Here is a 70,735-nt window from a genome sequence, read left to right on the forward strand (position 1 = left end):
TAAATGGAACTTGCTGGCAAAACACCATTCTTTCATTGGTTATACTGAAAAATATATAAATTTTATAAATTCTTGGAAGTGGATATATTATGTTTTGATAATCAACATTCTATACATAAAAATCCCAAATCTTCCCAATGATAAACTTTGATAGTACACGGTCATTACAATTTTTTTGTCTCACTAGTTTAAGCATCTAATAACGGCTTAAGGATATGAATATAAACTAAAGAACTACATACAATACATACGTAATAACCTCATATGCTCCAGAGCATCAAATATTCTTCTACACTTCTTCTCTCAACTTTTACATATTAACGGCATGTCTCCAATGGGTTGAAGTGCTTCAAGACTTATGAAATTGTTCATAATCTGCAATTATAACAAAATACTTTTTAATCTTAATCCAAATATAAATTCTATTCGAGTACTTAAAAAACTACATTATGGTGTCCCTGCTTTACAATATTAGAAAAATAAATAAAAAAATTCATACCTTTTTTGCAACTTTTTCATAAATTGCATGAAAAGATCTATCGATCTGTTTCTAGTCAATGATTTAATCTCCCTCGTCATACTAAAATCATAGTATATTAATGATTCATGATTCATGATTCATGATTCATGATTCATCCGAGCCAATTGCAACGTTTTTAGGACGAGGATCAACATGAAAGAAATCGGTTGGTATGTACATAAAATAGGAAAAATATATTAAAAACTCAGTAAAAAATAAAAGAATTTTTTTATTTTTTTTAATGGGCGTGTTCATCTGAGTGTTGGACGTCTTATTTTGGGAGTTTTTCTAAGTTTTTTGCCCCAACACACTCTTTTTTAGTCCAAAAGAAAAGTTTCATTTTATTTTAGAGGCAAAATTATAAAATTATTTGACCACTTCTATTTTTCATGATCATACAAATAAATGTTGACCACTTTTTTATATTATTTTACCGACTACTCAATCAATTTGAACTCTGAAACTAATAACTCACCTAATATTTTTTGACGACAACATCTCTGTCTATTCTATCGTTTTCTACAACTAAAAAAAATACAAAAAAGAGATATATTTAACTATCATATTACTTCACCAACAACAAAAAAAAATCTAGCAAGAAACATATTTGAAGATTGAATTGCTACCTGATACAAATCAACTCCGCTTTTTATTCATTTTTTTGTTTATCTTCATCTGACGATACCATCAAAAAAGAGTATTTGCAAGACGGTCTTAGATGTTCTTGAGGTACTGGGTGAATTCCAGTTGACATCAAGAACACATATCATAATGGTGTTCAACAAAAAGCAAAAATCAACATCAAGATGGCCCTAAAGAAAAAAGTAAAAACACAAAAGCTATATAAATAAACAGAAAATGGTGAAAACAGTTGAGGGAAAGAAAGAAAACAGTAACAAAAATCGTATAAAATGCAAAGCAAGAGGTTGGAGTGGTGTAGAAAACAAACCTATGAACAAATTAAAAAGATGAACACATTAACTGTGTATGTATGTCATCTTTCCAGTTATAGAAAGACGGAGGCGGAAAAGGAGCGGCGATTCCCTTAATTCCTGAAAGCAAGTGTAGAAATTAGGTTTTTTTTCATCAAAATTGAGAAATAAACACCATAAATCAAAACATAACAAATCAATTATAAGTCGTTGTGCGGAGAAACAAATAATTGACTGGAACAAGGAGAGCCCTAAGGTGAAACGCAAGAAATATGAAGAATGAGAAGGAGGCGAAATAGGTGAGTGCTTGCGGTTGTGATCATAAGATGAAAGGGATTCGAGGTTACACAAGGAGGAATCAAAGAGATAAGATTATGAATTGTTTGCGCATACAGACATGGGAAGAGAAATTGTATCTGGATTCGAGGTCGTAAAAGGGAGAATCGATTAAATCGTTGTGAAAGAAGACGTACACATCATTGAAATTAGTGGGAGAATCTTTCTTATATATCTTCCTGCACCATTGATCTTCATATCTTCTTCCCTGCAATAAATTGAAAAGAAAAAAATGCATGTGTTTGTGATTTTCAAACCAGAACAGAAGAAACGGGTAATGAGGGGTGGAGCGGTATATTATTTTATTTTATTTTTGTGAGATTTAATTGTCATTAATAGATTTCCTAATTTTAAAAATAATTTTATTTTGGTGAGATTTAATTGTCATTAATAGATTTGCTAATGTTAAAAATAATTATCATTAATAAATTTCATTAAATTGGTGGACCAAAAAAAAAGGGGTTGACCAAATGATGATGTCACAATAATGATCTAAAAGTGGAAAAGATAGGACTAAAACACAATCAACGCCCTGATTATCGAAGGTGATGTCACAATGTTTCTCTTTTAATAATATTTAGAGATTAGAGATGTCATTATTCATTATCTTTTTTTTATGATTTTATAATATTATGTGTTAACCTCTAATTTAATTGCCTCATGCAGTTGTATATACCATCGAGTTTCAAAAAAGGGGTCTTCCACATTTTTCACATATGCCTATTTTTAGAAAAAAAAAAAATTTAAACTTCCAAATTCTGAAGACATAGATCGTGTTATATGTGCTGAATTGCAAGACAATGAGTTTGATCCAGAATTGTATCGAATTGTTTGTGACAACATGATACATGGACCATGCGGTAATGAATTTCTATTTATGCCATGTATGAAAAAAGGGAAATGTTCCAAAGGATTTCCAAAAGACTATACAGATCATACATATATTGACGACGATGGTTATCCGGTTTACAGAATACGCAATAATAGAAACAATGTTGTGAAAAATGGTGTTTCTTTAGACAACAAGTATAAAAAATTAATTTTTATTCATATGTATATTTAATTATGTATAAATGTTTTCTTTTATATGAAATATATGTTATATTTTTTAATACATGATATCGCTAAACAAATTACATTAAATATAATTCAACATTGAAGTTTATATAAATCAAGTTTAAGTCACATAAACTATTCATATATTATTTTTTTATTTACAATTATATTATATTATTTAAATACTTTATATAATATAAAAATTATAATTATTATATATTGTTAGGCGTGTCAAACCCAACAAATAAAGGGTACAAATAACTCCTTAAACACTACTACTCTGCACTAAAAACGTAGTACAAGGTAAGTAGGGTCGATCCACAGAGACACGGGACAAGTGTTTATACCTTTTTGCGTAAGGTACAAAAATGGTCACAGAATGGGGGGAATTTATAAGCAATGATTTAAACTATAGAATAAAGCAATAAGTAAATGATTGATTAAGTGAAATAAGTTCAAGATTTATAAGTACTCCAACTCTATGCAAGACAAATTAGCAATGTGATTCCATGGATGACAAGATATTTGTTTAATTCTATCTAAGTTGGTACTTGAAAGTGTTAACAAGCTCTAACACTTCCCATTCACCACAATAATTAACCAAAACAAGCTCTTTGATTAATCCTAACCTTACCAATCTAATCTAAACAAACTCTTAGAATTAGGTTGGAAGATTGCATTAAACTTTATGTGAATGTTCCCAACAACACTTAATACTCCTCATAAGCTCGGGAGCATAAGAATGTGTGAATAAGATTTACACTAAATTCATTCAATAGAAATCAGTTTAGTGCTTGTTACCTAGTCCAATTTACAAAACAATTATGGATTTTGCAATTAGATAACTTGAATGATCTAACCCTAATTCAAATGGCCAATAAGAATCACAATTAGAATCAAACATTCGATTGAAACAAAATCAAATTCACTAGATAGAAAATTAAAAGAAAACATCAAGTCATATGATTGAAATCACAACTAGAAGTCAAGACATAAAGTTGGAGAATCTAGGGTTCTAGCCACTCATGACTAGAACAAGATCACAAATCTAGAAAATGAAATTAAAGTTCTTACAAAATGAAATCAAATGTTCCCAAGTGTTAATCAACTTCAAAATCCTCAAGAAAATCGTCTTCTCTACTCCAAAAGTCGACCCCCCAAAGTAAAAAGTCGGTTCCCCCTTTAAAAATGGTGAAAAACTGCTTTAAAACCCGCATTTACGTTTACACGGCCCGCGTAAATTAACACTGTCATTTACACGGCCCGCGTAAACGCAAAAATATACTGCGCAGAAATCTACGTTTACACGGCCCGTGTAAACGCAAGGCTTGCATTTACACGGCCGTGTAAATCTCTATAAAGCCAAAATCTTCATTTCTTTGATATCTTGCTCCTCGGTGCTCCGCAAGTCCCGAAATTTTGTCTGCAACTCTTATTTACCTCCTCCAACAAGATCCTACCTCCAAAAGTCCCTAAAATATCACAAAAGTATGTGAATGAAATTGCCTCATGAAAAATCCCGAAAAACATGCAAAATGCATGAGTTTAAGCCTATATGCAATGTACTTTTATGAAATAAAGCTACAAAATGGGTACATGAAATGCACCTAACATATATGTTTATTTTTTTTTCTTCTGTTTTAAAAATAATATTATTTTAATGTTATTTATGACATGTTTCTTTCCTTTTTCATATATGTTGATACTTTTGAAGCAATACCAAGCGAATATGAATCTTGAGTGGTGTAATCAACTTAGATCAATAAAGTATCTTTTTAAGTATATTAGCAAAGGACATCACAACCTCTTTTTATAATGCCGAGAATAAATAAAGCAAAATAAAGAAAATAACGACTGTGATGAAATTGTTGACTTTTACAATTGTCGTTATATTTCTGCTTGTGAGGCATGTTGGAGACTTTTTGGGTATGCCATTCATTATAGAACACCTCATGTTGAAAGGTTGTCGTTTCACCTTGAAGACAAACAACCTATTGTGTTTAAACCATCCCAACGTGTTACTAATGTTGTTTCTAAACCCACTATTGCTGCATCTCAATTTTTGGCTTGGATGGAATGTAACAGTTATGATGAAAAGGTACGGAAGTTATCATATGTTGAATTTCCAAGTCAATATGTTTGGAATAAATCAGATAAAGTATGGACAAGAAGAAAAACAAAGACAAAGTCACTTGGTAGAATTAATCACGTGTCTCCCAAGTCTGGCGATGTTTATTACTTACGTATTTTGCTTAACAAAGTAAAGGGTCCTACTTGCTATGAAGATATCATGACAGTTAACGGTACCGTTTATGAATCTTACAAAGATGCTTGTTATGCTCTTGGTCTATTAGACGATGATAGATAGCACATATCTTCTATACACAAAACGCATCATTGGGCCACTACTTCATTCTGTAGGTCTCTATTTGTTATGTTGATTACATCCGATAGTCTATCCCGTCCTCATCATGTTTTTAAAGAGACCTATAATTGTATTTATGATGATGTCGCTCACATTCGTGAACAAGAAATCGGCGTAACAGCTACATTTTCAAATAATCTAACCCATTTACACTAAAAACGTTCTAAAATTAATTGATATTAAAAATAAATAATTTCATAAATTTTTGTCTTTTCAGGCTTGAAGCTAAAACCGGAAGCAATTTTCCACCTAACATTGTCATACATTGAGAAATCTTTATTGAGTTGTGGACTGAGTCTGAAGCAAATACCCAATATGCCGTTACCTGATCACAAATATTTTTCAAGATTCTTGCAATATGTTAATTCAAGATGAGCTTAATTATGATACGTCCGGTTTTGAAGTCGTAATCAACAACTGCATTCCAAATTAAATGTCGAGCAAAAAAAGGTTTATGATACAATCATGAATGTTGTTAACAACAAAAAAGGTGGTGTCTTTTTCCTATATGGTTATGGAGGATCGGAGAAAACATTTGTTTGCAAAACACTGTCTGTTGCTATTAGATCTAAAGGTGAAATTGTTATCAATGTTGTTTCAAGCAGAATTGCAGCACTCTTGCTCTCTGGTGGTAGGACAACGCATTCAAGATTTCATACACCAATCAACTTGAATGAGGATTTGTTTTGTTCTAGTACACCAGGTAACGATGTAGCTGAACTGTTGAATAAAGTTAGACTTATCATATGGGATGAAGCCCCGATGAAGCACCGTCATTGTTTCAAAGTAGTTGATAGGACACTTAGAGACGTTATCCTTTCATCGGACAAGAATAAACCGTTTGGAGGCAAGACCATTGTATTTAGAGGTGACTTTCAACATATTCTTCCAGTAATACAAAGAGGAAATCGTTCAGATATTGTCCAGGCATCATTGCATTCATCAAGATTATGGTGTGAATGTATATTTTTACGTTTGAATGTAAACATGGGGTTTCAGATCGGCTGTCCAAACAATGATTTCGAAGAGACAAAATCATTTGATGAATGGATTCTTAAAATTGGTGAAGGTACTATTGGTGGCCCTAATGATGGTGAAGTTGAAGTTGAATTTCCAGATAATGTTATCGTTCCCTCTACGGGTGACCATATTCATTCAATTGTATCCACCGTTTATTCATCCTTTCATAACCATCTTGATGATCCATCGTATTTTCAAGATAAAGCTATTTTTGGTCCCTACAAATGAAGAAGTCGATGCTATCAATGACTACATGTTAGACTTGATGAAAGATGAAGGGAAAACGTGTCTGAGTTCAGATTCTTTATGTGAAACTGAGGCATAAGATTCTTTTGAGGAATTGGTATACTCTCCAGATGTGTTGAATGGTTTTAAGGCTTCTGGAATTCCCAACCATAAACTTATACTAAAAAAAGGTGTTTTGGTCATGTTACTTCGTAATATCGACCAAACCAAAGGACTATGCAATGGTACTAGATTACAGATCGTAAGGCATGGAAGAGACGTCATTGAAACCCTAATCATATCTGACCGATTTTTCAATGAGCTACTTATATACCTCGCATGAAGTTAACCCCGTCTGATAAAAAGATTACATTTCGTTTTCAGCGGAGGCAATTCCCCATCATTGTTTGTTTCGTTATGACCATTAACAAAAGTCAAGGACAGTCATTATCAGATGTTAGATTATACTTGCGTAGACCCGTTTTGACTCATGGTCAGTTATATGTAGTTGTTTCCCGTGTCACAAGTAAAAAATGTTTGAAGGTACTCATATGTGACGCGGAAGGTCGTTCAACTAATAAAACAAAAAATATTGTCTACAAAGAGGTCTTTCAACGATTATAGATATTTATCAATTTCAGTGTATCTTCTACATATTTCAATAATACGAATAGTCATAATTTTTTTAATCATTATGCAATATCTAGAGACGTTTGTATGTTTTTTATGCGTTCCCCCGCGTTAAACACGGGATATATCATCATCTCTAATAAATGAATGTTTTTTTTGCCACTTGTCACACTCATTCAATTTGTCAAATGTCATTTTGTGGTTATTTTGAATTAATTTTTTTCCACATGTCATTTTATGAGTTTTTCTATTTTATTAAATTCCACATAATATTTTAATGTAATAATTGCAATAAATGTAGTAACAAATGAATATCAATTTCATTAATAAACTTACCTTTTAATTTCAAAATTTCTAAAATTAAAGCTCATTAGTTTCTTTTCTTTATTTAAATTATTTGTTTAAATTTAAAAGATAAAAAACATTTTCATTATAATAATTCATTATTTTTCTTATTTTCTTATAAATTCAAAATTCTCAAATATTTTGACATTTATATTTAACTTAAAAAAAAAATTAACTCATGTAATACATGAGTCTCACAACTAGTATTCTATTTAACGTCTAAACAAGTCGAGGTGATATCTATGTGATATTTTTTTTTGTACAACATTCATTTAACGTCTAAACAAATTGAGATGACATATACCTCACATTTTTTATTGTTCTTTGACTTCTATCCTCATTTTTAACAAGAATACTTAAAGGTCAATTTGGTATACCAAACTTAACTAAATTTCAAGAAATGTGTCATTTAGATTATTATTGTTTCTTGATTTGGAACAACAATACTTAATTGCTGTTCTATAACTTTTAAATTGAACCATTCAAAAACTATTTGAATTGGTAGGAATCGACATGTTTATATAACATAAGGATATTTAAACAAATCAAAAACCATTAAATACCATTAAATAATTAAGGAACCATTTCCTTTCTGAATTATATGGTAGATTCCTTGTACATTAAATAATTTAGTTTTATCAAACATAAAGACAGATATTAAAGTTTTTCAAGTATCAAGTAAGATACAATAATGTGTATTTAGATTTAGATTTACTCATTTTAGAACTAGGGTAAACCGGGTTTGAGATATTAGCCGGTTTAGTTTTTCGGTTTTATCTTTTAACTTGTTTCCGGTTTTCTTCGCTCCCGGCGAATTGTGGGGGAATATACTGCTAGACATCACTTTCAGTCGCCGTCTCCGGCCCGAATGAGGTCTCGCCTCCCTCCTATCCTCCTCCGCAACCTTCATTCTTCTTTAGACGTCTCCTCCATGGCGGCGGCCGGTTTCATCTTCCGAACCCTCTCCACACACTCACTCACGGCCCCATCCAAACTCCCATCGTTACCTTCATTGGTCTCTCATTGTCGCTCTAATCTTTCGTATTCGACTTCTTCTTCTTCTCCATTGTTTGGTGGTTTATTCGGTGCTCACCGTTGCAGAGATGGAGATTGGATTCTTTCGAGAAGGTTGGGAGGGAAAGTACTGGCGTCGCAGCGAGGGTACAGGAAGGTGCGGGGTCGCCCGTCGGCCAGGAAGAAGGACAAGAGGAAGGAGTTGGAGCTCGATGTTAGAATTGGTATCGAAGAACAATTGCCCGATGATTCTGAAATTCTGGTTTGTACTCCCTCTTCCGTTTCTCTTGTGTCATTACTCATTACTCATTAATGTACAATTACTTCTTCATTCAATGGATTGAAAAGTTACATCCTAGTTGAGAGAAGTCTATTGATGAACATGAGTATAATGCAGTTGCAGACCAAATATGTATAATGTTTTGCCAGGCGCTTCTAAACAACTGAATGTTACAGTACAATCTTGTACATGACGAACAAAATGACCTAAACTGTTCCAAACTCATAAACTAACAACAATTGAGTATGAATCAATTTCACCAATGACTCTGTGCATACTTACTAGACTTACCACTTGTAGCTTCTCTGCTAGGAATCACCTGAAACCTGAAGATTTAGGAGTGCTATAGTTGTGATTGTCTTAGATGCCTATAATTTCAATACAGTTTGTAACTCTTAATCGGTTTTTTCATCTGATAAACTGCAATATATTAGGGCTTCATCACTTGAGAGGCACTCTCACCCTCTACAATGCAACATCTGTTTTTCCCTGTTGCACTGATGACTGCCTATGAAGTTTAGCTAGCTGATCTTCTTTCTACATTTGGCAGAATGGAGATATGTTTCTTGATTTAAACACTCTTCTTTTCTAAAAATGGCAGGATATTGCAGAAATGCTTCGTCTAAATGTTCCAATGGCAATGAAACTAGCATTTGATGGTTTAAAAGATTCAGATCACAAAACAAGAGATTCTTCTGTTGATAATGTTGGCCAATTCGAGAGTGTCGAGTTATCAATACTTCTATGCAATGATGAGTTCATCCGTGAGCTTAATAAAGATTGGAGGAACGAAGACCATGCTACTGATGTTCTCTCCATGTCTCAACATGTCCCTGAACTCAAGCTTCCAATGGTCTGAATTACCCCCTCTTGAAATTTACTTTTGAGTAATCAGTGATTTAGTTTTTGACATTTGTTTTCTATGTTGCAGCTAATGTTGGGTGACATCATCATTTCAGTGGAAACAGCAGCAAGACAAGCAGAGGAAAGAGGGCACACTCTTCTTGATGAGATTCGTGTTCTTATGGTTTGTTCTTTTTCTTGAGAAGAATTAGAACATAAATTTGATTATAATGTATTGTTTCATAATTTATAGGTCCATGGATTGTTGCATCTTTTGGGATTTGATCATGAGCTTAATGAAGAAGCTGAAGCAGAAATGGAGGAGGAAGAAGAACGTCTTTTGAAGAGTCTTGGATGGAAAGGAAAAGGATTGATACAAAGTGCATCTTCTGTTGAATCTGATGAAACCCTTTTACCAAAGATTTCTGATGGTATTTTAGTTTTACTCTTGCGTATTTTTTATTTACTTAAATCATTATGTGTTGATTTTTTATATTTGTAACGGGCTTTACATTTGAATTGTCAAAAGGAAGAAAGAAAGCTGGCAGTCTTCGATTCTACAAACCAAAATTCAGCTATATCTTCTGTGACATGGATGGTGAGATTTACTTCAAATGTTGACTAAATGACTATTTTACCCTTACATTCCAACAAATTGTTATAAAGGTACACTGCTGAATAGCAAAAGTCAAATTTCTGCTACAAATGCTGAGGCTTTAAGAGAGGCTTCATCAAGAGGTGTAAAAGTTGTTATAGCCACCGGAAAAGTAAGAAAATTTAGGATTTTATTATTATTATTATTATTTGTTTGGAATTTCTCACCTTTTTTATGTTATATTTGGAATTAGACTCGTCCAGCTGCTATAGCTCTTTTGAAGATGGTGGATTTAGCAGGTAGAGATGGAATTGCCTCAGAGTATTCACCAGGTGTTTTCATTCAGGTATTTTATTTATTTATATCTACTTATCATTTATAAAATCATGATTTGTTCTTAATTTCAAAATCATGTTAGGGTTTGCTTGTTTATGGCAAACAAGGACGTGAAATTCACAGAAGAAATTTGGATCCACATGTTTGCAAAGAGGTATATATTTCTGTAATTATAGTTTATGCTTTTATATTTGGATGCTTAATAATATAATGTTAATATTACAGGCATTTGATTACTCAGTGGAACACAATGTTCCACTCATTGCATTCAGTGAGAATCGTTGCTTGACCTTGTTCAGTCATCCTCTTGTGGACGCCCTCCACACGATATATCATGAGCCAAGGGTACTTTCGTCATTACATTCTTTCATAATTATTACTAGTATTATTTTTTAACATAAACTTTTTCCAGGCAGAAGTTATGGGTTCAGTGGAGGATCTGTTAAGCAGTGGTGATGTGCAGAAGGTGTTGTTTTTGGACACTGCTGAAGGGGTGTCTGGAAGACTGAGGCCATATTGGTCAGAAGCGATAAAAGGAGGTCGTGCATCTGTTGTTCAAGCACAGCCAGATATGCTTGAGATAGTGCCAGCTGGCACTTCAAAGGGGAGTGGGGTCCGCATGCTGCTTGACCATTTTGGTGTTGGAGCAGATGAGGTGATGGCGATTGGTGATGGGGAGAATGATGTGGAGATGATTGAGTTGGCTTCTTTAGGGGTGGCTTTGAGTAATGGATCTGAGAAGACAAAAGCTGTTGCTGATGTGATTGGTGTTAGTAATGATGAAGATGGAGTTGCTGATGCTATTTATAGGTATGCATTTTAAGAGCTCAAATAAATACATTTGAGCTTAATAAGACTTGAAGAAAAACTGTATACTTTGGGATTCCTATTTTTTTTTTTTTTGGCTAGTAAATAGGAAAATGATAAAGAAACAAACAGGGCTAAACTGTCATTGGTCCATGAGACATTGTTATAGGTTGACACAAGTATATTAATGTGCTCTTTTTTTTTTTTTTAAATCAATATATATTCATGATCATGAATACAACTAAAGTACATAAGATATTATAACAAACATAGTAATATAATTTCAAAAAAAAAATCTTCAATTTTATATAGGGTTAGCTTATATTCATTATGTTGTTATGATAATTGAGGGCTTATAGTAATTGATTGGATATCATCTTCATCCATCAACACGAGTGCTTATGTATAAAAAATCAACCTTTTTCTATGGGTCCTATGAGAAACCAAATTTCTGTGGCAAATAATGCAGGCAGTCGTTTTCATAGGGGTATGATCGTCAAAATTCCTTTAAACAGGTACAATTGGATTCCTGCCTCATGTCATTTTATGGTTTGTTGTTTATTTTTTTTCCCAACAAAACTTATTTTGTAAAAAAAAAAAAAAAACTATTCTTTCTTTATTAGAAAAAAAAACTAAATACAACAAAAGTCATAACCTTTTTTTTCTCTAGTACCGACCATAACTTGAACATGCAAACTCCGATTGAAGTGGTTCAAAATATAATGAATATAACTCTTGTATCGTAATTTTGATTGGGCTGATTCAAAAATTCACAAAAGAGGACTTAATTAATCACCTACAACCTCCTTGTTTTATATTTCTTTCAATTCATCACCAATTATGCTTAAGAATCTTACCCAATCTCAATGAAGTTGCTAAAAACTATATATTTGCCAATGATTTAGAAAAACAAATGACTATTGTATTAGACGATTTTATTGTTATGGAATCATTGATAATTGTTTCTAATTATGTTTTTGCTGTCTTTTAGTAACAAATGTCAATCGATTCAATTGTGTTTTAGTCGAGATATCAATTGAATCATAAAAAACCGCATGGATTTGATCCAAAAATATTTTTTTAACAAAAAAAAAAAACATTTCTAGAAGAAGTGAAAAAACTGAATAGTAAGGAATCAGCTGAATCATTATATGATATCTTAACTAAAAATTTGCAATTTTATTTATAGAAAACAACACACATAATATTAAAAAAACGGAATCATTATGAGTTTTGATATTTTATACTAAAATCTGTCAAGATGGTCTCCATTTTAAAGAAAAGAAAATTTACGAACATATGTTTTTTACAATATATAAGAAGAAAATTGACAGGTTAAAGAACACTTCATCGCATTTGCAATTTTGCATGATGTGATTTATAAAAAAAACCATTCACCAAAACAGAGGGAAGGAGGGATAATTAGAATTAGCGGAGATGAAGAATAATTGATGCGAAGGTTAAGGAGACAATACAATTACAATACATCGTTAATTAATTAAAGTGGTTGTAATGTACGTAAATGGGTTCTCCTCAAATCACGGTTCTCTTCTAGTCATAACTCATATTCTCCTGAAGAGGCCGATCCAAAAATGGAGGAAGAGGAGGAACGTCTTGGATCAGAAGAGAAATTTAAAGGATCGATACAGAAGAGGGCATCTACAAGCTGATCCAAGAACATGGTATTTTATTCTTAGATATTCTTTCTTGATTAAACAATTATCCACATTTTTCAAATTTAAGCATGCATGCCTATGAATTCTCTATTGTTGGTATGCTTTTGGCGCCTACATCATCCATTTTTGGAGGGAGAATTCATCTATATACACTGATGTATCATTAGTATTTAAGAACAAACATTTGCACGATTTTAGTGTCCTTTGCTTCTAAGTTTTTTTTTTCTAAGGTTAAGCATTCATAGGGTTGAGATATAACTTGCATAAAGTTTCCAATATTATGATCTATCAAGATATCAAAGTTACTGATTATCATATAATGTACAACACACATAAAGTAAATTTTGGTAGAGTAATGGCTTAACATTTGAATTGTCAAAAGGAAGGAAGGAAGGAAGCAGGAAGTCTTAAAAACTACAAGCCAAAATTCAGCTATATCTTCTGTGATATGGATGGTGAGATTGATTTCAAATGTTTCTTTCTTTCATCTTCTTTGCATATAATTTCATTGGTTGTCATGTATTGTTATGGATATATACAAGGTACACTTCTGAATAGCAAAAGTCTAGTTTCTGCAACAAATGCTGAGGCTTTAAGAGAGGCTTCATCAATGGGTGTAAAAGTGGTGTTAGCCACTGGAAAAGTAAGAAAATTTTGGATTTTATTGTGACTTCTTGAAGTATTTGTTTCAATTTTCTCATTATTTTGCATGTAATCTTTGCAAACAGACTCGTCCAGCTGCTATAACTCTTTTAAATATGGTGGATTTAGCAGGAAAAGATGGAATTGTCTCAGAGTCCTCACCAGGTGTTTTCATACAGGTTGCCTAGCTACTCACATTAATTTTCAAGTGTCACTTTGATATAGTAATAATAATAATAATAATATAGTTCATTAATTTTGAGTCAACTTATCATTTAATTATAAGAAATGTTTTCTTCTTACTCTACTATCAGGGTTTGCTTGTTTATGGAAAAGAAGGCAAGGAAATTCAAAAAACAAATTTGGATCCAAATGTTTGCAAAGAAGCATTTCATTATTCTGTAGAACACAAGGTTCCACTTGTTGCATTTAGTGAGAATCGTTTGCTGACCTTATTCAGTCATCCTCTTGTGGACTCCCTCCACACCATATATCATGAACCAAGGGTACTTTCGTCATTATTTTCTTTCTTTCATTTAAGCAGATAACATGGACTACATGACTGATACCTTTTTCTTTTTAACAGGCAGAAGTTAAGCCTTCAGTGGAGGAGCTGTTAAGTAGTGGAGATGTACAAAAGGTGTTATTTCTAGACACTGCTGAAGGGGTTTCTGGAACACTGAGGCCATATTGGTCAGAAGCAACAAAGGGTCGTGCATGTGTTGTTCAAGCACAAGCAGACATGCTTGAAATTGTGCCACCTGGCACTTCAAAGGGTAATGGAGTAAAAATCCTGCTAGATCATCTTGGAGTTACTGCAAATGAGGTAGGTGTGTGTGTGTGTGTGTGTGTGTGTCATGAAAGTACTATCATTGATCATATTCATTGTATCGTCATTTATTTTAATCAATATAAATGATTTTAGTTAGAGTCTTTGTTGATGATCAGATAATGGCTATTGGTGATGGAGAAAACGATGTTGAGATGATGCAATTGGCTTCTTTAGGGGTTTGTTTGAGTAATGGATGTGAGAAGACAAAAGCTGCAGCTAATGTGATTGGTGTTAGTAATGATGAAGATGGAGTTGCCGATGCTATCTATAGGTATGCATTTTAAAGTTTAAATCACACATTACATTTTGAGCTCAAAGACTCGAAAACTTGGTATACTTTTTGTTTTTTGTTTTTTGTTTTTCTTCCCTGTTGGAATTATTGTACATAGATGGGTAGATACTAGTAAAAGGATAGAGAAAGGCTAGTGATAATGAGAGAAAAGAAACAAAGAAGGAAAGTTGTCATTGGTCCATGAGACCTTGTTGTTATAGGTTGACACAAGATTCAAATTATCTCATTGTATAGCAATGGAGTTCTCTAATTGCTTGTAATAGTTTCAATAACAATTTTTTTGGATTTTGCATTCTTGTATGTTGATGGCTTGATGTCCATGTTTCCCCTACATGCATATGTTAAAACATGCTTTATTTATTAGAGGGTGTGTTTGATAATCCAAGTGTAACAAAGAGTTCACACATCATACCATTGGTCAAGTCAACCATAAGTGAACTAAACCATTCATTTCCAAAGGAATTCATATCCTAAGGGTGTGTTTGGCTATGGAAAGTTGTTATCATTTTTTTTTAACTCTTTAGAAAAATGAGTGAAGTTTTTGCTTTCCGTAAAAATTTTATAAAACGCATTTGGTTAAAATTGATTGGGTTTCCATTTTCCATTTTAGAAAAGTAGAAAACGTATTTGGACGTGGAGTTTCTATCAGTTTTCATTTTTCAATTTTTGTTATTTCAAACAATACAAATTTGTTGACCGATTCATTGGATTGATAAGAAGGATGTATTCAATAGTTTGGTTACACGAAATAGATGGGTAGATCAAATAAAAGAATTACATGGTAACATGGATAGATTAGTGAATGGATTAGGTAGATAGACCAAAATATCTTGGATGTGTTTGATTGATTGATCATATAATCGTATGGGTCGGATGGGTGGACCATATACATAAGATTAGATGGGTGTATGGATGGATTGGATTGAATTGGATATGAATGGATCAATTTTGTGCGTTAGATGAATGTATTATATTAGATAGATTGGTTGGATGGAGAGAATGGGTATTTATATGGATGGATTAGAGCTTGATTATTAGAGAGTGATTATATTATATGTTGGGAATTTTAGTGACATAAAGCCGTTTAGTATAATCACGATTAACTCAAGATAAGTTGAGTTCAGTTCTGCTACTTTACGAGTTTGCACATTTGCATAAACTAAAGGAAATATGATATGACAGTTGACAAGCCTCACTATACTTCAAACCAACTTTAGCTTAAAATTTTGACCAAAAAAACAGCAGCGACTAATATACAACGTTTTGAAATGAAAATCGTTACAGCTTTTATAGGCCAAATGAAGCGAAAAGGAAAAAGGTCCAGTCAACAATGCAAGACAGGAATTATTAAGCAAATTATATCCATATACAGCCACTAAAGATCAACGCATAAAAACAATTATTTTTCCTTTTTTTTTTTTTTTTTTATAATTATGCATCTATCTCACTGGTAGAGAAAATGGAGACCTGAAAGCATAAACTTCGGGGCCCACATGTGAAGCTTAAACTCGATACAAACAACACTGAGAAGCCAGATATCATAATCATAATTGATTAATTGTAAACTGTTAAGCGGATTTATCATAAAGGGTGCGTGTGTTTTTCCTTGCACACTCCAGTATAGTTTTGTCAGCAGTGATAAAGTATGCAGCAATGGATGCTGTTTCAACAATCAAATCAAAATCAAATCACATCTACAAGAATCTTTATAAAATCATACTATATCTATATAAAATCAGTTATTTAAATTTTGGAGCATACCAGCAGATATAATGAGTGCTTGAGCAGTATAATTTAGGTTTGCTTTTGCCCAGGGGATTGTACGCACAGCAATTAACTGAAAATTACAAGTATTTCAGTGGCTATAAATATAATAACATAACTTCATCAAATTCAAAGCTAAATCTGGTGTTCCCTTGTTGCAATTTATCTGATAGAAAGGATTTTAAAATGCAAAGGTTTAAGTGAAAGCATAAAAATATGAAGCTACCAACCGTAGGGATTGCACTGGCAACACATGCAATTGAAGCTGACTTCATTCCTTCACGAACCCCTTCTGCAAATCATGTAATTAATGGTTAAAATCATACTTTAGGAGAAGCGTGAGATATATAGGATGTTTGTGCTTCATGCCTTTTAAACATGGCAGAAATTGGCTGTTTGGAATGTTCCAAGAAACATAGATGATGAAAGTGCTACACAAAGTGGAAGGGATGAGCTAAATGTAAGCATTTTGAAGAGAGAATTATTCACATCATCTAACAATTAAACGATGATCATTTCAGGAAAATGGAATGACTTTCAATTTCATTCTTCAACCACCAAATTAACCCCTTGTCCCCTAACGAATGAACCCTAACGAATGAATCATGGGGCAAGCGGGCATATAAATCCAGTTGATGAGAAGGAACACGTTCTAAACACGTTTAAAGGATCGCATCCCTTCTCTAACCTACCCCCAAGATAAACAAACGACATGAATTTCAAATCTAACACAAATAGAAAGGAATGAAAATTCGATTCACCTTGAGTACACATTTTGGATCTCAGAAACTTGAGATCTTCTTCTGGAGATGGAATCATAAAACTTGACGATTTCTTCCTGTGGCTTACCCAGGCATCTCTCATATCCGTAGGAATTCCCATTTTTTCACTCTTTGATTCTCTGGTCAAACAAACAAAAACCTTTAATTCACAGACAAAAGCATCAACGATTCAAACAGTGAGCAATCGAATAAATTTGTAGGAAGATGATTACATATATAACAGGAATGCGGTGGTGAGACTCTGAATGTAGCCGCTGTTCTGAATACCGCCGGCTGTTTAACAATCAAAATTGGGTTTGTCTGCTATGCTTTTACGAATAGTTTCTGCTTTATATTTTTATATTAAAGATTTTAAATACTCGATGTTGTTATAAATATTAAAATTAAAGCTTCTAATCCAGATGTTGTTCTTCTTTTTTGAGAGGTTCATAGGTGAAATTAATTGTTATTTAGGAATATATTAGATTAGTAGGTTAAAAAAAGCTCAAAATATTAAACTATTAAAGGGAATACTAAACATGTTAGCCCCTTCTAAAATATCGAAGCTGACAAAAAAAACGACCCGATATGTTAATTCAATTTGAACCTAACCCAAAATAAATGGATTGAAGTGACATTTTTAACTTATTTTATTAAATGAGATAGTATCTTTAATTAAAGAGATTGGGTTAAAACTAGGTTCGTGGCCCATCCTTTACAAGGGCCGAATTTTTTTAGTCTATGTTACGTATCGATAGTATTGGTCGAGGTATCTAGTTAATGTTCTTCGTTTAACAAAAAAAATTCATAGGTCCCAAAACATTGTGGATTCAGATATTATATTTGTACAAAGACTTGTCTTTCTTTATGCAAAGTGCCTCATTCAATTATTTGGGAAAAACTTTATTACTATCCTAAGAAATACAAGGTTCATGGAAAGTTGCAGATGTGTCTGAAAAACCTGGTAACAGACCTCCAAATTTTGTATCTTTGTAGGAAATCGATGACATGAATTTTGCCGCTTCACGAAGATCATGATATGCATAAAAGAATGTTTGACTTTGTTTTACATCAGCATTTTGTTTTTTCATTTTGATTATGTAATCTATCTGAGCGTCTTCAATCCTCAATATATTGACAATATTCCCCTTATTTAGAAATTAAAATTTTGTAATTTGACTCAATTTGGGTTATTGAATTTTAATGTTTTGAAATTAGAACCTATCTCTTTTTTTTCTTTTTTTCTTTTTTTTTCTTTTTGGAATTGCGAACATGTGAATTGATTTTTATCTTTAATGTGAATAGACATTGTGAATTATTTTTTTTTATTATAATGTGGTTTTCTTGTAAGCTTTATCTAGAATTAGCTTTATTTTTATTACAAAATTGTTTAATGACTTGTCACATAAGTGAAAATGTAGTACTATGATTTAGGAACAAATATTCCAACAGTGTCATACATACAACTGTAATTTTACTATAGTACAATGTCTATTGATTTATCTACTTTAATAAATGAAAATCTTTTTGCCACATGTCACACTCTCACTGATTTGGTCACATGTCATTTTGTGGTTATTTTCAATTAAAATTTTTCCACATGACATTTTGTGGTTTTTTTATTTTATCAAATTTCACATAATATTTAAATGTAATAATAAATGAATATCAATTTCACTAAATGACTTTCCTTCTAATTTTATAATTTCTAAATTAAAAATTTATTAAATTCCTTTGTTTATTTATCTAAATTATTTGTTTAAATTAAAAAAAGAAAAAAAACACTTTAATTTTAATAATTCAATATTTTTCTAATTTTTCTTATAAATTCAAACTTCTTAAATGTTTAAAATTTCATATTTAATTTTTCTTTTAAATGAACCCATGTAATACATGGGTTTACACCTAGTTTGTATTATTTCATAGTTTTTGATTAAGTGATAAAGTGACATGTCACTCGCGATTTGTTTGCAATTTCTCTTTTAGGTGGTTGTGTGAATGAAAAATTGGTATGTTTTTTCCCATTTGCATATAATTTTATTTGGGTTTTAATATTTTGCTTATTAGTTTTTATAGTGTTTTTTAAAATTTCAAGAAAAAAATGAAGAAATTAACAACTTAAACAAAACTAGCCATAAGATGTTTTTATTTCGTTACTATTTGCTAGTTATTTGTTATATTGTTATTAGTGACTTTGCATCTAAAAATGCTAGAAGTATTTTTCATCAATTATTGTATTTTTGTGAAATTTTACTCTTTGAGGGGGCTTATTTTTTCTCTCCAAAATATGTTTGGAATCATCCTGGTTATAATTGAAATTTTCGTATAATTTTATCATGTCATTCTGTTTAGATATAATAATTATTTTTATTTTATATTTAATTTCATATCACTGTTATAGTATCTTATATATAATACTAAAAATTAAACCCTAATTTTAAACTTGATCCCATACTTGCTCACTTGTAATTTGTTTAACCTAATTGACTAATCTGATTCTCTTTCATGAACTGTCAGGATATTAAAGTGAAAGTTGAGTACATTTCCAATATTATTTAAACATATTTATTTGTATTTAAATAATTATATGGGTTTGTAACTTATTTAATTAGGCGAAATTTTGTTTCTTATTTTATTTATATTTTGGGGATTAAATAGCTCCATCCTTTTATTTAATAGGTTGGAATGTGGAAACCATAAAACGTGTCAACCTGACGCCAATCAATATCTCATTTATATGACAGGTCGTGTTGAGTTGCAAAATATCAACTAAATTTATAAACAGGTTAAGTGAGTTGAGATTTTCAAATCGTTTAGTTAAACCTAATTCAACATGATTAATTGTCACAACTCATCTTATCATCTTATCGACATTGCTAGTAGAAAGAGTGATTTTTCATTTTGAATCCACATCTTCTATAGATGATATTTAGTATTCATATATATCATAGTGGAAATTAAGATATCCAAATTTCATCAAAACTAATACCTTGGCATATCTGTGTGACTTAAGATTCTTATAACATTTTAAATGCCCAAAAATAATTTACATCTGCCTTTTTCATCAAAAATAATATATTTGTACAACTAACTAATCCCTCTATTATACATGCAGTCTCATGCATTTAACCCATTTCCACCAACAATCTTCACATTGAACAAATCAAACCAAAGAGGCAACAACAATATATCTCACTGAGTCAAAAGAATGAATAGACTAGTTTTTACAATCAAGAAGCATCAACACAGTAAGAAGAAAAAAGAAACATATGCCCATTTTTTTTTATAGTAGTGGCAAAATCAAAATCATACATTGATATCATTCCTTTTGGATCTAATACTGTTTAATTCTTGAGCTCCACTCAATGCAAATCTTGGTATATTATAATTGTCAGGCGTCAACACCGGTTGCTGAGGATACAGTGTGGGAGGTGGGGTCAGATTGCGCTGAGCTGGCAGTGGTGGTAGCACATTGTACTTGTACGAGTCTCCACTTGTCCTGCAAAAGTATAATATGATTTTTTTTTTTTAAAACTAATTTATTCTCTCATATAATATAAGCTTTATATTATACCTTGTACTTGTGTATATCTGATCTTCATCACTCAAATTCTGTAATGGTCTTTGTACTGAGGTTGACCATGGACTTGCCATTGGTAACTCATCTGAAAAATATCTTCTTCTTACCAACTGAAAAGTTACACATCATCGACTAAAACTTATGAATATTGTGAAATTTGTTTTTTTGGAATGTAAGGGTAAAATGGTCATTTAGTCTCATTGATTAGAAAAAAGATCTTATATGTGCATACCATACGGAAAAACTTCATCACAGCCTCCTTATCATATCTTGCTTCTTTTGCAGCCTGAACATTTTTTAAAACAATAAAAATTGATATAAAAAAAAAACAACAACATCAAGAAATGCATATTGAAATTGATGCAAAATCTTACAGCCATAAGCCCTCCAGATCCAGGAAAGGTGTCAATGAGAGGGAGCTCCTCATTTGATGGAAGCAAACCCTGTTTTTCAACCCATTGGCGTGCCATGTCAACAAGATTTCCACTGCTACCCCTTGTCCCTTCTTTGGCTGCCAAGTCAGCTTTGTTACCAATGACAAGGTAGGGTACAGGAAGGCCACCTGGACCCCCATTCGCCAACGGGGCAGAAAATGTCCCCGTTGCTGCAATTTCTGCTGCCCATTTTTTCAAACTTGTTTTTGTCCTTCTTTGAGAAAGATCATGCACAAAAATAACACCTACACACACAACACATGTTCTTTAATCTTCAAGAAAGATTCAAGTTTAAAGAAATAATATTTATATTTATATTTATATAAATACCGTTTATTTGGGAATAAAAGATGGAACGACAATCTGTATAACGATCATGTCCAGAGACATCCCAGAGTTCAATGAAGAAATCCCTATCTTTGTCACCTTTCTCACTATCTGAAGAGCTACTAGGAGTTCCATATGTAAAATGCTGCATAAATATATAAAAGTTACTTTATACAATATATAATTGTATTTGGTTAAGATATATCTATAATCTATATATACCTTCACCTCTACTGTACACCCAACTGTTTGAGGAGGATGTTTTGTTGTTGTACCTTTCACTATCAGATGAACAAGAGAAGTTTTTCCCACACCTATATAATAGATTTAAAAAAAAAAAAAAAAAAAAAAAAAGGCATAAAGGACATCAAGTTAGAAAGCATAAGGTGTTCATTTAAAAAGCTGATTGATGAAGACAAGTTTAGAAAAGAAGTCTATTATTATTCAACAATTAGTTGCTAATGAAGCAATGGGGGAAGTTCCTAACCTAAGAGCCCAATTTAAGATCAATTTTGCAAGAGGTTTAATTCAACATATAGAAAGAACAACATAAATCATAATAGAGAAAGTCAGAAAATGAAGGTTCCCTCATTAAGTCGTAACTTTTTAAAACTTTTCCCTCATTTATATATCCTTGCAATTTTTAAAGAGCGAATTCATCCAGAGTTCAGACAGCACTTAATGGGAGAAAAAAGAAGCCTCACTATATTATAGCAACACAAAAGGTCATCTCTCACTCAGAAATCCTCCTAGCATCTTGGATTCAAGAGCTGATTAATCTATGATTGGCTTCTAAAAAGGAAATAAAAGATATAAACTATCAAAACTATGAATCAAAAGCAACATCTGGTCATCTGGAAATAAGAGCAGCACTCAAAATCACAAACATTTTCCCATTCTCAAGCATCATTAAGTTTAAGAAATACTAGCAAAGCATAAACTACAACAGATGGTATGTATCATGCTCATAATATGCAACACAATTCAGTTCAAGAAGACAAGAACCAACAAGACCTTGCTAAAAGCTACTAGAGTCACCATGGAGCTTCTTATGGATGATTTTATCACATAGCATCCTACTGCAACCCTAAAATCCTCTAAATGATAACTAGTAAGTAGTATGGCATCTATGATTGCAAAAGGCTGACTGGATTACTTGAAATAAATGTTGGATTTAACCTAAAAATATGGTCTATTTGAGTAAAGCATAACAGATCGGAAGTTAGCACCCAAAAAAATGTATGTTCCGGCAAACAAATATGATTAGAGGATGAAAATCTAATTGTCAAGTGACAGACAACTTTAATCTCCATACGCAACCGATAAAATCTTATTCAAATCATGTTCAAATAGAAACAGCATATGAACTACATCAAATCTGATGATTCAACAGAAGAACAATAACAATAAATTGAAGTAAGCAGTTACCTGAATCCCCAACAACAAGAACTCGAACCTGCCCACAAGGAGGGCCTCCATTTTGCTCTTTGTTGATCTCCCTTTCGCGTTCCCTCCAAAACATATTATGCTAACCTTCTTCCTTGCCGCATTAAAAGATCACAAGTTTTCGGCTGCAAATTTCGGCCGATCTGTCTATACCCAGTTCGCGAATTAAGATTTTAGATTTTTGGGTTGCGATTTATGCTAAACACTGATTGTTCATAGGGGATTTCTTCAACTGTAATTTGAGGGTTTTGGGATAGAGCTACTCTATAGTAGTTGGAGAATCGGTTTCCAGAAATAAGAGGATTCAGATCGTTGATGTTAAAATCAAATTCCCATTTAGATCAGAACCATATTTAATAATTGATTGAAGCTATAGACCCGGATTTCGGAAAAGCAAGTTTGAGGCACACGATTCTGAAATTTTATTAAACTTTTATTACTTCTACCTTTCGAACAAATGGAGCATTACATATCCCTCTTCGCATGAAATGCAATAATTACGATTATAGTCACCTTAGTTTTTAATTAGCATTGATTTATATTTTTTATTCTTATAATTTTTAGTTTAAGAACGAGTATATTACAGTTTTGGTTCCTATGATTGTCATTTATCTCTACTTTTAGTTTTTATTTTGAAAATTTAGCACTAATGGTCCTTATGGGAGGCAAAAGTTGCAGTTTTGATCCATAAAACTATTATAATCAAAATGTGCCCCTCACATTAGGGCATTTTGGTTTCCCCCTTCTCTCTCATTATAACGTATATGATTTAAAATTAGATCATATTCTTCATCCATCTTATCTCTTCCTTCTCCCCTCTATAAATCAAAACAAGAAAAAAAATCTCATTTAATCACACAATGGTGATTTGTCACTATGGAAGCCATACATTCATCGTAACTTTATGGAATGATATTAACTTAGGGAGATGATTTTGGAGTTGCTGGAGGTATGGGTTCATTGGGTAGGTCGATCCTTCTATGTGTTGTAGGGTTATGACCATTATCCCATAATTGCTCATTGCAAAGAACAAGATTGAAGATCTTAAGTTTGCCATGAAATACAAGTTGTTATATCATTTGTGGATTTTTTTTTTTATCTTTTTTTTTTCGATTTTTATCTAAAAAACACTTTGCTTTTGTTGTTAGTGAACGGATTGTTGTAATAAGAAATGTGTATGTTTTTGCTTAAATGAATTGTAATGATGTAATGTAACTTTGTTGTGTTATTTCTCTATGAATTAAATGTTGTTGGAATAAAAAATGGTTATGTAGTACATTTTGCTTTTAAATTGTAACCATATTCTGAAACATGGAGAGAAAAAAAAAATCATTGCCTAAAATTTGGTCTCAATTGGTTCTTTATATGTATAAAATGCATTAAAAGAACATAGTTGATTTCATTATGTTATAACTTGGAATGGTTACAAAGTGGTTGATGTTGCGATGAAAATGGATTTTTATGATCATGTAATGGTATTTGTGAAAATGACATGAAAATGGATTTCTATGATTATGTAATGGTGTTTGTGAAAGTGACATTAGAGTTTGGCAATATACATGAATTACACATATTTTTAACCAAGTATTTGAACGATATTGTAACAACATGAGAGTAGATGACATTAAACATTAGTTTATAAATTGAAAATGATTTTACTCTATACATCAGTAAACCCCTAAAATTAGATACATTTTAAACCAAACTATATAACAAGTAACCAAAGTAGCTACTTTGGTTACTTGTCAAGTTTTTGGGGGTTAGTGTAATGGTTCCCTCACATTTCTCTATTAGCCTTTGCACGTTCATATTTTTTCTCATTATATATTCCTTAATAAACTCCAAAGTTTAAACAATTGCCTATCCTTACCATCAAAAATTTGCTATTAAAAACTTCACATAAATTGTTTAAATAAATGTCTAAATGTGTTAGTGTCTCAAGTGTTTAGGGGTATACTGATGTATAGATTTAATGTTTTCTAAATGAAGTTTAAGTTTTAAAATATGATCATGTGCATCCATATGAGGTAGGTTTGAGACTTGTTTAGTCCAAACACTTGAGACTCTTGGATATTGTAACATCCAAAAAATAAGACCTAAACACTTTATTTTTACTTTTTTATAATTTTGCCACTAAAGTTTTGTAACACCCGTAAAATTCAAGCCAATTTAAAACTTTTTAAACAATTCAAAACTCATTAGTCATTACAAAATGTTTCCAAAATAGTTTAATATCAGAGTATCCCAGAAACATAGTCATAAAAAGTGAGGAGCTGTACGATCACGCATTTGCCCTGCCACGATCCCCTGATGCACCTGAAACAATAAACTGCAACTGTAAGCCCGAAAGCTTAGTGAGTTACCCCCAAAATACTGATACACATACAGTCCACATAACAATATCAGCAATATCATAACATAACAACTGAACAACATATAATGGGTCCACAGCTTTACAGACTGGATTACCCCTGGGCCCACAGTGTGAGTCTGGATTGCCTACCGGGCCCACAGCTCACATCTGGATTGCCATCGAGCCCACAGTACGAGTCTCCCTCAGCTCGTATCTGGAATGCTCCACCTACTGGATTTCTACTGGTCCTACAGTGTGAGTCTGGATTGTCATCCGGGCCCACAGCTCACATCTGGATTGTCATCGAGCCCACAGTACGAGTCTCCCTTAGCCCATATCTGGAATGCTCCCGGGTTTGTTGGTTACCGTACGGAGCAGTATCACCTCACCCCATCCCACATAACGTATCAACATATAACATAACTACTGAGCATGCAGATATTCATATAACAACACAGGTAGTCCTACAGATCTACCTAACTGGCATAACCACTAGCATGCAACACTAACTAATACTCAACATAACCACTGCTATGATAACATATCCAATGGGCCGGCCTTGGTGCCTTAGACCCCTTAGTATAGTGAGGATAACTCACCTGACACTGCTGAAGTCCCGCAGGTAAAGCTCCTGCTGCTGGTTGACAGATTCCCGAACTGTCAACATCAACCAATACCCAATTAATAATTGGGTTCCAAGCCCAAGTTTCAACTCACACTACAAAAGCCCAAAAGTAAAATAATGGGCCAAAGCCCAACATATGGCCCAATTTTCCAAATTAGGCCCAGACCTCTACATGGTCTTTCCTTAAGGCCCATCCAATTATTCCAATCCAATTCCCATGGCCCATTATCACATAATCATAAAGGCCCAATTATGGCCCAATTTTCCAAATTGGGCACAAGTCCTCACATGGGCCTTATCCTAAAGCCCATCTAATTACTTTGGTGCATTAACTTGTTCTTGGATGGCCCATCAATAGTCCAATCGCCAAAGCCCCAATAGGAAGGCCAAATTCAAAGCCCGAGTGAGATTAGGGCTTTCACATGAAATGATGATTAGGGTTAAGTGTTTCTTACTTAACCCCTAAAGGACTTAATCCATTAAGTCCATTATTGCTAAGTTAGTTTGCCAATGATTATTAATTATTATTTTAAGTTTAATAATTAATTCTCGTGTGTGTCCCAAGCGATTCCCACAATTAGGGTTTTATGCCCATAGGGTTTTCCAACCCAATACTAGCTCATTCGTCAATTGGTTGAGCTTCTAGGTCATTTTGGGCCTTATTGGGCCAATTAGGGTTTTATTAGGTCCATTGGGGTCTCTTTGGTCCCACTAGGGTTTCTTTTGGCCCATTAGGGTTTAGCAGCCCCTTGTCCAAACATCCAAACGAGGTCCAACGCAATCAAAGCACACCGCCACCCGACACGGCGGCCGGTGGCGGCAGGAGGCGGCAACCACCACCTCATGGTGGTGGTTCAAGTTTTTCTATTATTATTCCGATTACATATTACAATGATACACACACAAGCCCAAAATAAACACCTAATAATTACACAAACAACTACCATGAGGCGGTAGACGGTGGTCGGAGGTGGCAGCCACCATGGCCTGCAGCCATGGTGGTTTTTCTTGGGTATTTTCCGCCAGCAGCAACCCGAGACACCCATCAGCTTGTGAAACACAACTGAAGCACGCACACACTAGATTAAACACCCACACACAGCCACCTAGTGGCGGCTGGCGGCGGTCTTGCGTTGACAGTCACCACCCCACGGTGGTGGCGAGTCTTCTTGAGTCTCAACCAAGCAACACGCGAACACAATGGCACTTCTGAGTAAGCTATCCATGGGAAACTGGTACCCACTTAGTCTTCAATGGATTGGTGGTTGAGGCCGGCGGCGGCAGCAGCACCATCGGCGACAGCAGCGGATCTTACGACAGCAACACGGCGGCGTTCGACGACCCTAGCGACATCGGCGGCGATAGTTCAACGACAGAAAGAAACGGAGACGAGGAGGCGTTCACCCTCTGGCGAAGAACAAGGCAGCGGCGTCGATTCGATCCCTCAATCCCTTCTGCCCCGACGTCCAACACCCACTCTTCGATTCTTCAACCGTCGGCAGCAATGTGGTTGGTGGCTCGCATCTTCGGCCTTAGCGGCAGCGGCAACGACCTCAACGGAGGTGGTGGTGCGGCGCCAGAAATCACGAGAGTGGAGGTGGCGGCTGGACTCACAGTTAGGGTTAGGGTTACTCGGTAGGATATATACCCGACCACCCTCATCAAACTTATCCCATAATGCCACCTTTATCCCCTCCCTTTCCCCTTTTCTTTCAAACTCAGCCCATACTTTACCTTTTCAACCCTGCCATCTGAAATTTCTTTCAAATCAAGTCCAAAACTTACACTTTGATCCTTGCTCCCATAATTCTTTTCAATATGAGTCCAATAATTCCAAAACAACTCCTCCTTTACAAATCAAGTCCAAAATGTTACCAATCAGCCCTTGACTTATGAAAATCTTTACAAATTAAGTCTCACAATCACACTTTAACCCCTAGAGATTCAAATCTTGTCATTTGGCTCCCCGAAACCAACACCCCACTAATTATCATTTAATTTTGAGCTCTAATAATATAAAATAATCATAATAATTACTTCCCGAGGTTCCTGATTTATTATTTAATCAATCTATTTAAAACGGGATGTTACAAGTTTCAACAAACTTTTCCTCTTTATAGTTTTGGTACAATATTTTTACTAATTTTGCCACTAAAGTTTCAACAAACTTTTCCTCTTTATAATTTTGGCACTTTATTTTTACTTCTTTATATTTTTGTCACTTTCCTGGTTTTTATAAAATTATAAAACCAATTTTGGTCCGACCTTAGTTTGATTTATCGATTTTGGACCCATTTTTCTGCTGGCAAGCTAAAAAAACCCAACTGTAAACCTCCACAGCAAGTCGCTGTTTTTCATGGCAAGGATGAAATTGTCCATAGATTTTTTAAACCTATCATCCTTCAATGTTTTGTGGTTCTCTTTCGCTTACCAAAATCAAGATTTGTGACTCTAAATTTTTGTCTTCAAATTCCTACATTCTCCTTAGAACCCGTGTCCTTAAACTTTCTATATATATAGAAATTGACCCACAAAATTATTCCTCACAATCTCCATTAATGATCGTTATTATCTCCACTAAATATTCATCCAACGAAACGAACCCATCTTTTGATTCTTGAAAAAATTGTAACTTTTTGTTTCTAAAGAGGAAAGAAATGGAAGAACGCAACAATTATAATGTGAAGATTGAAACAGGGGATCATGGTTATGTTCTTGAAGACATTCCTCACTTGACCGATTATATTCCTAATCTCAAAGTACTCTCTCTATTTTTTTCATCATCCTCATTTAATTCGTTTTCTTTTCTCTTAGGGTTTGAGTGAATCTGTTTTTGTTTAATTTTGGCCATTCTTATTACTAAAACATTCATTATTCACCTCCAGACATATCCCAATCCAATGCGATTCAATCCTGCATATTCCGTTGTAAAGTGAGTATATTTGCATCTTATTATGATTCAATCTTCAATATACACGTTTCAATACATTTTAATCTTTAATAAACAACATGTCCTACGATATTTCAGGCAATATTTTATCGATTTTGATGATACTGTACCAGAAAAGGTAAGTTATAAGTTATATTATTAAAAAAAGAAAAACATAGCTATCACCATCAACAAATCTAATTAGTTTTGTCTTCTCGTAGGTTGTTGTCCAGAAGAACGGTCCAAGAGGAGTTCATTTTCGGCGTGCTGGACCCCGCCAAAGCGTATGCTATTTATTATTATTCAATTTTTACTTTTTGTTTTTTCTTTTAAATCTCAATTATTGTAAAAAAAAAACACTTTTTTTTATTGATGCAGGTTTATTTTAGATCAGATCAGGTGCGTGCTTGTGTAGTAACATGTGGTGGTTTGTGCCCTGGTTTAAATACCGTGATTAGAGAAATTGTATGTGCCCTTCATCACATGTATGGCGTCACCAGAGTTCTTGGAATTGATGTAAGTCTCCATATCAATAACCACATAATCATTTCAAAATGTATATATAAAAAGATACAAAATTGTATTCATAATTCTTATTATATTTGTTTGTGATCTTGTGTAGGGAGGATATAGAGGCTTCTACTCAAAGAATACAATAACACTAACACCAAAGTTTGTAAATGATATTCATAAACGTGGTGGAACAGTTCTTGGTTCTTCAAGAGGTGGCCATGACAAATCAAAAATAGTTGACAGCATTCAAGATCGTGGTATCAATCAGGTGTTTCAAGTTTCACATGTTGAATGATTAATATTTTTCCAGTAATGATTCTTGCATGCATCTTAATGAATGATTGATGAATTTGATTGATTGCTTTATAAGGTTTATATAATTGGAGGTGATGGAACTCAAAAAGGTGCAGCTGTGATTTATGAAGTATGTTGCATTATAATATCTCTCCCCAAGACTCATTTTTTTTGTGATTATGCATTGAATGTATTTATATAATTTGTGGTTCGATCTATATATATGCAGGAAATCAGACGAAGGGGAATTAAAGCTGTTGTGGCCGGGATTCCAAAGACAATTGACAATGATATTTCGGTATTTTCATCCCAGATAATTCAACTTTTTAATTAAATAAATTAGTTGTATCTTTTCAAGCCAAACATATGATCTAAAACTATTTGATTCTTGTTTCAGGTTATTGACAGGTCATTCGGCTTTGATACTGCTGTTGAAGAGGCTCAACGTGCTATTAATGCTGCACACGTTGAGGCGGAGAGTGCAGAAAACGGCATAGGAGTAGTCAAATTAATGGGGCGCTACAGCGGTAAGCTCATCTTGTACTAATAAGCTCACTACCCACTAAGGGTAAAATGGTCATTTAGTATCCTCCAGACAGTTTAGTTCACTTCATTCGGTTCAAAAAGGAAACAGACTTTATGTATACAACACTTTATCCTTTAGCATACTATTCGTAGAAATTTGAATGGATAGAAAAATAAACAGTGTTTTTTTTTTAAATACAGAAACAACGACTTAATATAGAAAAATCATAGGATTGAGGGTTTCCCTATCGATTTTTTAAAAATTTGTTCCAATTTCCCCAAGTGTGCCGTCACTTTATTCAAAAAATTTCAAACATCATTTATTCAGACAACACTTATCTGCCTATTTGAATCGTTTTTTTTTTAAATTGTTGTTTCAGGGTTCATTGCAATGTATGCAACTCTTGCAAGTCGTGATGTGGATTTATGTTTAATACCCGAATCGCCCTTCTATCTTGATGGTGAAGGTGGGCTTTTACAATTTGTGGAGAAACGACTAAAAGAAAACGGACACATGGTTATTGTTGTGGCCGAAGGAGCTGGTCAAGAACTTGTTGCACAAAGCAATTCATCAGCTGCCAAAGATGCTTCCGGAAACAAACTGCTTAAAGATGTTGGGTTGTGGCTTTCTGATAGCATTAAGGTATAATAATTAATTTATCATTAAGAATTGATGATCAAGTTTACTTGCTTCAAAGTGTTAATCATCTTTCACAATTTTATTGTAGGCTCACTTTGCAAAAAAGAAAGACTTCCCGATTACTCTTAAATACATTGGTAACTTTTCAATCATATTTTATGACACATTCTTTCAGTTTTTTATACCATTGTTATTAACTAGAACAAGTTTATAAAAATCATACAGATCCTACATACATGATTCGTGCTGTTCCAAGTAATGCATCTGACAATATCTACTGTACTCTTCTTGCTCAAAGCTGTGTTCATGGAGCCATGGCGGGGTTCACAGGGTTCATTAGTGGGCTTGTGCATGGTCGACATACTTATATTCCTTTCAGTGTAGGTTATCTCTATTAATATGAATGTTTTTTCTTAAAACTTTTAGAAATATGAGTGGTTTTTCTTAAAGAAAAAAATAAAGTAGTGGTTTTTTAGTGAAATGTTGAAAATGTAGTGGTTTTTGTGAAAACACAACTGTGATTGTTCTAGTTTCTTGTTTTTATGATGATGATGATGATGATGATATTATTTGGCATGCATGCAGCGTATAGTGGATCATCATAATAAGGTTGTGATCACTGATAGGATGTGGGCAAGGGTACTTTCATCCACGAATCAGCCAAGTTTTTTGGGACCAAAAGAGGTGTTGGAGTTCCAGAAAGTGGAAGAACAACGTGCAATGGAGTTGATGGAAGGAGAAAATTACCAGAGCAATATTACTAGTACTTCAGGTAACAACTGAGAAAAAAGATTTTGAAATGATGATCGAGTGCCTTGTGAATATGATTGACCATCTGAACGATTCGGTCAATGTAGGAACAAGGTTCGAATGCACCGGTCTCTTGAGATGCTTAAGCTGCGGTTAGTGTGACTTGTATAATATTTTATTCATATAAGTGACTCTGTTGAATAATAATTATAAATATATATATATATATATATATATATATGTAGGATTTAATGGCTTCACTCCCCCTTGTACTGTTGTATTTCAATGTTTTAATCAAAGTAATTATTCTTTAATTTCACTTGTTAATCAAGAATATCCATACATGAACCCTAAAGGAGAGATCATCATCAATGATTCATTAATGGCGTCCATGTTGGTGATTTTAGTGTCACGTGTCATTAAAGTGTAATTGAAATCAACGAGAGTGCTAATGGGGACTTAAACTATAATATAATATAAGTTAGGTGTTGCGGAGTGCATACTTGTATATAAGGCGAGTTTGATCACAGACAAAACAAAATATGGGGCTATGTAACATAACACATTTCATATACTCTCCTATAACTTTCTTTTGTGCCTGAATTGAAAGTGCATTTGGTGGATTATAAAAGATTAAATTCCGGTTAACCCATACAGTTAGGGTCGAAATAGTAATTAAGGAAAGTGAACTCACATAGTCACATAATCAATCAAATATGCAGAATCTTTTTGATAACAAACCGGTCATGTTTTCTAACAAATGGTACATACATAATCAAAAGCACTTGCAAGTTGCAATGAATGAAACTTGGTCTCGATTCCAAAAGTCTGGTTTAAACTAATTTGAGGTAAATAATTTTTAGAAGATATAAAACATATGAGAAAAAACCTTTGAAATTTTGAGACACGTGGCTTGTTTTCATAAGAAAACCACCAAAAAGTGTTTTAGAAATCCAAAGTACAATCAAGGTTGTGTGATAAGGGAAATTAGGAATGTTATTATATAAGGGAAATATAAGGGTTAGAGTGATGTGGGACTTGTAATGAACAAATTAGTGAAGCCTTGTATGTAAGGAGTTTTTATTACTTCACAAAGAGAATGGCTAAGAGTGCGAAAATATTTCTAGTTTTCCATGAAAATTTCCAAATGAAAATGAAAATTTTGAAAATACGATTGGTTGATTTAGTTTTCAAATTTTTTTCAAGAAAATGAAAATTTTCTGTTTTCTAAATTGTATGTAAATTAAAAAAGTGATTTTTACAATTTTCCAAATTACATCAAACTTAGGCATAAATTAACTACATCAATAATGTAAAAAAAAAAAAAAACTATGATTAATTTTTGTTTAATTTTAAATTACTTTACATATACCACCAAATTGAGATCGGAATTCTTTCTGCTCAAAGTGTCCTTCCTCTCCTCTTTGTGTCCACATTTGATAATTTATATTCATTAATTCGATTATTACCTAATGAATAAGTTATTGCAACACCAGCAATATGAGACTGGAAGTTTCAATTTTAATAATAATAATAATTAATTTAATTTTCATTAACTAAATTAAAATATAATTAATGAAAAGCTTTTGAGATTGGAAGTCAACCTTGGGAGTTAATGTATGACTTTTGACCTAATTTATTTAACTAAAGTTTGGACTTAAAGTTATGGAGTTATATTAGAGGTTATAAGACTATAAATATTAACTAAAAAAAGTCTTGACGTAAATAAAAAATTTGAATGTTGAGAGGCAAGAAGCTAAATAGTATGATGTTTGACTTAATGAACTTAACTAGGTTGGACCTAAATTGTTAAATATTCACTTTCTAGGGTTAAAGTTAGAAATGTTATGAAGGTTGGACCCCAAATTCATCTATTTTCTTCATTTTCAAATAATAGAAGCTTATGTGAGGAGCTAACACTTGTCGGTACCCGTCCAAACCCTAAAGGATCTTCAAGTGTGTTACTTTATACATAGATAGGAACAATAATTGGATCAAAAGTGAGGAGCTATCACATTCTTATTCTTTCTTATTTGGCCTACAAGGGCATTCTAGTCACACAAATCAAACCGCGCAAAGGAGTATTACTCTATACATAGATAGATAGGAACAACAATAATTGGATTAAATTGTTATTTTTACAACTTGTTATGGATGGATTCTCTTGTGTCTTGTGTTATCAAGCAAAAACTCAACCACTCCTGTATACCCCTGAGGGGTCCGCATTCTGAACAATCCATGGATGTTCAAGCAGCTTGTGTAGTGGCAGCCGCTTTGAAGTATCCTTCACAAGCATCTACATTACAAATCATAATAAAAATATATATATTATTAAACAAACAACTCTAAAGGGTAAAATAGTAAACTCCAATGGAGGGAGAGAGATAGAGTTAGATGAAACCTGACTAATGAGGTCCTTTGCAGCTGCAGAAACTACCGGTTTTGAAGGGAACTTCAAATCCACTTGCCTTATCCTGCAAAATTGGGTGTTATCAGATATATGACATGGCATATAGTTTTGGTGTACATTGGAGTGGACTGGGGCCCACGTTCACATCATCCAAAGAGATCTTTTGTTTGTCCCTACAAAGATAGTGAAAAATTCGTAAACAGCAGGATTACCTTCTATATGTATCACAGTGCTCTTCTGCTTCAAAAGGAGGGGCACCATACAGAAATTCATAGCACAAGATTCCAAGACTCCATATATCCACACTTGCATCATGCTCCACACTCTCCACTATATATATATATATATACAAACATATATACAACCTTCAAACTTAAATAAACTAGACCTAGTGGCAAATTCGTAAATATCCCTAGAAAGCTTGTCATGGGTCTTACCCATTTCAGGTGGAAGATAATCCAATGTACCACACATGGTTCGCCTGCGACTGAATGTGTGCACTGACCACCCAAAATCAGCAATCTTTAACTCACCCTGAAAAATATAACACATATATGTAAAATTAATTATTCAAATCAAGCACAAAAACGAAATTTTGAAGAAAAAAAAATTGTATATTAGTATATATTACCTGTGAACCAATCAAGAGGTTCTCTGGTTTGATGTCTCTATGAATAACATGCTTCCCATGACAATATATGAGAGCCCGTGCTAATGAGGCAACATACTGTTTAAATGTGAATAAAAATTGTTATATAATGATAATAAAATAATAAAGTAAACATAAATAATGACATCATCGTATACTTACAGTTGCAGAACGTCGTTCAGTGAAGCATTTGAATTTCTGGAGCTCCTTGTAGAGTTCACCTTTTGCAGCATACTCCAAAATCAAGTAGACTCTTTGCTGTTCAAGTTATTATCTATGTATTAGAGTTGTAAAATGGCCATTGTTGATGACATCAAGGTAAGGGTATAGAGGTAAATTTTACCTGATCATAGAAGTAACCATAGAGTCTTAGGATATTAGGGTGTCTAAGATGGCTTTGTATTTCAACTTCTCGACGAAGCTGGTGCTCCACTTGAGACTGTTTAAGTTGGCTTTTGAAAAGCACTTTCAATGCCACAACATGATTACTCTGTTTTGAGAACAAACATGGATGTTATTCAGCATATTAACAAAAGAATGGAGATGATAGTTTAGGTTAGGATGCAAATCAGACATAATATGTTAAGATTGGTGATTAGATTTGATTTGCTCACCCTCTTTTCTTTTGCTACATAGACATGACCGAATTTCCCCCTTCCTAGTGGCTTCCCAATGTCAAAGTCACTAAGAGTCCACCTCTTCTTCTCGTTTGCAGCCTCTGAAGAAGCCTATATAATCACAACAAAGAAAAGCCAATAGATGCATCCAAAGATCATTAGTAGTAGCTCATAACAATTCAAGCATCTTCACTAGCATTCAAATTCAAATGGATTTGTGCTAGAACTCATGGAACTGATAGTATGAACATAATAGGATTTTAATAAAAAAAGGTTTTCACTTAAAGTTATCCTTCAATCCTTTGATACATCAAATTATCACAGAGTATTAAATCTATCTACTGCTACATCTCAATCTACTGAAATAGAAGCAGATCTACCACACGAGGACAGTTTCCGGAGATAAAAGTTGGAACTGTATCACCATTGATGACGATTAAACCCAATTACATCTCTATCGTCCAAATTCGCATAATGCAACTTTCAAATTGAATGTTTAACATCATTTCTAGAATACCTGAAGACCTAATAATAACGCACATGTGTTCTAATGTGTGAAATACAAACAGATATTAACGATAAAACGAACCCTAAAGCTAACATTGAAAAAACGAGAAACAAATTCGTTCCAAACTAAAAAATTCCAAACAGCAATTGATGGTACCTTTTGCTGAGGATGCGTCTCCATCGCTGTTGCCATGAGAGAGAAAGGTTTTAGAGAGAGGAGAGAGGCAGACAACAACGGGAAGGAGGAAGGGGAAGATAGCGGTGTTTGAATAGAGGGGGAGGGGGTTGTTTCGGCAACGGTCAGATTATTAAAGTCAGCCACGTGCCTTTCAAGGAGCGTCTATTCTTTTCAAATACGAATGAATATAGCGTTAAATACTTGAATGCATCAACGTTCTTCCTTTTATGATCAATTTCATAAAAATAAAATAAAAAAAAAAAAACAAAAACAATAGTTTGGATTTTATTTTTTGAATTAACCATCGGGTTGTACTCTGCCTGTGATTTAGTCACTTGCTAATCTCGTGGCTTTTTATTGATATTTGACGTTTCCAAAAAAAGAATTAAGTTTTTTTTATGTTTTAATTATCATTGGTTTATATGATTTTCAAAGGCAACTTAAGAATAATTTTAGAAAACATTATATTAATGTTTTGGTTTTATCAAAATCGAACACCGTTAGTTTTTTTTGGCTAATAAGAAGTTAAGTCCAAATAAAATGATCAAAAAAGCCCTAACTTTGTATGTTATGTTATAACATCTACTATGTTAACTTAAAAAAAAAAAAAAAAAAAAAAAAAAAAAAAAAGACCGGTTCTTCAGTTTTCTATTTCTACTGACCTTGTTTAATAAAAATCTTTGTCAATTTCTACCGACCTTATTTAATAAAAATATTTGTCAAAGAATGCCTTCAATGGTTAACTTTATTCAGTTGTTGCAATATACATGCTCCACAATAACAATCACGGTGTCATGGTAGACTTAACAATGACAATCAGTCCCTTTTTAATTTGGTCACTGTCCTCTGAAGGTGTTGTTGAAAATAAAATAATAATAACTAGTATTTAAGTCATCGGCGTGTTGCGACGGAGAACTTGTTTGTAATTACTTAAAACAAAAACTATAAAAAAATCATTTGAGAGACCAAAAACGTAACTTTAATACGTAGGGTAACTCCTTTAAAATTTGTATATAGAATGTGATTTATAAATGTCAAGACTCTACATATAGCACAGTGACGATTATATCATATTAACTAAAGCACAAAAGTATCAAAATAAAGTTTTATATATATATATATAGTTTTCATTTTTATTAATATTACTTTTTATTTAAACGTTATAAAATTTTGTGATGATATGATTTTTAAAGTCTTTATATATATATATATATATATATATATATATATATATATATATATATATATATATATATATATATGAGAGAGAGACTAAAAACGTAACTTTAAAATTTAATAAGGGACCGAAATGTCAACTTACAAATACCATTAATTTAACTTTAAAATTATGAATGATGAAAACTATTAGATCAAAAATTCTTGAGGAGAAAAAATATAAATATGAAAATCGGTTATGACCAGCTACTTAGGTGTTGTTTGTTTTTTCGAAGCGAAAACTATGAAGTCTGTGGACCATGTCTGTAATCTTGTACAGTATAAGAGGCGGACCAAACGGCTACAACATGTAATAAGAAGCATGTTTGTTTTTTAACGTTTATATACAGCTGCAATAAACTGAAATTAACCATACAATGGTTAAAAATAATTTTAAATCAAAGTTTTATTTAGTTTAATCAGAAAATCAAATATAAAGATCATTGTGATGATATGATTTTTAAAGTCTTTATATAAAATAATTAAACATAATATTTGTTAAACAACCATAAATAAAATTGTTAATTTAACGAACTAACATGTTTATTTTGTTAAATTTTCGAAAACAGTGGTTAGTTTCCGGTTAGTTTCAATAAATTTGATAATTTTAATGATTAAATTTATAATTTATTAATATTTTGTTATAGGCAATGTAATAAAAAAATATTTATATGAAATTTATCAAATGGTTTTAAAATTATATAAAATATAGACAAAACTGCACAAATAGTCTCTGTGGTTAGCCGAAAATTGTCACTTTGGTCCAAAAATGTTTGGACTAGCACCAGAGGTCCAAACTTTTCATTTTGTTGCGAGTTTGGTCCAATTTGCTTTGAACTTTTTTAAAATGACCGATTTGCCCCTCATTAATTTCATTTTCTATTTTTTTTATTTTGTTGTATTTCTGATTTAAAATTAAACAAAAAAAAGAAAAAAAAATAATCGTGTTATCATCCATTCACCACCCACCCCCATCTTTTTTCCCTCTGGTAATCATGAACACCACCACCACCGGTTACCGTCTCCACCGTAGCTCGCCGCCTCCACATCTCTCATTCTCAAGTTTGAATTCTGGAAATGTCCTGTAACCTACAGTGGCTATTCCAGGATGAAGATAGAGAGGGGGAGTGAAAGGGAGCGTTGGAGGGAGTGAGAAACCCTTGCCGATCCACCACCATATGCAGATCTGTAACCACCACCACCACTAACTTCGGAGAAGTAGAGAGACGAACTCCAGCCACAGACGTCGGTGACAGAGGATTTTCGACGAAGAAGAAAGACGTCAATGACAGAGGGTTTCCGACGTAAAAGAAGAAAGATCGTCATTTGGGAGACCCGAACTCGTTTAATACTCGTTATTCTGAAACCCTAACTCGTCGGATCTGATAATCCTAACCAGTCGTTGCCCTTAGTTAGCCAAATCTTTGGTCTGCGACGGTCTTCACGTTCGATGGAGAAAGATAGAGAGAGACGAGGATCGACAAGGACGGAGGCGGAGGTGGCGTTTGTGGCTTGAGTTTCCAGAAATAACGACGTTTACAGATTTGGACGGAGGCGACGAGATCGAAGATTGGAGACGATATGTTGAAGATTTACCATGGTACTAGAGGGTGTGGTTGAAGTGGGTTTTCTGGTGATAGATCTGAAAATCGAGCCACAGATGGAGAAGATAAACTGAGAAGGGGGTGGTGCTGTAAACCGATCATGACTATGATGGAGAACACAAACACATTTGGAAACATATGGAGAAGACGAACATCTCTAAAACAAATGGAGAAGACGAACATCTCTAAAAACAGATGGAGAAGACTAACCCTAGATATGATTTCTCCTTCTGTTTTCTCCATCTCCATTGATAACCGACGAGTTCAACAATTTGTTATGGGTGTTTTTTTGTTCATCTGGACTGATTTTCAGGAAGAAGAAGAAGATGGGTACGTGTATAGAGAGAGAGAGAGAGAGAGAGAGAGAGAGAGAGAGAGAGAGAGAGAGAGAGAGAGAGAGAGAGAGAGAGAGAAATTAGTTTCAATTTTCTTTTTATTTATTTTAATAAAAAAAATTAATAAAATTAATAAAAAAAACTGAAAAAGAAAAAAATAAGGGCAAAATCGTCATTTTAAAAAAAGTTCAAAGCAAAACGGACCAAAATCGCAACAAAATGAAAAGTTTGGACCTCTGGTGCTAGTCCAAAACTTTTTGGACCAAAGTGACAATTTTCAGCTAACCACAGGGACCATTTATGCAGTTTTGTCTAAAATATACTCAAATTGTATATAATATCTTTCACAGTATTATTAAAATAGTAAACATATTAAAAAAATTAAAATAAATCTGTATTTAAATAGTACTATAAATTAAAGTAAGGTAGGAACTGACATAGTTTGAACTTTGAAGAGGGGATTACGCTTCTAAAAATACAAATAGCTGAGAAAGAACAATTGTTGTGTATATGTGTGCGGCGCACCTGGTTGGTTAGAGTGGCTTTTCTTAGAAAACAACAGCTTCTAAATCTCTATTTTCAAAAAGATTTTTATTTTACATTTTGTATTACATGCTTTAAAACATGTAACTTCATTTGGCTTTAGCCGTTTTGGCTTTGGAATTAGCAAACCCAAAATGAAGAGAAACGTGGGTTTTGTTTTCTTTTTTATCTAAAATAATCAATCGTCTGTGTTTTTGGAAGAACCGCTGAAGTAAAGTCGCATAAACCCTCGTTTCGGAAGAAATTGCTTCAAGATCAGAAATCGACATCTAAACTCAATATACTCTTACATCAGCAATCAATCTTAGTAAGTTTCCCTAAACATTGTTACATTTTTTGATGTTTTCTTCGTTACTTTCATATAAAATTCGAAGGAATTGTACATATCATCATCGTTTGATTATTCATATAGATGTTTTTTTCAAGTTGGGTTTGAGGCTTTTTTTGGTGGACAATATTGCACCTGTAGGATGTGAAAATTTTCAGGTATCATAACATTAAACTTGTAAATGGAAGTAGCATGCGAAAACTACATGAACCCTTTTCTTTCTAAAAGCAAAATAATGCCTGGTATGCTCTCAACCAAAAGGAAGAAGGATGCAACTGATGAGGATGATATAATAAAAGTATCTTCTACTAGGAACTATACATGCAAAAACTGCTTACAAAGGGGTCATAACACGAGATCTTGCAAAAATCCAACACAAAACCGGCCCCCAAAGTTGAAAAAGAAACGTGGTAGGCCTAGGATTCATATACCTGTGACAAACATTGTGTATGAAACTCGAGATGCTGAAACACAAGTAAAAATCAAAGATATGAGAGATTCTGGGTATACATCTGTTGAGATTGAAGAAGCCCTATCTGTAGAAAAAGACGAGGAAGGGATTATTGATAAGACTCAACTTCTGGTTTATGACAAACACACACGAAGGTCGGAGAGGATCGTGAAAATCAAACTGTCAAAACCAGTATATGACAAAGATGGAGGGGGGTCTTGTATAGAGAAGGCACTAACTTTAGATTAGATGTAATTTGTTTTGGTTTAGTTGTTGGCCTTTTTGTAAACATTGTGATGTGATGGTTAAATTAGAATGATATTCCTTTTGATGCTATAATTGTTAGTTATAACTTGTTTGCTCATTCATTTTTTTAATTAGATTTAACTAAAAAGGCTCTGAAGAAAATAGTATTATATGAAGGGATCATTTAGTGTGGAAGCACTTGAATATTTTTTTATTTTCATATGTTTAGATTTATTTGTTTATTGTCTTTTTTTTTTTTCCTTTTTCTACTGGAGTTCTTATACAAAAAGCAAGTCTTCATATCCTACGGTAGTTGTTGCCGACCATCTCATATCATTATGTAATTAAAGATTAAAAAAAAAACAGATTATCGTTGTTCTTATGGGATTCAGCCTAAAAAGCCACAAAATTAAAGATTTACTTCAACATAACTGAAAAAAAATTAAAAAAAAAAAAAAAAAAAACCGTGTCACCTTTGTAACAAGGAAACTTGGGATACAAGCAGAAATGTAAGTACACTTCTACTATGGGTAAGGAATTGTAAGTATGTTGTTATTATGGACAAGAAAATGAAAGTAGATTGTTATTATGTGTAAAAAAATAAACTCCAATCACAAAAATAAAAAATAAATTAATTAATTAAAAAAAAAAGTGAAGTAAGTTGCTATTTAATGAAAGGATGTATACCAATCAGAAAAATATCCAAAACCGTATTGTATTGGCATATGATATATCATTATTTATATACAACAAAAGGATAAACTCCCAGCCTTCTTTTACCCTGCCTCTACCTAAATTCCAATTTTATCTATTATGCCATGGCCCACCTACCTACCCTACAACGAATAGAAAACCAATACCCAAAACAAAAACAAAAACAAAAATTGAAAATGTTGATAATCAACAGTTTTCTCTAGTCTATTATGATGTTTGCCAAAAGCCTGCCATGTCAGCACTATATAAAGAGCGATCTTGAATCTCCAAATTTGCAATATGCCAATTTATAAACAGCGACTGAATCCATTTACACAATACTAATGCAACCGGAAATATCCACCACTCGCTTTCCTCCCTGCACACCATTCAACCAATCAGAATGTTACAAGATATGTGTGAATTGATCGAAAAAAAAGAAGAAGGTGAAAATGTAGTAGTTAGTTAGTTAGTTACATGGTCCACGGGTGAACATCTGAAGGGGTTTTAGTGGACTGATTCATATAATGAGCATAACCACAGATAAAAGCAACCACCTACAAAATTAGTTTATAATTTAGGAAATGAAGACAAGGAAGAAGTTGTTGTGTGTGTGTATATGATTTAAGAGTTTTTGAGACTTACGACGTTGACCAAGGATGTTATGTTCCAGAGAGCATATATACGGGCCAGCCCAGCAGATCGCCTGGGGCCTTGACTAAACAGAGCATTGATGCCAGCAGGAAAAGGAAGCAAAATCCCAAGTGGCAAAATCATTACAACCAATAACACGTTTGTTAATGAATATGAAAATAACTGAAGCAACGTAAGCAAAACCAGACTAAAGTCTCCTAGCAGTATCACCGATATCACCAATCCCACTACATCCTGCAACAATATTAACCATAAACCATTCCATCATACATACATACATACATACATACATACATACATTTTTTTCAACAATTAATTATCTATATATTTAAAAAAAAAAAAAAAAAAAAAAAAGGTTACCTGGTGGCCAACAGGTTTGGTGTTGTATATAATAAAGGAGAGTGGAAACAATACATCCCTCTTTTCCTTGAGTGTTTTCAAACTGTTGATGTCTAAAACCCTACCGTAACTCTTCTTCTCTTTCTTATTATCATCCACCTTCATTTCTGAATCTTCATCTTCTTCAATGGCATTACTGTCAAAACTCAAAACAAACACAATAAAAACAATTTCTTTTTTCTGATTTAGTAGCAACTGTTACTGTTGTTAGTTACCTATGATCCAGTTGGGGTTGGGGTTGGTCCTGTACAGCAGATACCACAAGCCCATATTGATAACTGTCACCACTTGTAGCTTTAAATGAAGCAAGGTCAACGCGTACACCATAAACCCCAAAAGTCGGATTCACACAAGTTTCAATCCATACCACAACCCCCCGAAATGTTACTTTGAGTCGACCGCTACGCACCAACCGTAATTGTGCGTTTAAACCAGCCACAAATCGATACCAACTAGTAGGAGGGATACACTGAAAATAATAATAACATACATAAATAAATAACCAGGACACAAGAAAAGAGATTTAAAAGAAAATGAAATGAAATGAAGTGGTGGAAAACCTGATTCATGAGACTTGTAATAACATTGTCACTGTGAAGTGAAAACGGAGCCATGTAGCTTCCATCACCTCCAAATAAAAGAGACAACGGGAATCTTTGATGAAGGTGTGGAGGAAGATCGCTTCTTTTTTCATCACCACCAAGAAAAAAGTCCACATAAGCTAGCATCAAATCAGATGTTGCAGCCACCTACAATATCAATATCAGTATCACATGTCATCATTTTGGTGTATGTGTCTTTGACTGACTACTGACCTTAAGACCTTCATAGAGAGCACGTGATCGACATGAACGCAAGCATGCATGGTCATATTCAGACCTAACAAACTCACGCAGTCTTTGTAGCTTTAATTTTTGCCTCCATTGTTGCCATGACCATGCAAGAGGGTAAGCAAGGAAAAAAAGAATGCGGTATATTGATCCCTCCCACCATGGATATGTGGCTAAAGCATTAATATCTTCAACAAATCTATTAAATGCACCCTCATACACTATATCTATCACTTGTTTAGGAGGTGTGTGAGGAAGATGCCATGGTTCCCTGAAAGTGTTTCCTCCCATAAAGTACATCCTATGCACATGCCCTTGAGACTCCTCCACTCTGTTTGTTTCCAAAACCTAAAACAAAATGAATGAATTATAATATTTTTATACATAAAACAATTTGAAGCAACCTCACCTCATTGAGCGATTCCAAGAAAGGAAAGGAGTGATCCATCTGAGATCCTTGTTGAGTTGGTCCATGGCCTGGTGAGTCATCAAACCCCATGAATTTCATTCTTGCAACACTAAGCACAAGCGCCAACAGGATAAGAAGACCCAACAGAAGAAGGCTGAATACCCATGGCCCACCAAATGTCTCCATTAGTTCTTCAAGAGCAGTGTAACAATTTGGCATGTGGTATTTGTCTGAAATGCATTTGTAAGGACATGGAGTTTCAGCAGAACCACCTATCAATCACATGTCATAAAAGAAGATTCTGTCAATGTCAATCAATCAAAGCCAAACCAAAGAATCCATAAAGTCAACAAGCAAATACCTCGGACATATATATAGAATGCACGATGGGGAAGCTCATTGGCAGGGCACTCCAAACACAACTCCTTATCAGATCCTGTAACATTTTTGTAAGTGCCAACAGGGCATTCCTCACAGAAAGTACCAAAAAGCCCTTTTGGACAAGATTTTCCAGTGACTGTTCCAATTCCTCCAGCACCAACTTCATTTCCACTCAATCCACCTCGAGTGGAGATGCTTCCTTTGATATTAGCAACAGGTTGATATACATCTCCGGTTGGTATGTGTGACCAATGAAAATGAATCCTTCCACCACCACCACCACCACTCCCGTTTGGACTACCTTCACCTCCATCACTCGAAAGGATTCCAGACTCATCAACAAACAGATCATTCAAGAACACAAGTATCGTTCCCCCTGATCCTCCCCCTGATCCTCCCATCCAATCGTATTTCTTGAAAATGTTTTCTTCATAACTTCCTCCATCAGATCCTACTACACCATTAACATACAAACTTGGCAATGGATTAGCTGAAGAACCGATCACAAGAACACCACCACCAGCTGTTGACCCACTGATGACATCATTCCCACCACCACTACCCATCCAACAAGGCAAATCAGCATCCCCATATGGCCCACCACCATCAATGCAGGTGTCATTATAACAACCATACCCACCATAACCACCATAACCACCCCCACTCCCAATTCCAACATTCAACACTTTCCCCCTCCCAATACCACCTTTGCAACCCATCTTTGAGGTGCTAATTGTCCCACTAGATTCAACTGTAACAGTTCTTGCTCTATGGAAGTTCACAACAGACCCTTTTATAAGGCCTTCAACCAAGATATCTTCAACACGACATAACTGAAGAAAAAAAAAACTGTCAATATCTCAAAAATTGTTAACTTCTAAATCAATTATGAATTACCTGAAGAGTAAAGGACAAAGAAGCATTGACATTGCAGTCATCAGGTGGATTCAGCAACTCATATGGACATTCTTGAGAGTCACAAATCGGCTTCGGTGTCACAGCATTAGCTGTAACATTTTCCAAGGGCCCACGTAAGACTGATCCGGGGCCCACATTGACACTATAAAACAGGGACAGAACCAAACGTTGTGCTTCAATACAGTCACCTGGGCCTGACAAGTTTAATAAACCTTGGCCATGTACCCCAAGATTAGCATTTGAACGTATGGTAGAAGATTCCTTGAGAACAATAAGATTGCTACCCTCAAGAAATGAATTCTGCACATTCTGGTCACCCTCAACATCAATAAGCAATTGTGAATTCCACATCAAGAACATCTTTACAGTCATACGTAGAGCACCATAAACCTGAAGAAAAAAAAAATAACACAAAAACCTCATCACAAAACAGATACTTTAACTTTCTGATGACAAAATGGCAAAAAGGTTGTTGCTTGTTACTTACCTTGATTACAGAATCACTCATTAGAAGCTCTTCTGCAAGAACCTCAAATTCTGATAAAGCATAATGAGCTAACCCAAAGCTCAAGATACCTCCATCCAGGACACTAATTTGGCCTTGAACCTAATTGAATCATACCAGAAATTATAATAAATATTTCTTTCATCATATAAAACAGAGGTGGATATGTAATACAAATAACCAAATGCTGACCTGGACACGACTCCATAGCAAGGGAACAGAAACCTTAGCAAAACTTCGAATAAAAATATTGGTCATAAGAGGCTGATATGGAACCTCCATTAGAAGTGTGTCAGTGTCAGTTGTCATGTTGAAATTATCAACTGTAAGGCTACGTGTTACAGCATCATAAAAAGTGCCTGCAGCACCTGCGTTTGAAGGGCATCCTAGACTATTACCACCTGCAAAAATTATTAAAAAAGATTCAGAGTTAATTTATGAATAATAAAAAAAAAACACCAAATGAATGCAAGAATCCTACCATGGACAATGATTTTAGGTTCTTCATGCCTGCTAAAAATGTCTGTAGAAATTCTTCCTCCACCTCCACCACCAAAACCATCACCTCCACAACCACTTATATAACCATTTCCAGTCATCTTATAAGCCTTGAGGTAGATGCTGCCACCTGAACCACCTCCACCCTGGGTACCACCATTTCCACCTTCAGCTAATAAACTACCATTCATCTCAAGAAGATTCTTAACCACAAGTTTTATCCTCCCACCACCACCACCACCATAATCCACATCCAGACTCGTAGTCCCACCTTTACTTCCGTAGCTCCACGGCTTCTGTAAGGTCGACCATGAATATGCATCGCCTCCCCAAACATCATCCGGAAGCTTCTTGTCATTCAATAAACAAGCGGCACCTCTTCCACCATAACCACCACCAGCTCCGTCAATCCCATGAGGTGTCCCACTAGTTTGCTCCGGGGGATTACCAGCTAAAGCAGTGGTGTTCACAAGGGAGCCTTCCGCAAAACTTGCATTCCCAGCCTCGAGCTCAAAAGTTCCGGCGATAATTCGTGCGTTTTCACCTAAACTAAAGTCACCCGTAACATTTATACCAATTTCGCACCCTGGGAAAACCGTACAACTCACAGTCACATTGGGGAGGATGAAAAAATTTCCCTTCCCTGCTATATACATATTCTGAGTTAAATTCAAACTAGTAACTACCTCACAAGTAGTATCTAACGACCCAACCCCGCCAAGATCAAACTCACATGATGCCGACGGTGGGTGCGGCGGTGGTGGCGGCGGAGCCGGCGGCGAGTAGTCTTGATGAAACAGGTTTATAAACTTCCCTCCCAAATCACTATCATAACCTTCCAAATCATCCAAACAAAATCCCGAACTGAACACGGTGGTTATCGATACCACCACCAAGAACCAAAACATTACGCTTCTCGAGCAGATATGCCTCACCATTGCCAAATCGTTGAAGATGATGTGTCATTACATCAATTGCATCGGAGAAGTGCAAAATTGAAACAAAACCACCTCAAAATCCCGCTTTAACAATCCAAATTAGATGAAGTAAATGCATAACACGATTATGTTGTGCATAAGGATAATCAAGAAATGGGGGATTATTATTATGAAAAAAGAGTTCTGTGAAAACCCTAGAGAATGGTTTTGTTCCAAAAAGGAGGTTGGGGTATGTGTTGTGTGTTTGGTAGGCGAAAAAGCAGTTAAATCTTGAAGGAAGCTAAATCTATTTTTGACAGAGCAATTATTTCTATCTTCCAATCGTCGTTGTTGTAGATACTTGTTTTCTATGCCTAAATATGTGTACGTTTATCTGAAATGATTAAATTTATATCTCCGAAAAATGGAAAAGTCATGAGGTGACGGCTTCAAGTCAAATGACCAGCTACTCCCCTCCAAAACTCGATGAGATGAGGACTATCACGTGATTTGCACGTGGATACCCAAAAATATAATGTTGTTTTCCCTTTTTGGTAATTTTACAAATCTCAAAATACTTCTTAAATGATTAAGTTTGTTACAACAAAATGCAAATTAATCGACCATTAATAGTCTAAATACATTATATTATCATATTATTTTATTAAAAAAATTAATTTACCAGTTAACTTCAGAGTGGATTGCTACATTGAATTATGTTGATAAGTTTGATGTTGCTAAATGCTAATAGTTTCTTTATTTTGTTTTGTTGTTTTAATCATTTACTTGATAATAAAACATTTTTATCAATATATCTTGATTCATAAAATAAACGTTTTGCTTAATCATATATAAAAAAATATTGTATGAGAACTAATAAAAATATGTAAGAGAAGTCTTATGTGTTAAACTTGTGATTCATGAGCAATGAACTGTAATGATTAATGGTTTGTGAATGGGCAAAAAAGATTTTTGATATATCATTTTGGGACACCTGAAATTAGATTAAAAAAATGCATCTTTTTACAAAAGGGTAAAAAGTATTTGCCCATTTTATATTTTAAGTAGCGAATAACAAGTAAATATTAAGAAAAATGTTCGTTTTTTTATAATTTAATAGTTCAAGTCTCCTTTAAGATAATATGTAGTTTAGGTTAGATTATGGCTCTTTAAAAATAAAATAAATAAATAAATAAATAAATAAATAATTGAACTTTGATTTTACGTACAATAAATGTAATGTTTATAAATGTGTCTATTTGAGTTATTTTCCATATTTAATGGATAAATTTCAAAAAGCTCAATTGTAATGTTTATAAATGTGTCTATTTGAGTTATTTTGTATATTTAACGAGTGAAGTTCAAAATCTCAATTTTATTAATGAAATGTTAATTTACTCTTAAACTATTCTTAATTTCGTTTATGTCCAAACAAAACGTAATGTTAACCTCAAAAAAAAAATGTTACCATTATACTAGAAGCTCTTTAATTTAAAAATCTTAGCTAAAAGCATCACATGATCGTTATTTGTAATCAATTGTTTTAGTTGGTTTGTTTTGAAAGAGTTATTTTTAAGATTAAGAAAAAGTACATAGCAGTTTTAATAAAATTGAACAAAAAATTCTAGAGGTTACCTCACCCTAGCTTAATTCATTTTGGTTCATCTTTTTTCCACCTCTATTTTTAACTTTATAAATTTATAAGCGAGGGAGTAGTTAGGTGGGGAATATTATATTGAGTTACTTATGCAATACTCTTTGCCAATTGGCATTTGCAGTTTTACACGTGGGGGTCAAAATTGTGAAAGTGGTTAGGTAGGGAAATATGTTGTAATTTGTAAACTATGCCAGGGTAAAAATATCGGAATATATGGGGTGTATTATTACTATTGTATCCATCCCCCACCCGTAGAAAAATAATAATAATAATAATAATAATAATAATAATAATAAAATAAAATCACATCGATCATCATTTCTTACCACTTGTTCTAGAAAACACTTACCGTTCCATCATCCCAAAAAAATCCCACCTAAACTATTTATTTACTTGCCGTAAAAAACAAAAACAATAACAATAACAAAAAAAAAAAACTACTCGTTTACTTCAAAAAAAAATTATCTTGATAGATAAATTTTAATTAAAATAAAATCACTTCATTCATTTTAAATAAAAACAATACAGTTAGCTTCATTTTATCCCCATAAAAACAATACAGTTAGCTTCATTTTATCCTCATCCCATCAGACATTTAAGCGGTTCGTCGATATCGTTATCAAGGTTGATCGTGTTGCGGGCATTTGAACCGAAGTTGTCGTGTATTCATTTGATTCCGTTGTTTTTAATCGATTTGTTCATGTCGATGGCATAACTTTCTCCGCAACAAGTAACCACTTCAGTGTTGCCTTAAAATCCTACTTTGTTTTGTTGTGGGTGAAAAGTTTCATGTAGCATTCATATTGATATTGTTGAAGTATTAAAATTAACCATTGAGTTGAATAAATATGATACAAAATGATAATCTAGGCTAGAATAATGATGTAATTTGAAGTTCCATTGTTTTTAGAATCAAATCATATCATCCTCAAAGCTAAAACCACATTGAAGCTCCATTAAAGACCTGGAATCCATCAGAATCTTGATAAAATTAACTAGTGGCAAGATTTGGTGACATTAACTTGAAATGAAGATAAGAAACTAAATTATAAACTGAGAAAAACCATTAGATTCACGATTCAAAGTTTCTAATTCATATTCCAGAAAATCTAAAGCTTCAAATCATTTAAATCATGATTTGATCTCAATTCCAACTTGTAAATGAGATGTTGATGTTAGAATTGTATCCACAACTTATAACCAAACTTTAAAATATATTCTTCATATTAAATCCATCACAGTTTTGGATTTATGAGAATTCATAAGGTGATGAATAAATTTTGGAGAGAAATAGAGGGAAATAGTTACTTTATTCAACTTAAAGGTGGATCTAAGCTCCAGTTTCTTTGATGGAACTCACATTTGATTCTTTATACTTGATTGTTTCCAAAATTCCACTCACCCTCTTTACTAAAACCTTCAATCGATTTCCATGAGAAAGGGAAGAAGTTTGGCGGTTTATTTTCATATTGACATTGTAACGTCCGGTTCGGGTATGTATTTTAAATCAAATTTATTCTCTTTTGTATAGAAACTCGACGAGTTGGAGGCCCCAAACTCGTCGAGTAGGAACGAAATTTGGACACGGGATGCGAAGCCTACTCGACAAGTTGAGAGCCTCAACTCGACGAGTAGGACTGCCAGAGTGAAACCCTAATTTCGAGGTTTTTCACCCTATTTAATCACCTTAACCTCCAAAGGTTGGCCTCATTTACAGCCTCCATCGTCCCAAACCCTAGCCACGAAACCCTAATCCACTTTTGGAGAGTTTTGAGCCATTTTTGTGCATTCTTTGTGATTTTGAAGCTTGTGAAGGAAGGAGAAACTTGGAGGTTCAAGAAGAAGCTAGTAGATCCAGAATTTGAGCTTCATTTCTGACTCATTTGAGGTATAAAGTTGATACATTGGCTTTCTAATACTTAGATCTTCATCTAGGGTAGTATTTTGTCATTCATGGCCATATTGAAGTCATTTTCGGGATTTGAGTATATCATGAAGTTATGACTTCAGATCTAGGCACTCATGGACTTATGAGACTTAAAGTTGCCAGCTTTATCAAGCCTTGGCCCTTCTCCATGCCCTAGATATATTATAAAGCTTAGTTTTGGTGTTTTTAGCTTCATGACACCATGCATGGACGTAAAGTTAGCAACTTTACGTGGTAACTCAGTCCTAGGGGACCAGATCTATGGTGTGGAAGCATTGAACTCGATTGGAAGCGACTGAATGGGTTTAGACTAAGGGAACTCGATGAGTTGTTCATCCAACTCGGCGAGTTGGATCGTGGTCCCCAACCTTTTCTGATTACTAAGCAAACTCGGTGAGTCTAGGAAACAACTCAGCGAGTTGACTACGGTTTTCCTGTTGGATTATGTATCTATGCCCATAACTATAATTGATAGACAAAACTGCAAAAATGGTCCTTGTGGTTTCTCATTTTATGTGGCTACGGTCCAAACGTTTGAAAAGTTGCAGATTTGGTCCTTTTCAACAAGTTTTGTTGTGGTTTTAGTCCCTCATCCGTTAACTTCCTTAAAATGACAATTTTAACCCCAGGGACCATTTTCGCAGTTTTGTCTTTTACTATACTATAAGGACCATTTTTGCATACATTCTTTTTTATTTTAATGAAGTATTATATATTAATAGATATTATTTTTAATATATAATATTATATATTAATAAATATTTTTTATTGGATTATTAATTTATTTTAGTTGATTTTTTAAAAAAAATTGTTGGAGTAATTCTTTTTTATTGAATTATTATATATCAGTACATATAGTTTTTAATATATAATATCTATATCATAATAAATATTATATTATTGGATTATCAATTTTTTTAGTTAATTTTTGTAATTTTTAATTATTTTTTTATTGTATTATTACTTTTAGTTTATTATTTTCTTCATATACTAAATGTTTTTTTATTGGATTATTAATTTATTTTAGTTAATTATATATTTTTTTAATTTTTTTGTCGAAGTAATTCTTTTTTATTGAATTATTATATATCACTACATATAGTTTTTAATATATAATATTTATATCATAATAAATATTATATTATGGGATTATTATATATTAAAAACGTTATTTTATTTAATTATTAATTTCTTTTAGTTGATTCTTTTTATAATTTCTTTTTTGTTGGAGCAAATTTTTTTATTAGATTATTATATATCAACAAATATTATTTTTAATATATAATATTTACATCATAATAAATAATACATTATTGGATTATTAATTTTTGTAATTTGTTTTTTCGAATTATTAATTTGTTGAAATATTATTTTTAATTTATTATTTTTTTTAATATAATAAATATTATCTTATTGGATTATTATTTTATTTTTAATGTATATTATTAATTGTTTTTAATTTTATTAGTTTCACCACAAAGTCGTCGAAATACGTAAAAGTGTCGCTTATCATCGTCAAAAATTGGCAGGATCACCTCCAAACACCTTCATTGGAGGTTCAATAGATACCCTACCCTATTCCACCTAGCGTTGCTAGTAGCCACCTGCGACAACCTCTTCATAATCCACTGGAATCCTTCATATTTCACATAATGCGCAACAAACCCTTATAACATTTATAAGTGGTGGTGGTGACCGAGTGATGGTGGTGGTATTTTCCCTATGGTTTCTCATTATAAGCTAGATGAAATGAAAGTGTTTGGCAGCGATCCTAACGATTTCGATGATGAGAGACGACGGTTTTGCGTATCCCATGACTTTATGGTGGAACCAATAAAATTAACAAGAAAATAATAAATTAAAAGTAATAATTCAATAAATAATAGTTTAAAAAAAAGAAATTACAAAAATAAACTAAAAGATAATAATAATCCAATAATATAATATTTATTATGATATAAATATTATATATTAAAAAACTATATTTATTGATATATAATAATTCAATAAAAAATAATTACTTAGATAATTTTTTTTAAAGAATTAACTAAAATAAATTAATAATCCAATAAAACAATATTTAGTATATGAAGAAAATAATAAATTAAATAATCCAATAAAAATAATTTAAAAAAAAGTATTAAAAATATTAACTAAAAGAAATTAATAATCTAGTAATATATTTATTATGATATAAATATTATATATTAAAAACTATATGTATTGATATATAATAACTCAATAAAAAGAATTACTCTAACAAAAAAAATCAACTATAATAAATTAATAATCCAATAAAACAATATTTATTAATATATAATATTATATATGAAAAATAATATTTATTAATATATAATACTTCAATAAAATAAAAAAGAATATATGCAAAAATGGTCCTTATGGTATGGTAAAAGACAAAACTGCGAAAATGGTCCCTGAGGGTAAAATTGTCATTTTAAAAAAGTTAACAGCCAACCAGTTAAACTTAACGGATGAGGGACCAAAACCACAATAAAACTTGTTGAAAAGGACCAAATCTGCAACTTTTCAAACGTTTGGACCATAACCACATAAAATAAGAAACCACGAGGACCATTTTTGCAATTTTGTCTAATTGATATGTACTTAACCCGATACAGCATGGTCCATTTGGGTTGTAACATTCTGGAACAATTTGATAGGATGGATACTTGAGAAAGAGGTTATTTGTGATTTATTAATATATTATAAGTATAATATATTAATTTAGAAATCATATTATTTAATTAGTATTGATCAAGAATTAATTTGGAATTAATTTAGTGATCAAAAGAGACTAATCAAATTAACGGGGACTGATTGTGTAAATCAGTGATACATATGGTTTGGGCTATTGATCCATGATGGACTAAGCTTATGTGAAAGTCCATGAAATATTAGTCCATATGAATTATGGATCATAAGTCTAAGTGTAAGAATTAGGGTTTGCTTATGACTCTTGGAATTCTACACTATATATGCATTCCTCTAAAGCCAAAATCGTACACTATGTGTTCCTAGAAGCCATAAAAGATTTTGTGTCTCCAAACCTCTCTCTCAAAGTCCTCCTCTTGTTCTTGGTTTGTTATAATTCCATTTGAGGCATCACACTTGAGGTGCTAGGCTCTTGAAAGACCAATTCCTACTAGCTACAACAAATAGGTAATCTTCTAACTTACTTTTATGATTCATATGTCAAATTGTATGCTAGTTGTAGGTTTCAATCTTTGGAAATTTTTGTTGCATGTATAACTAGAGAAAACTTAGATCCAAAGCTATTAGGGTTGTATGTGCAGCATAGGAGTGTTATAGTACACAAAACCCAACAGTGGTATCAGAGACATTGGTAGTTTTCTGTTACATATTTGCATTTGTGAATTGTTCAAAACTGGAAAACTGAAAAATTGCATTCTGCTAGACTGGACTCGTCGAGTCCATGGATGAACTCGACGAGTTCATGATGAACTAGACGAGTCCATGAACTGGCTCGACAAGTCAGACAGTTTGTTGGCAGATTTTCAGGATTTATGGCCTGGATTGGATTGGGATCACTACCACAAACTGTTTTGCATCATAAAATCTATTTTTTCTGATATGGTGGTGATTATACTCATCCAATCAAAAGATAACTGCCAAAATTAGGGATGAGCATATGAACCGGGTGTAACATCCGGTTTTCCAGGTATATTATTTTCATTATTTAATTTGAGAATCTTAGAGAGACTCGACGAGTTGACGCCTCAACTCGTCGAGTAGGGTCGTGACTTGTGACATGTATTAATGAATGGACTCGACGAGTCTGTGAGCCGACTCGTCGAGTCAGCACTGTTGTGGGAAACCCTAATTTAGCGGGCATGTGGCCTATATAAAGGCACTTATAGCCTCCCTTTGGCGGCCACACTTCCCTGAGAAACCTTAAACGACCTTGGAGCTCATAGAGTGAGTGAGAGAGCTAACTTTGAGATCTTTGGTGCATTTGTGGAAGGGAGAAGAGAGTTTTCAAGCAAGGAGTAAAGGAGGGGCATTGGATATGCTAATACTCGTCCAGGAGCTTCTGTTAAAGGTATCAAGTTCGAACCTTTCATTCTGATTAAGTAGATGACATTTTTGGGAGATTAGGGCTCCTTTTTGTGCATATTTTAGGACTTGAAAGGTTTGGGGTTCATGAGGAAGCTTGAACTCCAGATCTGGACTGTAGGAGACCCTTAGCATCTAAAGGTTCAAGCTTTATTCTGATTTGGTGAAGTCCTTGTGAGAAAAAATTTTGTTAAGGCATGATCTTGGCATTTCTTGCCCAAAATGCCATGCATGGACGTAAAGTCTATGACTTTACGTGATATTTGAGCCCTGAGAATGTGGATCTGGAGTTTAAGGAAATGTTCCGCCTTAAAATCGTCCGAATGCAAGCTGAGTCTTAATAGACTCGCCGAGTTGATGAGCCGACTCGGCGAGTAGCTTAGGGTTTGTCCCGATGAGTTGAATCGCGCTCTAACTCGTCGAGTTAGGGGTTAACTCGACGAGCTGGACCTTCCTGAGGTTACTGAGAAACGATGGGACTCGACAAGTCGCACGAGTGCACTCGGCGAGTCTAGTCAATTTTGGACTGTTGACTAGAGTTTGACTTCTGTTGACTGTATGGTCTGGTCAAATGAGTAGTAAAAGTCAGGCAGGGGTAAAATGGTTTTTTACCCATTTAAGGGGCTAAGAGTGTAAGAGAGATCAGCGAATAGTGTAATTGAGTGTGAGGGGAGTATTGATTAGAAATATTATCCATGTGATAGGCGGAGGCTAGATCGAGGATTTCGAGCACGAGATTTTACTAGCTAGCTTACGAGGTGAGTCTTCTCACTATACTTTACCTTGAGTGGTATTTATGTGTGACCAGAGGGTCTTATATGCTTACTTGAGTTGTGCTTTATTTGTGTGATATATATTATGATATATTATGCGAGGCTGAGACCGGATCGAAGGGTCCAACGAGCCATGGGACTGGAGGGTCCCAACCAGACCGGACCGGAGGGTCCAACGAACCGTGGGACTGGAGGGTCCCACTGAGACACATAGACTGGAGGGTATTACAGTGTTATAGCCTCGAGTGGCTAATATGTTGAATGTGGTATTTGGGGAACTCACTAAGCTTTGTGCTTACCGTGTTATGTGTTATGTGTTTCAGGTAGTTCCGAGGATCGCGGGAAGGAACCGACATGATTGTACACACTGGCGAGAGATTGTTATATGATTCTGGGATTTGATTTTTATATGTGTGGAATTGTAGACGTTTGAGATACTTATGATTTTGAGAATATTAAACTGAGTTTTATTGTGTTTGAAAATGAAAAAATTGTTTGTAAAATCACGTCGTTACACCGGGGAACCGGCCGGAACCGGAACCCGATGGAACCGGTCGGGCCGAGACCGATACTATAATTTCGTCAATTTTTGGAACCGGGACCCAGTAAGAACCGGTCGTTGGAACCAGACCGAATAACTCACTCAAATTTTGAAAGTTTCATAACTCACTCAATTTAACTTTTTTTGACCTGAATCTTTTTCGTACATGTAGATTATGATTTGTAGTTAAGTTTAGACTATAAAAACGCTTTATTTGGTTAAAAATTGAATGAGTTACAAGCCCCGCGAGGAAGGGTGTCAAATCAGAATTTTTTTATGTTTAAGCAATTAAATGTAATCTGACCTTGTTGTTCAAATGTGAATAACTCGCTCAATTTAACTTGTTTTGACCTGAATATTTTTCCTACATGTAGATTAGGATTTGTAGTTAAGTTTAGACTATAAAAACGCTTGATTTGATTAAAAATTGAATGAGCTACAAGCCCCGCAAGGAAGCGTGTCAAATCAAAAGTTTTTTATGTTTCAACAATTAAACGTAATCTTACTTTGTTGTTCAAATGTGCATAACTCACTCAATTTAACTTTTTTTGACCTGAATCTTTTTCCTACATGTATATTAGGATTTGTAGTTAAGTTTAGACTATAAAAACGCTTGATTTGGTTAAAAATTGAATGAGTTACAAGCCCCACAAGGAAGGGTGTCAAATCAGAATTTTTTTATGTTACAACAATTAAAATGTGCATAACTCACTCAATTTAAGTTTTTTTGACCTGAATCTTTTCGCTACACTTATTTTAGGTTTTGTAGTTAAGTTTAGACTATAAAAACACCTGATTTGGTTAAAAATTGAATGAGTTACAAGTCTCGTAAGGAAGCATGTCAAATCAGACCGGTTCCAAAATCGAAAACCCGGCAAAAACTGGACCCGGAACCGGAACCGGTAGAACCGCCGGGCCGGTTCGGTTCTTGATTTTGGCCGAAGCCGGTTCTCGGGTCAGGCCGGTTCCGGCCGGTTCGGTCCGTTTGCTCATGCCTAGCCAAAATTTTAAGATAATTGTTGGTTGTATGATAAACAAAGTTACTTGTAAATTGTTGATTTGATATTATCTTGCTTTATGAGTTTAGTTAGATCAATCATGAATTATATGATAATTTTATTTGTTAAAATTGATCTAAATGTTTTTTTAATGACTTCCATAACTTGTCCTCAAGTTATGGAACATGAAAAGTCTCATCCATTAAAATGACAATAAACTCATAAGTTATGGAAATGAAAAGGTTTTCAAGAGTTGTATTATGATCAAATTGGTAAAAGATAAAAATGGTTATTTTATAAGTTTGTAATTTAATCTAAATGTTTTTAAGGAGTTACAAAACTTGGTTTAAGTTTTGAAATTCTAAAAGTTTTTTTAAGGAGTTACAATATTTGTCATAAAATTTGCAACTCAAAAGTTTTTTGAAGAGTTCCATAAGTTATGGAACTTGAAAAGTCTCATCTTCATAAAACAAATTAACTTCTTAAGTTATGGAGTTCAAAAGTTTTCAAGAATTACAAAACTTGCCCTCAAGTTTTAAAAGTTGAAAAGTCTCAATTAAGAAACATTGAATTCATAGAAACCCTAGTAATTTGAAAGTTTTCAAAAATGTAACTCATGGATTCATAACTTAAAAATTAATTAAATAGTTTTAATTTGATGTTTTTGAATAGTTCAATTAACTCTTATGGACTTTATTAATAGTTAATTAAATGTTTAATTAAAAGAGTATTATTAAATCCATAATCATATGGTTTAAGTTTAATTAAATTAAGAGTATAATTTATTAATAGATTAAACCATCAGGTATTTTAAAAGTTTAAAATACACCCTTATACTATATAAAATTAAAAGTCTAATATATTATATATGTATAATTAAAAGGCCAGTCTTACCGTTAGTAGGCCTCATTCACGAAGTCGATCTATAAGGGAGGTATAAGGTTATTGCCTATAAAATGGTGGTTTAATGGGTGTCCACTCTCACCCACCGCTTCCTTGACTGGTGGAGGTCGTTGGCCGAACGGGTAGGATATGACATTAATTCTCATTAAAAGTATAATGAAAATACCAAGTAACTGAACATTTATAAATTCCCAATATTAGTTACTTAGGAAAAATGTGAATTTGGTGCAAACCCATGAAATTGCACTTTACGCCTTGTTAAGTCGTTAGTGGAGCCTGTGTGGTTAACCGACACACTAATTTGGGACTGACAATGTGTGGCAAAGGGTAGCTTGATGTTAATCATGGATCAATGGAGTGTGTGTGGTTAACCGGCACATTGATTGGATGATTTGTAACATTAAGTGTACCAAGCTAATTTGCATGGTTATTCACACATTGTTTGTGATCCTCGGCATCCCAATCACAAACTTGAGAGGGCATAATCGAGATTAAACATGCCATTGAAAAGTTCAATGAATCTCAAAGGATCTAGGAATTTCAATTCATTTAAAACCTACAGTTCATTTTCGTTTTTCATGGTGGAAATTGGTGAATCGTCATTTACCTACCTTCAAATATTTTGCAATTGGATTACGGCATCCCTCTTCCGAATTGTAAAATATTGTGTTGGGTCCTAGCCTTAATATTTCATTTTGGGTGTTATATTAAGGACTTAAATCAACTAAACTTGAATTTCTCCCTTATAGATGTCTAGTTCTGACAACTATGGTCTTCCCAAATCTTTTGGAAAAAGCTTTCGTCATGAAGATGATGTTCCCAGAAATCATACTTCACTCAAGCCCTATTGGCAAGCAAAACATGTTCGAAGACTTAAAAAATTCTCCCTAACCCACATGTCCGAAGACTTGAAAAATTCAAGATCACTCAAGCCCTATTTGGCAAGCAAACATGAAGATGGAAAGTCTGTATGTACTCACGTCTTGGACATGAAGCTGCATATTGACAGGCTGGGAATGTTGGGTGTCGAAGTCTCCAGGAAGCTGGTTGTTGACTTGGTTCTTCAATCACTTCCTAAGACATATAGCGGGTTCATTAAGGACTACTATATGGTAGACCGCGACATGTCCCTTATCGATCTTACCTATTTGCTAATTGTTACTGAATCAGTAATGATTTGGTGCACTGGTAAAGCAAATTTGATTGGAAGATCTACTTCCCAAATTTCCATGGACAATGACAATGGAAACATTGGAAGTCCATAAAAGATTTCTCTTTCCAAGGGAAAGGGAAAGGCTAAGTATGAGATTGTCCCATGTACCATTCTGAAAGAGTCTGTTTGCTTCTATTGCCAAGAGAAGGGGCATTGGTCGCAAAGCTGCCGTATCTACCTGAAGGACCACAAGGATGGTAAAGTCAAAATGTTTGACTCTGCTTCAGGTAAATCCACTATCTAACTTTATTAAGTTCATATTTGGAGATTCTTAATACATGATATGATAAGATTACATTTTGATGTTTTGTAGGATCGAAGAAAAGAAAGGAAGCTTAAAGGAAGAGTAAGTTGAGTCTGGTCGCGAAGAAATGGATTTCGATCGCATGGTTCGATGATCCGATTTGTGAGCTGCTGCTAGGAGTTATGATAGATTGCTTAGGAATATGTAATAATAAAGTTTTCATTTGTAATTGCATTGTAAGGAAAAGTTTTTCCGCAATTTTATAAATAAAGAAAAATTTGATCTTATCTTGTTTTATATTTCCTTGCAATGGCTTTTGTGAAAATTTATGTTTGCATTATTTAGTGATATTGGAAAAGGATTTCATTCTTCGTTTGTGGTATTGTCAAAATTTACCAAATAAGGAAAGATTCTCATCACCCAAGTTTCAGTCGTACTGAAATTTGGAATCATGCAACTTGTATTGTGTGATGAATGAGAACCTTCATCTTTGGGAAATTAAGACTAATTCTTTGTTCACATGTATATGTGAACCAAGTGAAGGACTAGGGGATCGGGTACACTTGGTTGTGCGCTGGTCAGGTCCACCACAAAGAACAATAAGACTATTCGTTATGATTTACTAAAAGTGTAACATCCCAAAATTCAAGGCCAAAAATTTCATTTTTAAATAAGTTATTACATAAAACCATCAGTATAAAAACATTCATAATAATATCTCGTGTCAAACCAAAGTGCCAGTAATCAAAACATATTATCATAAAATAATATCAGAGTGTAATCCCAAAGATATCATGTGCGGAAAACATAGTGTGATGCGCTGCGAGCAAACCGACTCCTTTCCTTTGAAAACGAGTAACTGAAACCAAAACTATAAACCGTAAGCACAAAGCTTAGTGAGTTCCCCCATCGTACCGCATACCATACAATCACATATCATACACATACTGTCAGGCATATCTGGGTGCCCGACCTACCCCTTCGGTCCTCTCGACCGGATACTGCCTAACATATCTGGGTGCTAGCCTCCCCTTCAGTCCTCTCGACCGGATACTGCCTAGCATATCTGGGTGCTGGCCTCCCCTTCGGTCCTATCGACCGGATACTGCCTAACATATCTGGGTGCTGGCCTCCCCTTCGGTCCTCTCGACCGGATACTGGGGACTATTTCACCCCACTACTACTACCACATAACATGTAACACATAATCATATTCTATCTAGCATGACTGGGTATGACTACCCCCTTCGGCCCTATCGACCGGAAATCTTGGGGACTATCTCCCCTACTGCTAACATCATATCATACTAGCACATAACATATCTGGTAGTAGCAAACCTAGATGAATATCACAAAGACAATCATCTAACATACGACTCTTACTGTTGGGCCGACATTGGTGCCTTAGACCCAATTCTACTGGAAGGTAACTCACCTCACATTGCTGAAGTCCCGTAGACACAATCCCACGCTGCTAAAGTCCCGCAGACTCAACCCCAACTGCTGGATGACAGATTCCCTAACTGTCAACACCAAAATAACACCCAATTAATAATTGGGTTCCACTACATAACCATAAGTACGTACTTGGGGTCATTACTACATTACCCCATGCTTGGCTTTATTCAAGCCCAAGGCCCAATCCATAGGCCCAAAAGTCAACTATAAGTCAAAGCCTATCATATGGCCCAATTTTCCAAATTGGGCCCAAACCCTTACAAGGTCTTACCATAAGGCCCAACCATTTAGTCCAGTCCAACATTCAACATTCTAATGGCCCAATATCACATAATCATAAAGGCCCAAACTATGGACCATCTATGGCCCAATTTTCCAAATTGGGCTCAAACCCCTTACATGGGCCTTACCCTAGGCCCATTAAATTATTCTAGTTCAATTGCTTGTTCTTGGATGGCCCATTATCATTCCAATCATTTAGGCCCAATAGTAAACCCAAGTGAAATTAGGGTTTCACATCAAATGACGATTAGGGTTAAGTTTTCCTACTTAACCCATTAGGGACTTAATCCACTAAGGACTTAACCCATTAAGTTCAATATTGCTTAGATTAATTTTTGCCAATGATTATTATTTAATATCTCCAGTTATTAAATAATTCCCGTGTGTCCCGATTAATTCCCCAAATTAGGGTTTTATTGGCATAATGGTTTTCCAAACCCTACTTAGGGTTTCCAACCCAAATACTAGCCCATTTATCAATTTGTTGGGCTTTTAGGTCAATTAGGGCTTTATTGGGCCCATTAGGCCCACAAGAATATCATTAAGCCCATTATGGTTTTATTGGGTCAATTAGAGTCCATTAGACCCATTAGGGTTTTCACTAAGCCCATTAGGCTTTATTGGGCCCATTAGGGTTTCAAGCACCCTAAACGAATCAATCTCACAAGGCAAGCACACCGCCACCCGACTCGGCGGCCGGTGGCGGCAACCACCACCCTACGGTGGTGGTTTGGGTTTCTTTTCATTATACTTTAGCTAATTACAGTTTACAATGCCTTAACCAAGAATAAACACACACACTAACTACATCAACACACACATGGTGGCTTATGGTGGCAGCCACCACCTCACGGTGGTGGCAGCGGCTTTTCCGGCCAACAAGCTACACACAACACATGCTATAGAAAGAACAAACTGTTGGGTTTTGAGCATTTTAACACTCCTATGGTGTACATGCAACCTTATAAACCTTGGATCTATGTTTTCTCTATTATACATGCAAATATTAAATATTCCAAGGTTTCATCCTAACTAGCATATTATGAAGCACCTATACTACAAAGTTCTAGTTAGATGACATACCTTTTGATGTAGCATGATGTCTTCAAGCTTTAAGAGCTTAGCCCCAATAGTGTGGAAGCCTCAAGTGGAATCACAAATCACCAAAACACCTTGGAAAACCTTTAGAGAATATGAATACTTGGCTCACACTATGAAATCGGTTATTGCCCTCTTTAGTGTATCCACACTAGCCACTAGCATAATTTCATGAACCATAAGACCCTTTATATAGTGTGGAGGATTAGGGTTAAACCCTAATACCCATGACCTTTCATTTCCTAGGATCCATGGGTTAAAGCTCCATGGACTATCCATGAAGACTTTGCCCAACCTAAATGAACTTGGCCCACTACACACACACACACACATATATATATATATATATATATATATATATATATATATATATATATATATATATATATATATATATATATATATATCTAAGAGTCCATATTTAATTAGTTCCTTTTGATCACTTAATTAATTATAAATTAATTCTTGATCAATACTAATTAAATAATATGATTATATATTAATATATTAGAACTTATAATATATTAATATAAATCATAAATATACTATTCTCAAAAGACTATCCATATAAATTGTGTCGGTGAAGTGCAACCCAAATGGACCATGCTGGGTCGGGTCAAGTACATACCAAATATAGTTATGGACTTAGACATTAATCCAACAGTCTCCCACTTGGATAAGTCTAAAACTATTATTGAGTATGACTTCAAAAACCAACTGGCAATCGTAGCTCTTAAAGCCGCTGTCGAACTCTGATCTTGTCAATGAACTCTGACCTTTGTCAATGACTTGTCCATTAGATAAGGGATCATATATTCCTCCATTCTAGACATCATATGGACTGAGACATGGATTATAATCATTCTCTCTGTCCATTTGTTGTTTCCCGATTTTCGATTTATGATGACTGATTGATTGAACAAATCAAATCAGTCCTGGCTTGGCCAAGCACTCACATGTGTCATCGCTAAATCATCGTGGGGCCCACAGATATCGCTTTTATCCCGAAGGTAAAAGGAATAGATAAACTTCGACTCATATGGCTTGCTCTACTACTTGTTGAATCATACACAAAGGCACGTTTTATAACATCGAGTTACCAAATGCGGTTTCGTGCAATCAATGTATAACCAACTCATAGTAACAACTCATATCTATAGGTTTGAAGAATATAAGATATTATCGTCTCATGATCACTCGTGATAAAATCCATGAAGTGATTCAAATGAGCGCGGGTTGAATCCAATACTCAGAACTTATGAGCACTCATGAGTGTTGTAGCACCACTTTGTCCACCAACTTGGACCTCTACAAACCAACCCATGACAGTCTTGATTCATATCTACTTCCAACATATGACCGACTGTGGATGGTTTGAATAACTTAATCATTCAGGAAGAGCGACTTAGTTATTCTGGAAGTCAAAACATGCAAAGTGAAACACAAGAATAAATGAATCAAATATGGTATCAAACCCTATGAATATAAATAAACACTTTTATTTATCACCATACTGATTACTCATTATTCATTGTTTCGGTTTTATCAACTTTATACTTGAATTAAAAACACTAGTTGTCCCATACTCCAAGCATGTACACTATGTTTTTCTTAAACAATAGCTTTGCCATACACCAAGTATGCACTCTATGTTTGTCTATGATCCTTACTTTGTGAAATAAACCAATTGAACATAATTTCAATGATTCTAATTTCACACTCCCAAATCCTTATCGAAAAATGTGAGAATTTCAAATACCTATCATTTATCGAAATCTGTTTAGATTTTAAACTTATATGCACTGACCCTCCTGTAATGAATATGTATAAAGTCACAAAGACTTGTCAACAGTCATTATAAGGTATTCCAATGGAGATCAACTCCATGGAAACTAAGTCTCATATTCAAAGTACATTGCTTTGGACATGCTTCTTGCATTAAGTTTTCTAATCTTACACATATAACTTCCACCTATGGAGACAACTCCATATTCTCATTTTGACTATCACTTCTGAATAATAGATGCCTCTTTTAAGAATATGTCAATATGGTCCTTCCAAAATTAGCATTATACTTCCAACTGTCCCTGAGCAACCAATCTTTGGTAAACCTCAGATTGTCCTCGACAATTGCTTAATCATTTTAGTCATATCCAATTCTAGACCTTTTCCCTTCTTAATGCCTCTGGGCATTTGGAAAAATTTAGAAATGACAAATATTATAGCACATGCAATCGATCCTGTACCCAAAGCAAATGGTACACGATTCATGATGTCTCACATAAAGACATGATTCTAGACCAGTATTTTGCTACAATATTTTTATTTGCCATGTTTTCAAAATTTGACTATGAAGAGGGATGTCGTAATCATAATCGAATTTTGAGAACGCAATATATAGAATTTCCTTAAGTTGAACCAATCCAACATGAAATTCATATATATATTATTGACTAAAGATGATTAAGGTCTCAATCTAAGCCTTTAGAACTGAAATGAAGTATATCCTCTCCCTTAATTATAGCAAAACAACTTTTTCAATCCCTGCAGCCTCACGAATTGAAACTTTTGTTTTCTATAATTAACATTGCTAACTTGCAACACGAACAATAATTATCATGCTCCCACTAACATGATGATTATTAGCATAACACTTATGCTCCCACTAGCTTTGACATGTACTCAGAAATCAACTGGAAATCTAGAAATCAATACTTTATTGACTTTCTTACCAAAGTTCAGATTTCTGATACGAGATGCTTTGATAAAACTTTATCAAAATCATACACCTTTCCTTAGATAGCATGCATGTGTGTCTAAACAATTTCAGAACTATGAAAAGGGATGTCGTAATCATAGTCTCAATTGTTTAGACCTTTTGCCATCTGCTTCAAATCTACTTGGTGGAAGTTTTTCCTCACCATCATTTTCATGAATCGGAGAGAAACCTTATGACCCTTAGATTTTATGGTGTATGTGTTCTTATCCATGTGAATCGTCAAAACCATAGTCAGAAGACAAGGATAATGACAAATCCAAACTCATATGGACTGAACTTATGTAATCTTAACTTCTTGCCACCTGGCAGTACAGGGCCTGCCATTGCTTCCAAGTTGTTATGCAACCAATTGAGAACTTTCAGAACTCCTATGCAAAGCCAACTTTAACTGGAATGGGCACAGAATATGTCAACACGATAGGTTATAAACCTCAAGTCGTGTGCTAGTGAAGAACCTCAGGTTTTATTCTTGATTAGTTCTTGAAATTCTTTTTAGGATCTTTAAGACTCCCACTATCCTCTTGACATATAAGACTATCTTGCCAAATATTCAAGAGATTGTGCGGATTCTTTATCAAAACAAACACTTCACACAATTGGCCTTAGTTGGTCTTTGTTTTATCCAAAACATCACAACTTACCAATTTCAAATGTACAAGAGTAGGACACTTTTACTTTTACATTTGACAAGTGTTTTAAACCTTTCTTTAAGATATGTCACTCAAGTTACAATCTTGGAGTATGACTCTAAGAATTGTTTTGGAACGAAGTATGACTCATCTTCCTGATCTAACCATTTCAACAATTCATGACTCCTCTTCTTAGTCATAAGAATGCACTAAGATGACCTTTAGAGGACTAATTGTGATATGATTTCTAAATCATTAAGATGATCACAAACATGATACTAAAGTACTCTCCCATCTTTTCAGATTTGAGAAACTTTTATCTTTCTGCCTAATTTGATTCTTCTCATTCGTTCTGCCATACATTGAGACTTTTCCAATGTTTCAGAATTATACTTAAACTTGTAAGTATAACCATATTTACTAAACTTTAGTAAATCAAATAGTCTTAACGAGCTTTGTGGTGGACATGACCAATGCACAAGAATGTGTACTCGATCCCTTTAGTCCTTCACTTGACTCACACATCCATGTGAACAAGTAATTAGTCTTGATTTTCCAATGCTTGAAAGTTCTCATCCATCATACTATTCAACTTGCATGATTCCAAGTTTCGGTCCAATTGAAACTTGGGTGATGAGAAACTTTCCTGATTTGGTAAATTTAGACACTACCACAAATGAAAGAATCAAATCCATTTTCCAATATTGCTGTCAGTGGAATCATATAAGCAACAATTTTCCACAAATGTCATTGTAAGGATACTTCAAATAAATAAAATTAAACAATTTTCTTTTATTTTAAAACTTTGCGGAAAAACTTATCCTTACAATCCACATGGAAAATTGTTGTTATCTATTCCTTAGCAATATATCATAACTTCTTAAGCAACTGCTCAAAATTCTGATGCGATCGAAATCCACCTTCGCGATCAGAATCAGCATATATTTCCTTTAAGATTTCTCTCTATTATTTGATTCTTAAAACATCAACATGTGACCCAGTCACATCATGTAGTGAGGATCTCAGAATAGAACTTAACAGAGTTAGATAATGGGCTCTACCTGATGTAGAGTCAAACTTATTGACTTTAACATCCTTAGGTAAATTTGGCAGCTTTGCAATCAACGCCCCTTCCTTTGGCAAAATAAACATATGGACCCTTTGGTAATGGGACTATCTCAGACTTAGCCTTTCTCTTTACCATTTGGTCAACCTAGTTGACTACGGTTAATCCCTTTCCTTGGGAAGAGAAGGCTTTTCTAGATATCCAATGTTACCATTGTCAATGTCCATGGTAGTTTGGGAAGTTGATCTACTAATCAAATCTGCTCTCCCAGTGCTCCAAATTATTGTTGATTCAGCAGCACCAAGCAAATAGATAAGATCATTAAGGGTCATTTCATAGTCTGTTTCATAGTAGTCCCAAATGAATTCACTATGTGACTTAGAAAGTGATTGAACCACCAACTTTCTCAAGAGTTTGACACCCAACTCTCCCGGCTTGTCAATACGTGACTTCATCTCCAAGATGTGATCACACATAGACCTTGCTTGCCATTAGGGCTTGAGTGACCTTGAACTTGTGGGTTAGGGAGAATAATTGGAGGAGGTGGAGGAAGTGAAGTTCCAAGAGATTTGGGAGGATCATAGATGTCTGAACCAGACATCTTTTTGGGAGATATTCAAGATAGTTGATCTAAAGTCCTTAATATAACACCCAATATGAAATATTAAGGCTAGGACCCAGCAAACTATTTTATAACTTGGAAAAGGGATGCCGTAATCCAAGCTATAAAATATTTGAAGGTAGGTGAATGACGATTCACCAATTTCCATCAAGATAAACGAAATGTATTATTAGGTTTTAATTGGTTTTGAAACTCCTAGATTCTTTTGAGATTCATTGAACTTTTCAAAGGCATGTTTCAATCTCGAGTGTGCCCTTCAGGTTTTGTGACTGGGATGCCGAGGATCACAAAACAAGGTGTGAATAACCATGCAAATATACTTGGTACCCTTAATATTTACCCCTCAATCGATGTGCCGGTTAACCACACACGCTCCACCGATACTATGATAAACATTAAGTTACCTTTTGCCTACCTTGTTAAATCAAGCTAGTGTGCTGGTTAACCACACACGCTCCACTAACTGACTTAAGCAAAGTGCAAAGTGTAATTTCATGGGTTAGCACCAAATTCACATTTTCCTAAGTAACAAAGATTGGGTATTAATAACAGTTTAGTTACTTAGTATTTATCATTAATACTTTTAATGAAGGGAGAATTATAGTCCTTGTCCTACCCGTTTGGCTAACGACCCTCCACCGGTCAAGGAAGCGGTGGGTGAGAGTGGACACCCATTAAACTGCCATTTTATAGGCAGTAACCTTATACCCCCCTTATAGACCGGCTTCGTGAATGAGGCCTACTAATGGTAAGACGACTTTACTCTTATACATATATATAAATATTATTAACTTATAATATTATAAAGTATAAGGGTTGAATTTTAACTTTTAAAATTCTAAGGGCTTAACTTGGAATTAAAATATTCACAAGTGAAAACTTTACAAATTCCAAAACTTGAGGGCAAGTTTTTGAAACTATTCAAAACTTTTCATTTCATATCTTATGAGTTTAATTAAGGTTTAATGAAAAAAAAATTCAAGTTCCATAACTTGAGGACAAGTTATGGAAGACATTAAAAATAGTGACTCTTCTATTTTCATAACCTATGAGACTTAATGACACTTTAAAAAGAAAAACATTTCACTTTCCATAACTTGAGCACAAGTTATGGAGTTCATAAAAACCATTAAGATCAAATATTCCAATTAACACAATAATCAAATAATTTTTCTATGATCTAGATTAAACTCATAAGTAAAGATAATTCACATCAACAATTTTCAAGAAATTAGATAATCATATAAACTAATACAAATCTTGAAACTTTGACAATTATCCTTTGAAGACTCTTGGAATTCATAACCTAAAGAGTTAATAAATGAAACACTTCACATCCATGACTTATGGAAGTTTCAAAACTCTTAAGATCATAACTTTAAAAAAACTTTTGAGTTCCAAAATTTTATGACAAAATTTGTAACTCCTTAAAACCATTTACATCAAACTTTTAAAACAAATAAAATAATCATATCATTCTATCTTTTAATAAATTGACCTAATTCAACTCTTGTAGTAAAGTGACTCAAATTTTATAAATAATTAGTTTTTTCATAAAATCAAGTAATTAGCATAAAATTTGACAAACTTCATGTTTTTTTTTCTTTTTTTTCCTTCAACTTGAAAAAAAATACATTTGCATCAATATAACAGAAAACAACTTATGACTCTGACACCACTGTTGGGTTTTGAGCATTCTAACACTCATATGGTGTACATGCAACCCTATAAACCTTGGATCTATGTTTTCTCTATTATACATGCAAATATTAAATATTCCAAGGTTTCATCCTAACTAGCATATTATGAAGCACCTATACTACAAAGTTTTAGTTAGATGACATACCTTTTGATGTAGCATGATGTCTTCAAGCTTTAAGAGCTTAGCCCCAATAGTGTGGAAGCCTCAAGTGGAATCACAAATCACCAAAACACCTTGGAAAACCTTTAGAGAATATGGATACTTGGCTCACACTATGAAATCGGTTATTGCCCTTTTTAGTGTATCCATACTAGCCACTAGCATAATTTCATGAACCATAAGACCCTTTATGTAGTGTGGAGGATTAGGGTTAAACCCTAATACCCATGACCTTTCATTTCCTAGGATCCATGGGTTAAAGCTCCATGGACTATCCATGAAGACTTAGCCCAACCTAAATGAACTTGGCCCACTACACATATATATATCTAAGAGTCCATATTTAATTAGTTCCTTTTGATCACTTAATTAATTATAAATTAATTCTTGATCAATACTAATTAAATAATATGATTATATATTAATATATTAGAACTTATAATATATTAATATAAATCATAAATATACTATTCTCAAAAGACTATCCATATAAATTGTGTCGGTGAAGTGCAACCCAAATGGACCATGCCGGGTCGGGTCAAGTACATACCAAATATAGTTATGGACTTAGACATTAATCCAACACAAACACCCACACTATTTTCTTGCTTGCAAACGGGTCCAGCTACCCTCCTGGTGGCGGTTGACGACGGTAGAAGTACAAAACAACGGCAGCAGCGGCGGCTAATCGGAAAGAAGATGAAAAAGGACGGTGGCTTAGTAGCAATGAACTAGGAAGGGAAAGGCTTTGCGACGCCAGCAGCCACGCTCCGACTCCACCGGCTTCTCCCCACGACCACAACAATCCCTTCCCGACAGCCTTGTTCTTCGCCGACAACGGATGAAACAGTGGCAGCTAGGGTTTGGCAGCACCCTCCCAAATCTCAACGGTTCCTCCTGACACCCTCGCTCAATACGTTTTCGGTGTAATGCACTTCATTTCCGATAGCAGCGGAGGCGGCATGGTAATGTCCGGTGACTCAAGGCGGCGATGCAACAACGAGACCCAAGAGCACCACCTTCCAGCGGTCTACCCATAATCACGTCATCGGTCTCGGTGGGTTTTTTCCGGGCTTCATGCAACCTCCAACGATAGGATGATGGTGGCGCTTCGATAGCGAGACCACCGGTGGCATGGTGGCGACGGTTGAAGGTTGAGTGAAAAAGGGGGTGGCGGCTGAATAGTTACGACTAGGGTTAGGGTTGGAGAGAGGGTAATGAGTTTATATACTCTGATCCCGTAAGCATATTGCCATATTGACAGTTTCGGCCCCTCCTCCATGAAATCCTTGCATAACAAGTCTATAAATTACCATTTAAACCCTGCCCCTTCAATTCCTCTACAATTTAAGTCCAACTTTTACTAAACAGCCCCTTTCTCAACAAATCCTTTTCAAAATCAATCCATACTTTATCTTTTTAACCCCCAATTCTCAGTTATGACATTTTCAGCCCTTCCACCTCATTTCCTTTTAAATTAAATCCAAATAATTACCATGGAGTCCCTAACTTCAAAAATTCTTTATAATAAATTCGGAAATCATATTTTTAACCC

General features: G+C 34.1%; 8 protein-coding genes and 2 long non-coding RNA genes across 12 annotated transcripts; 5 read left to right on the forward strand and 5 right to left on the reverse strand.

Moving 5' to 3' along the window:
* The first annotated feature begins 5,734 nt into the window (after positions 1-5,734).
* On the forward strand, positions 5,735-6,517 carry LOC145121385 (uncharacterized). The gene has a single exon (XM_079057137.1). It carries the CDS (start codon positions 5,735-5,737, stop codon positions 6,515-6,517), a length of 783 nt encoding a protein of 260 aa, XP_078913263.1.
* A 1,744-nt stretch (positions 6,518-8,261) lies between these two features.
* On the forward strand, positions 8,262-11,576 carry LOC145119587 (endoribonuclease YBEY, chloroplastic-like). Its single transcript, XM_079055263.1, has 10 exons — positions 8,262-8,765; positions 9,385-9,636; positions 9,715-9,810; positions 9,880-10,057; positions 10,156-10,224; positions 10,293-10,393; positions 10,475-10,567; positions 10,640-10,711; positions 10,783-10,902; positions 10,970-11,576. Exons 1-10 carry the CDS (start codon positions 8,358-8,360, stop codon positions 11,378-11,380), a joined length of 1,800 nt encoding a protein of 599 aa, XP_078911389.1. The 5' UTR covers positions 8,262-8,357; the 3' UTR covers positions 11,381-11,576.
* Positions 11,577-12,318: 742 nt separating this feature from the next.
* Positions 12,319-15,098, forward strand: LOC145119588 (endoribonuclease YBEY, chloroplastic-like). Of its 2 annotated transcripts, none has more exons than XM_079055264.1 (7): positions 12,319-13,046; positions 13,423-13,495; positions 13,583-13,683; positions 13,769-13,861; positions 13,997-14,188; positions 14,269-14,508; positions 14,631-15,098. In XM_079055264.1, exons 1-7 carry the CDS (start codon positions 13,044-13,046, stop codon positions 14,796-14,798), a joined length of 870 nt encoding a protein of 289 aa, XP_078911390.1. In that variant the 5' UTR covers positions 12,319-13,043; the 3' UTR covers positions 14,799-15,098. The 2 variants fall into 2 exon arrangements, with proteins under 2 accessions (XP_078911390.1, XP_078911391.1); XM_079055265.1 differs by having other exon boundaries at positions 12,320-13,046; positions 13,427-13,495.
* A 969-nt stretch (positions 15,099-16,067) lies between these two features.
* Positions 16,068-17,692, reverse strand: LOC145118755 (early nodulin-93-like). Its single transcript, XM_079054435.1, has 5 exons — positions 17,565-17,692; positions 17,332-17,471; positions 16,801-16,862; positions 16,568-16,643; positions 16,068-16,466 (listed from the first exon to the last, which is right to left on the reverse strand). Exons 2-5 carry the CDS (start codon positions 17,450-17,452, stop codon positions 16,375-16,377), a joined length of 351 nt encoding a protein of 116 aa, XP_078910561.1. The 5' UTR covers positions 17,453-17,471; positions 17,565-17,692; the 3' UTR covers positions 16,068-16,374.
* Positions 17,693-20,502: 2,810 nt separating this feature from the next.
* LOC145121017 (Ras-related small GTP-binding family protein) lies at positions 20,503-23,571 on the reverse strand. Its single transcript, XM_079056803.1, has 7 exons — positions 23,101-23,571; positions 21,895-21,986; positions 21,676-21,817; positions 21,286-21,590; positions 21,144-21,197; positions 20,906-21,021; positions 20,503-20,830 (listed from the first exon to the last, which is right to left on the reverse strand). Exons 1-7 carry the CDS (start codon positions 23,192-23,194, stop codon positions 20,638-20,640), a joined length of 996 nt encoding a protein of 331 aa, XP_078912929.1. The 5' UTR covers positions 23,195-23,571; the 3' UTR covers positions 20,503-20,637.
* Positions 23,572-25,276: 1,705 nt separating this feature from the next.
* LOC145119132 (uncharacterized) lies at positions 25,277-27,703 on the reverse strand. 2 transcript variants are annotated; one of them, XR_013713694.1, is made up of 2 exons: positions 27,041-27,703; positions 25,277-25,434 (listed from the first exon to the last, which is right to left on the reverse strand). It is a non-coding gene; the product is annotated as an uncharacterized LOC145119132 (long non-coding RNA). The 2 variants fall into 2 exon arrangements; XR_013713695.1 differs by having other exon boundaries at positions 25,277-26,128.
* A 907-nt stretch (positions 27,704-28,610) lies between these two features.
* Positions 28,611-32,009, forward strand: LOC145119860 (ATP-dependent 6-phosphofructokinase 6-like). The gene is made up of 14 exons (XM_079055624.1): positions 28,611-28,855; positions 28,982-29,028; positions 29,125-29,164; positions 29,247-29,309; positions 29,404-29,541; positions 29,648-29,806; positions 29,909-29,962; positions 30,062-30,130; positions 30,230-30,359; positions 30,738-31,000; positions 31,086-31,134; positions 31,223-31,377; positions 31,583-31,769; positions 31,855-32,009. The coding sequence occupies exons 1-14, from the start codon at positions 28,754-28,756 to the stop codon at positions 31,902-31,904; spliced, it is 1,506 nt and encodes a 501-aa protein (XP_078911750.1). The 5' UTR covers positions 28,611-28,753; the 3' UTR covers positions 31,905-32,009.
* Positions 32,010-33,736: 1,727 nt separating this feature from the next.
* On the reverse strand, positions 33,737-36,268 carry LOC145122792 (serine/threonine-protein kinase Aurora-2-like). Its single transcript, XM_079058365.1, has 9 exons — positions 36,088-36,268; positions 35,421-35,534; positions 35,150-35,296; positions 34,969-35,064; positions 34,789-34,884; positions 34,595-34,691; positions 34,370-34,487; positions 34,149-34,221; positions 33,737-34,043 (listed from the first exon to the last, which is right to left on the reverse strand). The coding sequence occupies exons 1-9, from the start codon at positions 36,121-36,123 to the stop codon at positions 33,939-33,941; spliced, it is 882 nt and encodes a 293-aa protein (XP_078914491.1). The 5' UTR covers positions 36,124-36,268; the 3' UTR covers positions 33,737-33,938.
* Positions 36,269-39,785: 3,517 nt separating this feature from the next.
* On the forward strand, positions 39,786-40,992 carry LOC145119086 (uncharacterized). Its single transcript, XR_013713656.1, has 2 exons — positions 39,786-40,112; positions 40,218-40,992. It is a non-coding gene; the product is annotated as an uncharacterized LOC145119086 (long non-coding RNA).
* Positions 40,993-41,529: 537 nt separating this feature from the next.
* On the reverse strand, positions 41,530-47,287 carry LOC145118722 (uncharacterized). Its single transcript, XM_079054407.1, has 13 exons — positions 46,101-47,287; positions 45,812-46,020; positions 45,602-45,721; positions 45,094-45,504; positions 44,177-45,029; positions 43,816-44,087; positions 43,392-43,754; positions 43,137-43,325; positions 42,792-43,045; positions 42,538-42,712; positions 42,169-42,411; positions 42,001-42,080; positions 41,530-41,902 (listed from the first exon to the last, which is right to left on the reverse strand). Exons 1-13 carry the CDS (start codon positions 47,053-47,055, stop codon positions 41,752-41,754), a joined length of 4,275 nt encoding a protein of 1,424 aa, XP_078910533.1. The 5' UTR covers positions 47,056-47,287; the 3' UTR covers positions 41,530-41,751.
* Between the last annotated feature and the right edge of the window lie 23,448 nt (positions 47,288-70,735).

The sequence above is a fragment of the Lactuca virosa genome, chromosome 6 (assembly GCF_052849685.1).
Source record: "Lactuca virosa cultivar CGN04683 chromosome 6, Lactuca_virosa_CGN04683_v6, whole genome shotgun sequence".
Classification (NCBI taxonomy): Eukaryota; Viridiplantae; Streptophyta; class Magnoliopsida; order Asterales; family Asteraceae; genus Lactuca; species Lactuca virosa.

Excerpts from the sequence above, each read along its gene's own strand:
- LOC145121385 (XM_079057137.1), top strand. The coding sequence starts at position 5,735 with ATGAATGTTGTTAACAACAAAAAAGGTGGTGTCTTTTTCCTATATGGT.
- LOC145119587 (XM_079055263.1), top strand. The coding sequence starts at position 8,358 with ATGAGGTCTCGCCTCCCTCCTATCCTCCTCCGCAACCTTCATTCTTCT. Across the intron at positions 10,568-10,639 it reads CACCAGGTGTTTTCATTCAG|GGTTTGCTTGTTTATGGCAA; the intron begins GTATTTTATTTA and ends AAATCATGTTAG. Across the intron at positions 10,712-10,782 it reads ATCCACATGTTTGCAAAGAG|GCATTTGATTACTCAGTGGA; the intron begins GTATATATTTCT and ends TTAATATTACAG.
- LOC145119588 (XM_079055264.1), top strand. Across the intron at positions 13,862-13,996 it reads CACCAGGTGTTTTCATACAG|GGTTTGCTTGTTTATGGAAA; the intron begins GTTGCCTAGCTA and ends CTCTACTATCAG. Across the intron at positions 14,509-14,630 it reads TTGGAGTTACTGCAAATGAG|ATAATGGCTATTGGTGATGG; the intron begins GTAGGTGTGTGT and ends GTTGATGATCAG.
- LOC145118755 (XM_079054435.1), bottom strand. The coding sequence starts at position 17,452 with ATGGGAATTCCTACGGATATGAGAGATGCCTGGGTAAGCCACAGGAAG. Across the intron at positions 16,863-17,331 it reads ATCCAAAATGTGTACTCAAG|AAGGGGTTCGTGAAGGAATG; the intron begins GTGAATCGAATT and ends CATGATTTGCAG. Across the intron at positions 16,467-16,567 it reads AGCACTCATTATATCTGCTG|CATCCATTGCTGCATACTTT; the intron begins GTATGCTCCAAA and ends TTGTTGAAACAG.
- LOC145121017 (XM_079056803.1), bottom strand. The coding sequence starts at position 23,194 with ATGTTTTGGAGGGAACGCGAAAGGGAGATCAACAAAGAGCAAAATGGA. Across the intron at positions 21,818-21,894 it reads GGTGTACAGTAGAGGTGAAG|CATTTTACATATGGAACTCC; the intron begins GTATATATAGAT and ends ATATTTATGCAG. Across the intron at positions 20,831-20,905 it reads CAGATATACACAAGTACAAG|GACAAGTGGAGACTCGTACA; the intron begins GTATAATATAAA and ends ATACTTTTGCAG.
- LOC145119860 (XM_079055624.1), top strand. The coding sequence starts at position 28,754 with ATGGAAGAACGCAACAATTATAATGTGAAGATTGAAACAGGGGATCAT. Across the intron at positions 29,542-29,647 it reads CCAGAGTTCTTGGAATTGAT|GGAGGATATAGAGGCTTCTA; the intron begins GTAAGTCTCCAT and ends GATCTTGTGTAG. Across the intron at positions 31,135-31,222 it reads GATTACTCTTAAATACATTG|ATCCTACATACATGATTCGT; the intron begins GTAACTTTTCAA and ends AAAATCATACAG.
- LOC145122792 (XM_079058365.1), bottom strand. The coding sequence starts at position 36,123 with ATGGCAACAGCGATGGAGACGCATCCTCAGCAAAAG. Across the intron at positions 34,885-34,968 it reads CTGAACGACGTTCTGCAACT|TATGTTGCCTCATTAGCACG; the intron begins GTAAGTATACGA and ends ACATTTAAACAG. Across the intron at positions 34,222-34,369 it reads CACTGTGATACATATAGAAG|GATAAGGCAAGTGGATTTGA; the intron begins GTAATCCTGCTG and ends CCAATTTTGCAG.
- LOC145118722 (XM_079054407.1), bottom strand. The coding sequence starts at position 47,055 with ATGGTGAGGCATATCTGCTCGAGAAGCGTAATGTTTTGGTTCTTGGTG. Across the intron at positions 45,722-45,811 it reads TGCTATGGAGTCGTGTCCAG|GTTCAAGGCCAAATTAGTGT; the intron begins GTCAGCATTTGG and ends TGATTCAATTAG. Across the intron at positions 43,326-43,391 it reads CTCTCTATGAAGGTCTTAAG|GTGGCTGCAACATCTGATTT; the intron begins GTCAGTAGTCAG and ends TTGATATTGTAG.